Below are 71,588 nucleotides of genomic sequence, written 5' to 3'. Positions count from 1 at the left end.
TATGGTTTCTCATTTCTGTGTGCTCTTTGATGCCTAGTAAGGTTTATCTTCTGACGGAAGCTGTTTCCACACTCTGAGCATGTATACGGTTTCTCCCCTGTGTGAATTCTTTGATGTATCCTAAGGGTTGTGCTCTGACTGAAGCCCTTTCCACACACTGAGCATTCGTGGGGTTTGTCTTTTGTGTGCACTCTTTGATGCCTGGTAAGGTTCATCTTCTGGCTGAAGCTCCTTCCACACTCTGAGCATTTATATGGCTTCTCCCCTGTGTGGATCCGTTGATGACGGATAAGGTTAGTGCTCCGCTTGAAGCTCTTTCCACACTCTGAGCAGATCAACAGTGTCTCTCCATCAGGAAAACTTTGAGCTGTACGGAGGTTGGACAGTTCTGGACATGGAGGGAATGTCTTCCTTTTTTCTCCTTCTTTACATTCTTGTTCGAGTGGAATTTCATGGGAACTGGCAACTTCAAAAGCAACAGGTTTCATCTTCCACATCTGTTTTGATTCACACTTCCTTCTCTGTTGCTTGCCTACTGTATCATCTTCTCTCCCATCATCTACTGGTACCAAGAAACCTGGTGAGGGATAAACAGAGATTCAAATTGGGGAATCATAGAATCATAGGGTCGGAAGGGGCCTACAAGACCATCGGGTCCAACCCCCTGCTCAGTGCAGGAAGCCTGATTCCCAGGCGGTCTCCCATCCAAGTACTAACCAGGGCTGACCCTGCTTAGCTTCCAAGATGCAGGACTCCTGTGCCAACCTTCATAAATACGCTCTGCCAAGCCACAATTTTCATAAAGAAATCTGGCTCGCATCTATATCAGGGGTGCAGAATCCCTTTTAGGCCAAGGGCTTTCAGGGACCACATTTGGGGGCAGCGGTAGTGGGTGGGGTTGAAATCAAAAGGGCCAGGACCCAAAAGACCAGCATATTTTAGCTTTTAAGGCTTTCTTGCCAGCAACTAAGCCTTAGGAGAGGCAGTTCACCTTTTAGAATCAGGGAAAAATCTCACCCAAGCGAGAAAACTATCAAACAATCCATGGTTGGGGGAAAGGGAGTGGCCTCCTCTGGGGAACCGCAGAGGACTGGATTGGAATCCCAGGATGGCTGGACTTGTCCCATGGCCTGTGGTTCTGCAACCCTTGGAAGATAAACCTTCTGTAAGCAAGTGTAAAGTGATGCACATTGGGACAAAAAATCCCAACTTCAAATATAGCCTGATGGGATCTGAGCTAGCAGTGACTGACCAGGAAAGAGATCTTGGGGTTGTGGTGGACAGCTCAATGGAGATGTCAACCCAGTGTGCAGCCGCTGTAAAAAAAAGGCAAACTCCAAGTTGACATAATTAGAATAGGAACTGAGAATAAAACTGCCAATATCATACTGCCGCTATACAAATCGATGGTGCGACCACACTTGGAGTACCGTGTACTGCTCAGGTTACCACACCTAAAAAACATAGCATAGAGTTGGAAAACGTGCAGAAACAGGCAACTAAAATGATGAAGGGGCTGGAGCATCTCCCCTATGAGAAGAGAAGGCTACAACAGCTAGGATTGTTTAGTTTGGAAAAAAGGAGGGTAAGGGGAGACAGGATAGAGGTGTACAAAATTAGGCGTGGTGTGGAGAATGTGGCTAGGGAGACATTTTTCTCCCTCTCTCAAAATACTAGAACCCGGGGTCATCCTATGAAGCTGATTGGTGGGAGATTCAGGACAGATAAAAGGAAGGACTCCTTCACACAGTGCATAGTTAAACTATGGAACTCGCTACCACAGGAAGTTGTGATGGCCACCCATTTGGATGGCTTTAAAAGGGGGTTGGATAAATTCCTGGAGAAAAAGGCTAGCAATGGCTACTCGTTTTGATGGCTATGTGGTACCTCCAGTACCAGAGGCTATGTACACCAGTTGCTGGGGAACATGGGTGAGAGGATGCTGTTGTGCTCATGTCTGTTGACAGCTGATTGGCCACTGTGTGAACAGAATGCTGGACTAGATGGACCTTGGTCTGATCCAGCGTGGCTCTTCTTATGTTCTCATGTAACTCTGGTCCATATGAATTACTGAACAGGAAAGACTTAATGGGGAGGCAGTTCTTGTCACATATGAAATATACCCTGCATTGGCAATAATTGGCAACTAATGTGGTGTAGTGTGTAGTTTACATAAAGCTCCAGCTCTACTGAATCATAGGGTCGGAGGGGGTTGTATAGGCCATCTAGTCCACCCCCTGCTTGCTGCAGGAGACCAGAGCTAAAGCATCTCTAGCAGATGTCTGCCCAGCCTCTGCCTGAAAAGCTCCATTGAGAGAGAGCCCTGTCACCCTCCTAGATAAGTGATTCTGTTGTCGAACTGCTCTGACCATCAACCCCACTGTTCTATGATTCTATGATCAAGAAGTTGTTGTTTTGTTTTTAATTCCTTGGCCGCCTTTCAGGGCAGAAGCCCTCTCAAGGTGGCGTACAATAATAAATCACATAAAAACCAACATGGTCTTCAAAAGCAATAAAAACACAACAAAAACAGCAAAAGCACAATAAGAACAGCAATAAAAACAGCAACAACAGCAAACATATCAGGGAAAGGCCAAAATCTTTTCAGGGCCTTCTTTAAACCCTGCAATAATGGGGCTGGGTGGACCCCTGATGACAACTTATTCCAGAGGTGTGGGGCCACGGTGGAAAAGGCTCTCCCTCATGTGGCCACCCACCCAAATGCTCTCACAGGTGGGCAAATGAGGAGGGCCTCTCTTGCAGGCTGATATCAAGTAATTTGGTCCCAATGTTTAGGGCTTCAAAGGTCAAAAGCAGGACTTTAAATTAGGCTCAGAAACTGTACAGTTGATGCAGTATAGGTGTTACAAGATCAAATGCCTTGCCCCAAGCAACACTCAGGCAGCTGCATTCTGCAGCAGCTGACGTTTCTGAACCATTTTCAAAGGCAGCCCCACTTACAGCACATTACAGTAGTCCAGCCTAATGTTCAACCAAAATCTACCCTCCTATTCCTGAAGCCCAGTAGATCTAGTCCTGCCCTCTGGGCCAGCAGACATCAAGTTTTTGCCCTCGTCTATGTGACAGCCCTTCAGATATTTTAAGAGTGTTATCATATCCCCCCCCCACCCCCTGACCTCAGTCTTCTGTTCCCCAGGCTAAACACACACAGTTTCTTCAATCTTTCCCCATAGGACTCGTTGTCCATGACAGAGTTTTATCTTTGCTGGTCTGAAATGGGATGTCTCTCAATGCTGCTGTTTTAAGTTTAATGTATTTCACAAGCGTCGTATATTGTATCTAAGATTTAAAATGTATATTAGTTTGGTTCTATTGTAAGCTGCTTTGTGGAGGCTATTTGCCTATAAAATAAATATAATAAACACTTAAAACAAATGTAAATCAGGAAGGGAGAGAGGGGTGAGGAAAACATGGATGGATCCTGGCAACCTGGAATGCTCCTGGAACGTTGCAGTTAAACTGTGGGAATCAAGCAGCTTTCGCTGACTTTTGTATACTGTTTTTAAGCTGCATTGTTTTTAAGCTGTGTTGTTCTTATTGTGGGATTTTTCCTTAAACAGTTTTAGCTCAAAGTAGTTTTTAGTTATATGTTTCCCCCCCCCCCATATTTTGTCTGTGTGCTTTTATGTAAATGGCTTTTAAACTTTGTATATTGTATTTTAATGTTTTAACTTTTGTAAACCGCCTGAGAGCTTCAGCTATGGGGCAGCATAGAAAAGTAATAAATAAAATAAAATAAAACCTTTGCTGAGGAGATTAGAATGTCGAGGAGAGCGGCAGTTAAACTGCATTTTAATGTTATAACTTTTGTAAACCGCCCAGAGAGCTTCAGCTGTGGGGCGGTATAGAAATGTAATAAATTAAGGGCGCAATCCTATGCATGTTTAGAAGGAAGAAAGCCCTACAACTCCCAGCATTCCCCAGCCAGCTGGGGAATGCTGGGATTTGTAGGACTTTCTTCCATCTAAACATGCATAGGACCGCACCCTAAATAAAATAAAACCTTCGCTAAGGAGATTAGCATGTTGAGGAGAGCAGCAGTTAAACTGCAGGAAATGGGGCAGCTGGTGAGGGGGAGAGGGAGGGAAATGTGTCACGCTGAGGAGAGGGAGGAGATCCTGTGGGATCCTGTGGAGTGGATCTGGTGCGGCAGGAGCTGAGATCAGGCACTGAAAGTGAAGCAGTGGAGTCAGGAGAGAGCCAGTGTGGTATAGTGGCCGGAGTCTTGGACTGGGAGTCTGGAGATCCGGGTTCTAGTCCCTACTCAGCCATGGAAGCTCACTGGGTGACTTTGGGCCAAAGCAGCCTCTCAGCCCAACCTACCTCACAGGGTTGTTGTGAGGATAAAATGGAGAGGAGGCGGATTATGGGTTATGGGTTCCTTAAGCAGGAAAAAAGGTGGGATATAAATGCAATAAATAAATAAAAATAAATAAATAGGAGGCAGGACAGGACAGCCCAGGCAATGAGTGACAGAACCCCTGAGAGTTGCTGGGGGTACAGCTGCCTGCAGTGCAGGGGATCAGCGCAGAGGGGTCACCTGTGGGGGCTGTATGCTGGGGGAAGGCCTCAGTACAGGCCTTACGCCTGCACCAAAGTCCCCAAGAAGGAAAAGTACAGAGAATGTTGTAGGAAAGTAACTGAGGAAAATAAGACACAGGTGGCTGGGTGGGAGAGTGGGATAAACTTCCCTGAACACAGATAAAGGAGTCTCTAACTCCTATCTCATGAGGACAATGGACAGGCAGAAAACCCATTGCCTGATGAGAGAAGGGACTGTCTTGCAGGAGGAACTTATAAATGAGCCCAGTTACGGACTGTGCCCAATGTGTACTCATAGGCAGAAGCATCCTGTACACGTGATAGATACCTCATGTGCCCGTGATCAGCATAACCTCCAATGTGCTTGGATATAAATAACTTCTAATGTCAGCTTCTAATAGGCTAAGGCCCTTCGTCACTATTTCACTTTCTGATAAAAACCCATGTGACCTGTGCCCGAGTTGTAGTTCCTTTGCAAATTACCCGTGTTTGCACGTTTTTGAAGAAGGTGTGGTTTCAGATACGTGACCACCAGTCTCAACCTTTGGGTGGGGACGGCTCTCACCCTCTTTGTTTCTCACACACCTCGGCGTGGCAAAGGGTGACCCTGCGGCACCGTGCAGGACTTCGTCAGCACAGAGGACTGAAGTGTCAGGACATTCTATAAGAATTTATCATTGTAAATCGGGGATTTTTCACTTACGTTTAACAACTTTTTATAATGAATAAGTGTTTGTGTTGGCTTCCAACTAGGGCTGTGCGCAGATGGCCTCTCCAATTTCTCCACCTTATTTGTGGACAGAGAAATTGGGGAGGTAATTCCCCAGGGGGAGGAATTACCAGGGGGATTCTCCACAGTTTCTCCCAGCTAGGGCTCCCCATTGGAAGGGCTTGCAATACAGCTTGTCTCATTTTTGGTATGGTGTTTTGGGTTTTTTTCTGCTGGAACAGCATCAGCTGTATTTGGCAGCCTGTCCCGCATTTTGCATCCACCACAATGCAGGTGTGGGGTGGGGGAGCAGTGTTGTGTCAGGCTCCAGGGATGAGGAGGAGTTTGTGCTTTGCCAAAATCTGTCTTCCGATTTCCAGAGTTTTCTTCCCCCGTGAAAGGGGCTTCCATTGTTCTGCCACATTCTCAGGACGGTCTATAATGTATTTTGAATTCCTTTTTGTGGTGCTTTGGAGGTTACCTATCACAGCCAGCCTCCCAAGCTGCCCGCACATCCTGATCTGAAAAAGCCCCATGGGAGGAATTACCGCCTGGTGCCTCAAACTGGGCTTCAATGGAAGTGTGGGAAGCTGAGGAGGATGCCAAAGAGACGATTGTTCGGTGAAAGACAGGGCACCTGTGCTCATTCCTTGGCCATCTCCCAAGTACGGTAAGCCCAAGAAACCCACAACCAACCCTTGAGAATTTCTCCAAAATGTCTTCACCAGTGAACTTCTGTTCGAAAGCCATTTCTCTTCTGTCAAAAAGAGAATGGTTGAAAAAAACACGGGAGAAATTTCCGGCACAGCACTATTTCAGACTCTCTTCCCAGATTCCAACTGGACTATGGGCTTACAGTTGCCACACATGCTCAGTTCACTTTTTCAGTTTTGGGGAGCTTTTTGGCTCCCTCAAAAAGAAAGAAAGGGGGAAAAAAGTACTCCTGCAAACCTCAGTGTTCCCCCCACCCCAGGTCTGCTGAGACCTCCAGGTTGTGGTCTTTGGGGTCCACAAGTGACAGAAGTTGAACACTTGAATTGCTATTAGAAACTATGATCTTCAGTGCAGGCTGGTGGCTCTGATGTGGGTGGGGCTATTTTCCATCGGAACTATCCCGAATTCTAAAGAAGCTATCCAATGTGCTGAACCTGTTGGGGGGATAGGGTTGAGCACCTTGGAGGGCTCCTCTAGGGTTCTGGCTGGTTCTGACTAAAGCGCAGAATGGAATTACAGCCCCATCAAAACCTGAGCCACCAGCCTCCACTGATGATATTCAGGGATTGTAAACCAGCCTGTCTGAACCCCCCTCTTCTCCCCTGAGCCTCACGAAGAAAGAGCTCTGGATGTCCAAATGTAAGAATGCAGCAGTAGCATTGGAGGGGTGTGGGGGAGAGGTGACCTCCTGCTGGGAAAGTACTGCTTGACCAGCACACTTTGAAACAGTGCTGAGAAATCCATTACGGAAAAGAAGCTGGTGCCGGACTTCTCGCTCACCAGACAGGGAGAGAAGCCCCAATGCAGAGGGACGCTCCTGCCCAGACCATCCCACTGCCCCCAAAGCCTTGACACCAGGCAACCTCCAAATCCAAACATGAAGCCATCAGCAAACAAAAGGCTACCGGGAATGGTGACCCCACAGTCCTTCCCACTTGGAAGAGGAGGCTGTTTTACTGTTGTCTTTAGGATTTTATGTACAGTGCCTTGTGAGTTTCAGTCATAACAGTGACCGATTCTTTAAAAAAATAAACAGGTAAATAGCACACCTACAGAATGTGGACCAGCTATTGTCCTCCTCAGTGACATCCCTGCAGTGCACTGATGCCAAGAAAACATAGCAGCAATTCCTGCTTTCTACAACTATCAGCCCAGGGAATGAGGGATCCTTACCCAGAGAAGCCAGGATCCCATAATTCTCTTCCATGACATCGCTGTGCAGAGCCCTCTGGCCTGGATCCAACAGAGCCCACTCCTCCTCCGAGAAATGCACAGCCACCTCCTCAAAAGACATGGGGTTCTGAAAGAGGAAGAAGAAGCATTGTCTCCTCGCATATAACGGTGCAATCTAGAAAGGGCAGGAAAGGGGAGGTGAGTGGAGGTTCTCCTGCAGGAGCCCAACTTCCACCGGGGCGGTCAAGGCTTTGCGAAGGGGCGGCTTTGACAGAAGCAAAGGGAAAGACAGAGATTATTCCAGGCCCAGGGAGATACGAGGTCTGCCTGTTTCTCCAGTGATTACCTGATACAGTCGCAAAGCTTCTGTTTCCTCTTCAGCACAAAGAGGAGAAGGCCTGGAATGAAGCACCAGGGTCACCCCACCACCTGTTAGGGAGATAAAGAAGGTGGGAAGAAGTTTCATCCGTTTAGAAGCATCTGGCATTTCAGTGCCTGGCTTGAATGCCATCTCTCACCATAGTGTTTTTGGTGACAATTCAAGTTACTGGCCTGGATTTTTTTATAAAATCAAACCAGCACTTGAATTGTGCCCAAACCAAACCAATGTGGAAGTACGCTCATTTCCAACCAAAAAAAGCACCTTAAAACTAATAAGGGCGCAATCCTACAGCCCCTAGTCAGCGTCTAGATGGCGATAGGATAGGTCGGTTCTCAGAGAACCAACCTTCCCCCCTTCCACGCTGCCTCAGAGGCAGCGCAGAACAGTCCCACGCTCCGTGCTCGGAAGAGGAGCGCGGAGCGGTAAGAACGGGGCGTTCCATGGGGCATGTCAAGCCAGGGAAGTCGGAAATCGGCTGCCGCTTCCTGCGCACCGAGTTCCCACGGCTAGACTGCTGAAATTGGTCTAGCCATAAATGCAGGGTGGACGATCCCCTCTATGTTCTCCTGCCCTGCATTGGATAGGCGGTTGCCTCAGAGTTCAGAGGCAGCCACCTGTCCCGATAGGATTGTGCCCTAAATGTATTTTGCCAGGAGCTTTCATGAACTATAGTCCACTTCACATGTGTGTTACTGAGTGGTTCAGGTTCTTATACAATACATACGGTGGGGATGGGGGAGGAATGGTAAACAGTAAGGTCAGAGGGAAATAAAATGCAGAAAGGACTGCCAGTGACAATCGTATTATTAACAGTGGACATTGACAGTGCAGTTGCTGCTAATAACACAAACAAACAGGCATTTTGTAACACATGTAGTGTGATAAAAACCCATTATCCCGATTGAACCCTTGGTAACAGAACTGAACCTGTTGATGAATTCTAACTCAGCAGTCTCTCGCTCTGATCTCCCTTTGAACTTCCTTTGTGTCACAGTGGCCACTTTAAGGTCAGTGACAAGAGTTCCCTGGGTGGTTGAGGTGTTTCCCTTTGGTGTTAGAATACTGTCATTTCTGACATCCAGAGGTATTTCCTGGTTATTTCATCCCAAAATGACCCAGACTTAATGAACCATCTTTTTAACGCGGAATCTTACGCGATTAAAACAGCCACTAGATGGTGCAGTATCACTGACTCCTATGGAACCTTGAAAATTAAACGCTTCCCCTCTCAGCACTCACAGGATCGTTGCCTGGGAACCAACTGTAAATGTGGAAAGGCTCCAGAATGGGAGGACTGCAGGGTTTTTCTTTAGTGTAAAGGCAGCCTTAAGCTGCTGAAACAAAGCCCTTTTAAAAGTGTGGTAGAGTCTTGAAAGAAGCTTTTTCCCTACACAGGCTCAAGAAAGAGAGAGACTCTGTGGAAATAGGCCCCATTAAACCTTACCTAAATAAGTAGCACCTCCATCACCCTCCTGCGGGATCCCCTTGAACAGCGGCTTCCCTATGGTGGTCCATGGAGCCTTCTCTACCTCAGGGCAATCTGGGGCAGCTTTGCCTATCGTCACCTGAAACAGGAGTGAGGAGCCCAGTTGAGGAAGTGGGAGAGGGATTAGGAAAGGAACTAAATGGGGGCAGGCAAAGGCTATGGGCCGTGTTCCTCTATGTCCTTGAACTTGTGTATCTTTCTAAATGGAATGTACCTTTCAAACCCTGCAACACACTCACTGCCGTCGCAATGGCAAGCAATCGCAGAAGGATCTGTGGACTGGGGGCAGTAATCCAACACAGCCAGTAGAAGAAGACTAAGGCTTTCTTCACACTGAGCTGCTATTGAGATGGCTCCTTCGCGGAGGTTTGCGGGCTCTTTAGATGACGCCATGACCCTCCAGGGCATCATCTGCACTAAACGCCCTTTGTTCCGTTTTTAAATAGGTCGCAGATAATGAGCTGTCAAATTACCCCCTTGGGTTCTGCTTGAGTTCCCTCCATGAAAAGAGGAAAAGCGGCCAGAAGATGTGAGATCAGTGAAAGATAATGGAAGACTCAGCTACAGGGAGAAGGAGGGGGGGGGAGGCCGGGGGAAAGGAAGCGCATGAAAAAGGGAGTCGTTGTGATCCTGCCTTTAAAATGGAAGCACAAAGCCCCCTTTTAAATGCAGGATTTTAGGCTGGTGTAGAGATGCTCCATATCTCAGATTCTCTCCTAAAACCAACCAACTAGCCAGGGAAAGAAGAAGGAAGGGGAGAAGCTGCTGTAGTTCCCATACACTCCCTGTCTCTCTGCAATGTCCACACTTAGCACAACGACATTTTCCCCCCTTCTGCTGGGAGGAAACTGCCTCTGGGTATACATGTTGGGGGATCCGCTCCCTCTCTGGAACTTCACAGTACCCTCCAAATGACTTGTGATCCCCCCGCAAGGGGGACTGATGCCACAAATGCAGAACCACGGGCCTAGAAGGGTTGGGACATCCCTTCCTGGGATGGTGTACTGGTGGGGATTTTATGGATACTGTTCTACACCTTCTCACCGCTTGGAACTACCAGGATGAAATACTCCCTCACCTGCTCCTCTTCCTGCTGCTTGTCCTCTTCCTGGCTCAGGAGGAACCCTTCCGCCAGGGCCACCGCCTGGGAAGATGTCTCCGCCCCACACTCTCTGACCCAGCTCTCCATCTCCGGGGGCAGGATGGCCAGGAACTGCTCCAGGACCACCAGGTCCAGCATCTGAGCTTTCGTGTGTCTTTCTGGCTTCAGCCACTGACAGCAAAGGTGGTGGAGCTGGCTGCAAACCGCTCGAGGCCCCTCGGCCTCCTGGCAGCAGAACTCCCTGAAGCACTGGCGCTGTATATCCAGACTGATGGTTTCTCCATCCAGAATCTTGGGCACTCTCCCTTTCCAGAAGTCTTGGCTGCTGTTGCCCCATTTGGGGCGAGGGTCTTTTTCTTCTCCCCTCCCTGCTTCATTGCCTGCTGGGCTTTGTACAGCCATTTTCTGTGCCCAAATGTAGCTCCAGCTACCTCCCCCCAAGATCCCCTTGCCCTAAGCTCTTTTCATTCCCAGCATAAGGACCGTGTGAAGACAGAGGCCTCTGCTTAGCCTCACAAGGGCGAGCGTAAAGTTTCGCTTGCTAGGGGTGTCTCTCCAAACTTTGCCAGAAAAACTAGATTCCTCCGGAAATCAGTAGCAGGCAGCTTCTCCCTGCAGTGGGAAAGAAAGCAAACCCCAAGAATCAAAAAGAGCCACACAGTGAAAAATGGATGCTATGTCCTCACTCTGAAACACCCCCCCATTTTAAAACTCCCCTAACTTTTTTTGAAACATTTTTTTTCCCTCTTGCACAGGGCCAGCCTTCAGGGTGGGCAAGCTGGGCAATTGCCTGGGGTGCCGAGCGGGGGGCGGGGGGCACCAAGGTGAGCTAAATGTCTGTGTTTGCTGTCTGCAGTGACGGTGGCGAAAAGCAAGTGTCCGTAACCTTTCTATCAAGGTTTTCCTAACTGCAAACATGTTCTTCCTTCGATTAGCTGTAAAGCATGTTTCTTTTTCAATTTCCACTATGATCTCATTGCAGCTAGGTAAAAATCAGCGGGACACAGCTTTACCTTGAGGCAACGTTCCGAGCACTTAGCACCCCAAATACTGTAAACAAAATAAGCACTATATAAATAATAATAAAATAAAAACGTAAGCTGGAAGAGGTCGGCTGGATAACTTTTGTATTTCTAACTTTTCTTTATGGTTTCTGAAGATAAAAATAAGGGATATTCCAAAATAAAAAATGCTTAGCAAAAGACAGGAACTGCTACAAAGCAAAAAACCTTTGCCGCCTTGAGTCCTAGTACTGGGAAAAATGCAAGATATAAATAAATATAATAAAACAATAATAATAAAAAAACAGAATCATACTAAAACCTGTGATAGTTCTGTGTTGCGTAGGGCGCTCCTGCTGCTCAGAATGCGGCTTTTCGAACGTTGGCTTCTGCCAACGGCGGCACAGTGGCTGAGAGATCACGGTTTCGAGCAACGTCGTTCTCGATGGACATCACAGCTGCACCAGGCCCCACAGATCCTCGGGGTGGCCCTGCAAAACTGACCTCGCGGGGGGAGTGGGAGCCAAAGCACTCCTCGCCCAGGGAGCTATTTTTCCTGGGGCCGGCCCTGCTCCTGCATCACTCAAAATATCACATCTTCCACTGGGAACATTCACCAGATGGAGCGATATTGGACTTTCCTCTTACTGCGCTCTCCCTTGGGACTTGGCAGTCAGACGTCTCCCCGAAGAATCCTCCTCTCTGGCTCTGAGGCCGATCCGGAGTCAGTCCATCTGTCCGCTCTGCCTTGCAGAGAGAGACCCCTTCCCCATCACCCATGACCTGAGACCCTTTTACCAGGGGCCTGGAGCAAGCTGCGTGCAAAACCGCATCAGCCTGCTCAGAGTCTTGTCCCACCAGCTCTCCAGTGGGGAACCATTTTCTCACCTCACTTCCTCCCAGGCCCACAGGTTCCCCAAAGAAGGATTTGGGGGGAGTGGGGAGAGCAGGAAGTGGCTCGCATCGGTCCCTCTAGGAAAGCAGGCAGTGGCTTTAACCCGCTCTCTCGCGCGCTCCCCCAAAGTGCAGGCGGAAGCACATCTGGGAGGGCGCTTGCAAAACACTGCTGCGGAACCGCAGGGGCAGTGGAGGCTGGTGCGCCGATGCCAGTGGGGCAGTGAATCCACTCTGGGTTTCAGTCAGAACCAGTCAGAACTCTACAGGAGCTCTCCAAGGTGCTTCTCGCTTGCCTTCGCAGCGGGAGGGAGGGACATGAGAGAGGGGGGTGTCCTCCTTGCTGTCTGGCGAGATGAAGGGTTAAAGCGAGAGAGGACGGATTCCTGGAGAGGCGTGGAAGGAGGGAAGAGGGCAGGCAGGCGGGCAGGGACTAAGCCTGGAACGGGGAGGCAGGAGGCTTCTCCATAGCGGCCCTCTCCGTTTCCCATGAAAGTAATGTGGGGGGCACCAGGTAATTGATTTTTATTCTCCCAGGCTTCTAAAATTTTCAAGGCCAGCCGGTGGAGGCTGCGGGCTCCTACTTCAGTGGGGTGGTGAATCCGCTCTGGGTTTCAGCCAGAACCGGCCAGAACTCTACAGGAGCTCTCCAAGGTGCTGAAACCATTGTGGGGGCGGGGCTCAGCACCTCGGATAGCCCTCGGGGGTTCTTGAGGACTCGCCGCCCCCTGAAATTGGAGCCCCAGCCTCCACTGCAGCTCAGCTATTTAAACTGCTGCTGCTTTATTATGTTTTACTGTTCTGTAAACCGGCCAGAAAATATGGTTGAGAGGCAGGCTGAAGATGATTTCAACAGGTAAATGTACATCCTCGGTCTGGTGGGGCTCAGGAACATGGTCCCCGGGGAAGACGGCTACTGTGGTTAGAGGATCTATTTCATTCATTTATGTATTTATTTACAGCATTTTTATCTCTCCCATTAGCCAAAAAGGCTCCCAAGGCAGCTTACAAAGGTAAGAAATAAGACAGGGATGTATATAGATCGGCCCAGTATTGCCCATGTTACAGACGTGTGTGTGTGTGTGTGTGTGTGACAAAGAGAGAGAGATGTGTGAGATTCAACTGAGTGATGGCGGTTTGCAGCAACCCCGTCTTGTCCACAGTTGACATCCCCTTCTTGCAAATAGAGCTGGAGGCTGGTGGTAAAATCATAACCTCCACGTATTAGATGGGAGCAAAGGTTGGAGGAAGTAGCTTAGAAGACAGATTCTTCAGAAAGGGGCTTTGAGAACTGTCCCCTACTTGATTCTGACTGAATTGCTTGAAATACCACATTACACATGAGTTGAAATACAATATCACAGATACGTATCACCACCACGGCAGTACTGCATTGTACACACATATTACCAAGATGCAGAGAATTACATAGCTCAGACATTACAATACTTCTACTCAATTCGGATGCACACATTTTGTGCTTTTCTCACTCCAGCCCTGTAAAATGGAGATCCCAAGTACAAAAGGACACCAGAGTGTTTGCTGATCCACCCTTTTTCTCTATATACGCAAGAGGTGTAGGACCTTCCCAAACACAGAGCAGAAGAAGCTGGGTGGGAAGAGAAGGGGGGGGTCAAACACTCTGAGCCCTTCCGGGTCAAATCCAGAACTCTCAGCAAAAGCAAAGAGGGAGGCGACTGGTTTTCACCCAAGGAACAGCTCTAGCAAACATGCATACAGGATCAAAAGCATCCTGCCGTCCTTCTTTCTCTCCCTTCCTCACAGGCAGCAGAAAGACATCCGTGACACATTCTGGATCCTGTCCTCTTTGAGGTGGAGTGGAAAGAGCCTCAGAACTATGGAGGCAGCTCAGGTAAGGAAGGGATCATTGGGGAGTGAAATTTTCAGAAATTTTGAGGCCATGGGAAAATATGTTTTTTTTTCTGTGTGTGGGTGTGTAAAGTGGACATTTTGGGAAAATTGAAAAACAAGCAACACTTATTTTTTGAGGGCTCTTTATAGATCTAAAGTCACTTTGTTGCTTTAAGACAGCCTTCCCCAACCTGGTACCCTCCAGGTATTTTGGACTTCAGCTCCCATCAGCCTCAGGCAGCATGGCCAATGGTAAGAGCCAGTGCCAGTGTGGTGTAGTGGCAAGAGTGTTGGACCGGGAGCTGGGAGATCGGGGTTCTAGTCCCCACTCGGCCATGGAAGCTCACTGGGTGACTTTGGGCCAGTCACACACTCTCAGCCCAACCTACCTCATAGGGTTGTTGTTGTGAGGATAAAATGGAGAGGAAGAGGATAATGTAAGCTGCCTTGAGTTCCTTGCAAGAGGAAAAAAGGTGGGGTATAAATGCAATAAATAAATAAGAAATGAATGAATGAATGAATGAATGAATGCCGGGCACTATAGGCCAAAACATCCGGAGGGCACCAAACATAAAGCTAAAGTTATTTTATGTATAACTTGGTTTGCTCATATAATTATCATTATGTTTTAAAAGTAACCTCAGTTAGTAAATTTGTAATTATCGTCTGAATAGAATAGAACCACATTAAATTATTGCTATAGCATCAGAAACACAGGACTCTATTAAACAAAACCCAAGCTCTCAAGAATGCACATTTGCTGTCAAGAATGCACAGTGGGGACTCTACTCACATGCTGGGAAACTGAGCATAAATGCTACCATTAAAATATACTTTAGAAGATCAATATATTGATAAGGAATGAAAGAAACAACTATGCTGGAAATTTTACAGAGAGGATTAAAAAACATTTTCCCCCATGGCTTCATTACTTCCAGATATTTTACATCTCTAGTCTTTTTATAGAAGTGTGCTAATCACATTGTTTTTAGAAATTTTGCAGGGAGTAAAGGCTGGATAACAATATATAAATACTTCAGCTTAAATTCTTTCTTTTTTTTCATAATCCAAAGCTGTTCAATATGTCCAGTTCTTCGGACTTCCCCCCACAAACAGTCCTTTGGAAAAAAAGTGGGAAAAAACTGGGGGAGGCCCAAATTTTTCCATTTTTTTTCCAGGCCTTCACATCTCTATGGAAGACACGTATGGGACAGCCTGATTGCTTCCTTTTCAGTTATGGGGCTCAGAGGAGCCTCTTTCTTTCAGTTGACTTCTATTGCTGCAAGATCTCAAGGCTGATGGGCAAATGTCACTAGTTTGCTCAGAGCACAATCCCATGAATGTTTTTTTTTTGGGGGGGGGAATCCTTCAACTCCCAGGATTCCCCAGCCAGCCATCCTGGCTGGGGAATGCTGGGAGTTGTAGGACATTTTCTGCCTAAACATGCATAGGATTGTGCCCTCTATGAATTTCTTTAATGACACAGAACTATAGTCAGTTTTCCCACCCTGTTTTTTCCTTTCGGAAGGAGCGCTGTTCCTGTCTCTGTGTGGACACATGGGGTATGACCTCCACAGGGTCAGAGCAGAAGAAGCTGGGATGCCATCCTTCCTAGGATTACACAGGGAGGATAAACCCAAACAGAGTCATTGGGGGAAAAATCATTAGAACCAGAAAAATAATAATAATGATGAACTCCCTTTTGAGTTTTACAAAACTCACTCTCTCTCTTTCTCTCTCTCGGGATTGATGTGATACAAGGAAAGAGCAATCCTATGGTCCCTGGAAGGGCATCTCAGGGATGATAGGGTGATTCAAATCCCTCCAGTCTGAGGCTCCCAGCTGCCATGGAAAGCTCCACAGTGGCCCGTCTTCCAAGTTTGTGGTTGAGGGTCAGGCACAGAGAAAAGGGGCAAGGCGCGCGCACACACGCACGCACACACGCACGCGCACACACACACAGGTAAAGGTGCTAGACAAGCGTAGAGGCCTATCTAGCATAAATTACATTTAAGCTGGAACAGATGGTTGTAAAAGCCTCTGTCAGTCCTCCCGCCTTGCCCAGCTCTAGCCAGCAGGGAATTGGATGGGCGGAAGGCTCCGATCCTGGAGACCTCCACCTAAAGAGCAGCAGTCCTTTAGAACTGTGTTCAAAATGTGGGAGTGGGCAGGTCATGTTCCTGATAGAGGACATGGCGGAAGTCCAGTCTGTATTAGGTTAATGTAACAATTTTCTAACAGAAAGATTAGATTAGCTGGTGCCTGATGCAAAACATCTGAGGCATTTGGGAACATAGGAAGAGTGGACAATATCCTCAGGCATTCTGGGACAAACAAGAAGTATTGGCTGCTCTTGGTGGACCTCATAAAGATATTACTTGGCCAATCTTGTTTGGATTTTTCTAAGCTGACTGTGTTTTTGTGCTGAGAAACACCTCCTCCTCCTCCTCCTCCTCCTCCTCCTCCTCCTCTTCTTCTTCTTCTTCTTCTTCTTCTTCTTCTTCTTCTTCTTCTTCTTCTTCTTCTCCCTTTCAGCTCCCAGTGTCGTTTGAGGAGGTGGCTGTGCATTTCAGCAAGGAAGAGTGGGTTCTGCTGGATCCAGGCCTAAGGGCTCTGTACAGGGAAGTCATGCTGGAGAATTTTCAGAAACTGGCCTGTTTGGGTAAGGATCCCTTTGCGCATGATTGATAAATATGGAGAATTCCTGTTACAGTCTTTATTTATCAATAATGATGTTATCAAGGAGAAAGTACGTGTCCATCTGTCTGTCCTGAGTGTGTTCTCTAAGCCTCATCATCCTGTCCTTTTTCCCCTCCTAGTCTGGCAAGGATTCAGAATCTCTTTGCAGTGGGGAGAGACATCACACTAGGTGGAAAATGGTGCATCTGGCCCTTCCTTGGGGGTGGTGGCTGGTTTAAGCAGGTGGGCCTCTCTAGGCTGGGACTTTTCTTCCCTGTGCAGAGAGATGTGATGATGAATGGAAGATTTTTGGCTTCTCTTCCACTACAGTTTTTTTTTTCCCATCGGGCGTTCCAGTCTGAGCTGGCCAAGCAGCAGACACCAGATCAGGGGACTGGAAACAAAGCCCTATGAGGAGAGACTGAAAGAACTGGGCATGTTTAGCCTTGAGAGGAGAAGACTGAGGGGAGACAGGCTAGTGCTCCTCAAGTACTTGAAAGGTTGTCACAGAGAGAAAGGCCAGGATCACTTCTCAATCATCCCAGAGTGCAGGACAGGGAATAACGGGCTCAACTTACAGGAAGCCAGATTCCAGCTGAACATCAGCAAAAACCTCCTGACTGTTAGAGCAACAAGACAATGGAACCGATTACCTAGGGAGGTGGTGGGCTCTCCCACACTGGAGGCATTCAAGATGAAGCTGGACAGCCATCTCTCAAGGATGCTTTGACTTAGATTCTGGCATTGAGCAGGGGGTTGGACTTAATGGTCTTATAGGCCCCTTCCAACCCTACTATTCTATGATGATTCCAGGTCCACCATGTGCTCCTACCAAGACTTATTTGCCTGTTTTAAAGTACCTTTAAAATACCTTACTTCCCTTTTTTAAGGAGTGGAGCTTTAAGGAGAGGTTCTCCACGTACGGAGTGATGAACCGAGACAGGAATCATTGCAAATTAAAAGTAACAGGAATGTTTCTTTTGGCTTTCCATTGAAGAAGGACCTCTGAGTCCTCAACCTCTACTCATCTCCTGGCTGGAAGAAGAGGAAGAACAGTGTGTCCAGGAGCGATTGGCAGGTGGGTGCTTTGATCTGTGGTAGGACTGTATCTTGCTTGCTTCCCTGACTGGTTAGGCCAATTTCCACAGTCACGTTTTATCTAACTCAGAACAGTGTGAGCATTGAAGTCTCTGCAAACATCCTGCGTGTTTCCTCGTTGTTTATCTCTCTAAATTCAGTTTCCACATATGGCTATATTCCAGTCAGGCCATCCTATGATATCACCAAGCCGTGCCTTGTGAGTCTCGGCTTTGTGTTGCTACAGACCAGGGCTGTGTTTCCACCAGTGATTTACTCCGAGACGGCTGTGTGTTGAGGTCATTAGGTGTAGATGATGTCGTGGCCATCCGGCAGCCACCTCGGAGCTTATCAGGGAAAACCGGATTTCCTGAGACTGCTTAAAGTCTGATTCTTTTCCTTAAGTTGGGTTCTCCCCAGTATAGTTGCTGTGTGCCCCAGCCCCTGCATTGACCTCAACAACCCTGACTGCCCATTGGAAGGACAGATGCTGAAGCTGAAGCTCAAATATTTTGGCCACCTAATGCGAAGAGAAAACTCCCTGGAAAAGACCCTGATGCTGGGAAAGATTGAAGGCAAAAGGAAAAGGGGACGGCAGAGGATGAGATGGCTAGACAGCATCACCAATGCAATGAACATGAACTTGAGCACGCTCCGCGAGAGAGGGGATGACAGGAAGGCCTGGCGTGCTATGGTCCATGGGTTCACAAAGAGTCAGACATGACTTAACGACTGAACAACAACAACAATGCTAGCCCTGCCCAGGGGTGTGCCTTTCACCGTGACCCCGGTCAAGGGGTGTTTCCTGTCTCCTGTCCCTGTGACTCCCAGCACAAACCAATTAGTGTCTACTCAGAAGTAACATTGCGCTCAATGGGCCTTCTCTCCCAAATGCAGCAGCAGCAAGATGGAAAGATTGGGGCTCCTTAGGAGGCTTTGCTCTCAGTTGTGCAGATCGGAATTACTTCTTCCCCCTCCCCCAGCGCAGCCATGTTTAGAAAGATTGGGGCTAATTAGGAGGCTTCTCTTGTGTGCATTAGAAATAAGTACTTCTAATTTGCACCTTCGTTAGGGAGAAAAGGGGGGAGGTCCTGGAGGGGGGGGGAAGCTTCTCTTATTAGTTGAGCAGCCCCTGCCACTCAGATAATGTTCGCTCCAACCCCCACCCCACCATACCCGGAAGTATGTTAGGAGAAGCGACTTAAAATGGGGCGATGCACCCCCCCCCCCCCGTGGAGCCCTGCCCCGATCAAAAGCGGCTCCTAGAAAAATGCGAGTAAGCCACTCTTTCCTTCTCCTTCCCTTGTCGTGGAAACAGGGCCCAGGTACCGTAATTCTAGTGCTACAATGACAGAGCCTGCCATGCTAGAGAGGAATCTAGCAAGGAGGGAGTTCCCTCCCCACAACCCTCTCCGGAAACCAAGGCAGCCTCTAAATTTCCCAGGCTGTTGACGCGCTGAGATGTCTTTGATGAGATCAGTTTGGGTTTGGGTGGAGAAGGGGAGACGGAGACCGCAGTCCAAAGCTCCAGGCAAGCAGAATGGAGAGAGAAGAGGCAGGTCGCTCTTTGGGGTTTAGAGATCCAGTGAGGGCCCCCTCCTGCCCCCACCAATCTTCCCGGACCCACACGGACATCCACCTTCTATAGTACAGAAATTTCAAGGAGCAGAGGCTGATGGATCGGGGGGGGGGGGGGCTCTCAGTGCAAAGCACGGAAGATGCTGGCGGGGAGAGAAACATTGGGCCAAACTCTGTGAGCATTTCTAGATCAAATCCAGAACCTTGAATTGTGCCCCAAGGCAAAAAAGCAGATGTGGTTTTCACAAAAGAAACTGAGATAGATAATATGTAGCACATCGTCTTTTTTCTTCACAGGCAGTGGAAAAAGGTCAGTGATGAGTTCCAGATCCGCTCCTCTTTATGGTGAAATGGAAGGAGCAGCTCTGCCCTCGACTCAGGTAAGGGAGGCCGCTGCAGTGATGGAAGTTACCTAGGAGTGGGTTGCTCTTCCCACTTGGCTCAGAGGCAGAATGCTTAGTCCCTTCAGTGGGAGAAGCCTTCCCCAGTCCCAATCCTGCCTGCTTCGAGGCAACAGGGCTTTCACAGAACTTGAACTCAACCAACCTTCTTGATCACAGCAGCAGGATTCACAGATGGTTTACCTGGCACTTACTGTGACCATGATGAGGGATGTTTCTTCTGCATGTCTGATGTATGTGCCATGGGGGAGAGAACCAGAACTGGCTGCAAAGAGGAACACAGCTTCTAGATTAGTTCCAGGCAGGGGGATGCAGGCATCCCAGGCAGAGAGCATCCTGCGCCAACTCCCTTGTAAGAAGAAGAAATCCAGCTCTGGGCATTAGAGGAGCTTTGCTCTTAGAATCATAGAACATAGAATCATAGGGTTGGAAGGGGCCTACAAGACCATCGAGTCCAACCCCCGGTTCAGTGCAGGAAGCCTGATTCCCAGGTGGTCTCCCATCCAAGTATGAACCAGGGCTAACCCTGCTTAGCTTATGAGATCAGATGAGATCAGGGGTATCACAGAATCATATGGTCGGAAGGGGCCTACAAGACCATTGAGTCCAACCCCCGGTTCAGTGCAGGAGGCCTGATTCCCAGGCGGTCTCTCATCCAAGTACGAACCAGGGCTGACCCTGCTTAGCTTCCAAGATCAGACAAGATCAGGCACATCCAGCCCTTTGCTGGGCTACTATCTGAGAAGGATGCATGATTTGCATCCCAGGCAAGTAGCATCCTTGCTTTGGCAGGAAGGAAGGTCAAAACCAGATCTGGCTACAAAGAGGGTCTTTGATCCTGGCTATTTTCTGGCAAGGAGACCCAATATCCCAGGCACCTCTGCTCAAGTAAGGGAAGGATTGTTGGGGAGACCTGAAGGGGACACTCTGAGTGCTCCCTTCTTTGTTATGAGGTTCAGAGGAACGTAGCATCCTTTCTATGTGGTAGAAAACGGAGAAGCCAGGAGTTGTCCAAACCCTTTTCAGGCACTAATTGGAATGCACAAGTCCCTTGTAATGCAGAGAGTAGACATAAAGAAAAACACTGTAGTCTGCATTAAAAGATTCACTGTTTCATGATTGTTGGTGGGGCCTCATGCCAATATTTTTCTACTGCCTCTGCTTCGATTTTTATTGTATTTTTGAAATTATTATTATTAAGAGGGGAACATTACCTGAAGATTTGGTGTGGAGGTTATACTTTCTTTTTGCAGGATTGGGTGTCCTTTGAGGAGGTGGATGTACATTTCACGATGGAGGAATGGGGTCTCCTGGATCCCGGCCAGAGGACTCTGTACAAGGGAGTCATGTTGGAGAATTATGGGAATGTGGCATTTCTGGGTAAGAATCTCCTTTTCAGTTTCTTGATAGAGGCTGAAAAGTCTGAATTCCTGTTCTTCTCTTGACTTCTCAGTAAGAATGTCACCAAAGAGGACATATGTGGCCTGTAGGTCTGTCTTGCCCATTCTGTGTAATCCTAGCCTTCCTCCAGCCTGGCAAGGATTCAGGGGCTCTTTGCAGAGAGGAAACCATTACGTGGTGACCTGTAACCAAACCTATATGAGCAGACAGGATGCCAAATGATGCTCTAAGCAGATGCTTCTCCCTAGTTTACTTCCCTTTACTAAGAGACACCTGTGAGAAGTACAGCCCTGGCATCTCTTCCACTACGCCATTTTGCATTTGGAACCTCAGTCCCAGCTGGGCAGGCAGCGAACGCCAGATGGGTGATTCCGGGACCATCGTGTATTCTCCCCACCTGTAATTTTCCTATTGCAGAATATCTTGCCTTCATTCTGCTTGTCTTTTCAATGGGATGGGGGAACAGAGAAATTGTACTTCCAGATTTCTGAATATTTTTGCAGTCAGAAGTGTCACATATAACAATTGTGTTTTTGTTCTCCCATGAAGAGGGTCCTCTGATGCCCAAACCTGACCTCATCACTTGGCTTGAAGAAAAGGGGGAACTCTTTGTCCAGGAGGCACTGACAGGTTGGTCCTTAGATGTTTCATGAGACTTTGCATTGAGCAGAAATGACGGTGCTCCTTCAGATGGCTGGTGGATTTTCCTGGTCTTGTTTTCTCTAATTCAGGGCGTCTCTACACCAGCCTAAAATCCTGCATTTAAAATGGGGCTTTCTGCTTCCGTTTTAAATGCAGGATCACCACTGACTCCCTTTACACATGCTTCCTCCCCCCGCCCTTCTCCCCCTATCTGAGGCTTTTGTATCTACTTCAGATATCTTTAGTTATCCACAGCATTCCTCACAGAATCTCCCTTCTCAGACTTCCTGGCCACTGTCACACATGCTGTAGCAAAACTTATGTTGGACTATTGCAATATATGTATTTTATTTCTGTGACATTCATTGGGATGTTTCTTTGGCCAAAAAGCAGATTGGTATAAGATTTATACAAATACATGGGATCCAGCTGTGATTCCCTTTGGAAACAGTTGAGGCTCCTATGAAGGGCAAGAAACTTAGGTTGCTCTCAAGAGGGAGCGGTCCTCAGTAAGGCCTTCCCTGCCAGTGGACGTTGGCTGTTGTGCTCAGCACATCCAAGATGGTGATGGGAAGGAGGGAACAAAAACCTTCAACAGAGGAAATGGGGAAGTATGTGAAATGAAGAGGGGAAGTACGTGAGTCTACCCAGCCGTGCCCCTGGCTGAGTAGACACAATGCCTTTCTGGTAATTCCACACCTCTCATCCCCCATCGGCCTGGGGAAACGAAAGCCTTGAGGGAATAGCCCATCAGCTGAGCTGGGGGCTGGATCATGGCCAGGGGAGCGACTCACTGGCTGGCCATCATGGTTCTGCAATCTGCTCTGGCTTCCAGCTCCACTTAGACACAGACCTCCAAGCTTATGACTGTCGTGGCTAAACAGAATTCTCTCCTTGATTTTCAGAAAACCAAACCAGGCAATAGAGTCTAACCTGTGGCAAGACCAGCCTCCTCACTGAATGTTTAAAAGCATATTCTGCAGCAGTTGATTTGATTCATTCCCACATTTGAAAGTCCATTCCTTCTTTGTACTCACGTTGGATCTCTCTCTCTCTCTCTCTCTCTCCCCCTACTTCCCTCCCGCTCTCTTTCTTTCAGAAGGGGATGTGTTTGAAACAGCAAGTGAAAGGGAAGCATCTCAAGTGTTGATGGGAAATGATAACCGTCCAGATGTGGAAGAGAATTCTGGAGACCGAGATGGAATGAGGAGGAAGGAAGGCAAACAAGAAAATAAGGGGCGGAATAAATCCCTCTGTTCTCTGGATGTTGACTTCCATGGAATACCATTCCATGAAAAACTTCACAAAGGAAAGAGAAGAAATGAGCGCTCTACCCCTGGAAAAAGCTTTGCTTATAAATCAAGTCTTGATAAACATTGGAGAACCCACGCAGGGGAGAAACCACATAAAATTATGGAGAGTAGACACAGCTTCAGCTGGAGGACAGACCTCACCTCCTGTCCAAGAATCCACACAGGGGAGAAACCATTTATCTGCCTAGAATGTGGGAAGAACTTCAGTCAGAAGGCACACCTTAATTCCCATCAGAGAATCCATACCGGGGAGAAACCATTTGTATGCCTAGAATGTGGGAAGAGCTTCAGTCAGAAGGTACACCTCAAGAACCATCAAAGAATTCACACAGGAGAGAAACCATTTCAATGCCTGGAGTGCGGAAAGAGCTTCAGTCAGTCTGCAAGTCTTACCACTCACCAAAGAACTCACACAGGAGAGAAACCATTTAAATGCCAGGAGTGTCGAAAGAGCTTCAGCCGGAGGACAGACCTTACATCCCATCAAAGAATTCACACAGGGGAGAAACCATTTATATGCCTAGATTGTGGGAAAAGCTTCAGTCTGAGGTCACAACTTAAGTTCCATCGAAGAATCCACACAGAGGAGAAGCCATTTATATGTCAAGAATGTGGGAAGAGCTTCAGTTGGAAGTCATTACTCAAGTCCCATCGAAGAATCCACACCGCAGAGAAGCCATTTACATGTCAAGAATGTGGGAAGAGCTTCTGTTGGAAGTCATTACTCAAGTCCCATCGAAGAACTCACACAGGGGAGAAGCCATTTCAGTGCCTGGAGTGTGGAAAGACCTTCAGTCAGAGTGCACGCCTGACCTCTCACCGAAGAATCCACACCGGAGAGAAACCGTATAAATGCCCTCAATGTGGAAAGACATTCCGTCATACTGGAAGCCTTTCTTTACATCAAAAAATTCACACTGGGGAGAAACCATTTCAATGCCTGGAGTGTGGAAAGACATTCCGCCATACTGGAAGCCTTACTTCGCACAAGAAAACTCACACAGGAGAGAAAACATTAAAATACCTGGAGTGTGGACAGAGCTTAAGTTGGAATGTATACCTTAGTAAGCACAAGAGAATTCACACTAGGGAGAAACTATTTAAATGTCTGGAGTGTGGAAAAACCTTCCATCTTAAAGGAAGTCTTACTTCCCATCAAAAAATTCACACCGGGGAGAAATCCTATAAATGCCTGGACTGTGGAAAGACATTCAGTCATAATGGAAGCCTTAATTTACATAAAAAATCTCACAACAGGGAGAAACCATTTCAATGCCTGGAGTGTGGAAAGAAATTCAGTCAAACTGGAAGCCTTAGTTCACATCAAAAAATGCACACAGGGGAGAAACCTTTTCAATGCCTGGAGTGTGGAAAGAGCTTTAGTCGGCGTAACCACCTTACTGTCCACCAAAGAATTCACACTGGGGAAAAACCATTTAAATGCCCGGAATGCGGAAAGAGTTTCAGTCAGAGAGTGAGCCTTACTTCGCATCAGAGAATCCACACAGGGGAGAAACCATTTCAGTGTCTGGCGTGTGGAAAGAGCTTCAGTCAGAAATCAAGCCTTACCTCTCATCAAAGAATCCACACAGGAGAAAAACCATTCCAGTGCCTGCAGTGTGGAAAGAGCTTTAGTAGGAGTAACCACCTTACCACCCACCGAAGAATTCACACAGGGGAGAAACCATTTCAATGCCTGGAGTGTGGAAAGAGCTTCAGGAAGAGGGCCATCCTTAATAGACATCAAAGTATTCATACTGGGGAGAAACCATTTAAATGTATGGAGTGTGGAAAGAGCTTCAGGAAAGGGGATGACCTTACAGAACACCACAAAATTCACACTGGGGAGAAACCATTTCAATTTTTGCAATGTAGAAAGAGCTTCAGATAGAGTATTCCCCTTACTTGCCATGAAATAATGCATACAAGACAAATAATTTAAATGGCTAAAGTGTGCAGATAACATTTGTTCGAAACGTAGGCTTACTTGACATCAAAACATCCATGGAAGGGTGAACCTATAGAAATGCTTCCCATATGATGAAAGCCATTCCCATAAAATAGGTCTTCACATACCTCAGATCATTCACATGGTATGAAGCCCTATAATGCTCAGATTGTACTAAGAGCTTTTGCCATCAGTCCAGTTTAAAATACAGGTGAATTCTTGGAGGAGAGAAACTGTATAAATGCATGGAGTGTGGAATGTGCTTTAGTGTGAGTAGAAATCTTCATATCAACTCCTCTGCGAAGAAGAGGAATTGTTAAAATGCATAGAATTATTATTATTATTATTATTATTATTATTATTATTATTATTATTATTATTATTATTTCTGTACTGCCCAATAGCCAAAGCTCTCTGGGCAGTTCACAACAATTTACACACAGGAAAATATTGAAAAACAAGATTAAAACATAATCTAAAAATTGTTCAATGTACAAAATTTAAAAGCAGTTTAGGGCGCAATCCTATGGGGGTAGGTGGCTGCCTCCAAACTTGGAGGCGACCGCCCATCCAATGCAGGGCAGGAGAAGCGCAGAGGGGATCATTCCCTCTGTGCTTCTCCTGCCCTACATGTGTGGCTAGACAGACAATTTCAGCTGTCTAGCTGCAGGAAGGCAGAGCAGGGGAGGAGGCCGCCTTCCCCGCCCTGGAATGCCCCCCGGAATGCCCCATTTTGGCTGCTCCGTGCTCCTCTTCCGAACACGGAGGGCGGGGCTGTTCTGCACTGGCTGTGAGGCAGCATGGAAGGGGGGGGAAGGTTGATTCCCCAGAAACCGACCTCGGAGCATGGGCTCCGAGGTCGGTTCCCGGAAAACCACATATCCTATGGCCACCTAGCCACTGATTAGCGGCCATAAGATTGCTCTGTGAAATAGCTAAAAACAATTTAACCATCTTTAAAAAAAAAAAAAATGAGGTCCCAGTAAATAGAAAGTTGTTGTTGTTGAGTCGTTCAGTCGTGTCCGACTCTTCGTGACCCCATGGACCATAGCACGCCAGGCCTTCCTGTCCTGCGCTCTCTCCCGGAGCGTGCTCAAGTTCATATTCATTGCATCCGTGATGCTATCTAGCCATCTCATCCTCTGCCATCCCCTTCTCCTTTGGCCTTCAGTCTTTCCCAGCATCAGGGTCTTTTCCAGGGAGTTTTCTCTTCGCATTAGGTGGCCAAAATATTGGAGCTTCAGCTTCATTATCTGTCCTTCCAATGAGCACTCAGGGTTGATTTCCTTTAGGATGGACTGATTTGACCTCCTTGCAGTCCAGGGCACTCGTAAGAGTCTTCTCCAGCACCACAGTTCGAAAGCATCAATTCTTCGGCGCTCAGCCTTCCTTATCGTCCAGCTCTCACAGCCATACATTACTACTGGGAAAACCATAGCTTTGATTAGACGGACCTTTGTCGGCAAGGTGATGTCTCTGCTTCTTACTATGCTGTCTAGGTTGGCCATAGCTTTCCTCCCAAGGAGCAAGCGTCTTTTAATTTCATGGCTACAGTCACCGTCTGCGGTGATCTTGGAGCCCAAGAAAGTAAAATCTGTCACTGCTTCCATTTCTTCCCCTTCTATATGCCAGGAAGTGATGGGGCCAGATGCCATGATCTTAGTTTTTTTAATGTTGAGTTTCAAACCAGCTTTTGCACTCTCCTCTTTCACCCTCAACAAGAGGCTCTTGAGATCCTCTTCGCTTTCTGCCATTAGGGTGGTATTGTCTGCATATCGGAGGTTGTTGATAATTCTCCCAGCAATCTTAATTCCGACCTCTGATTCATCCAACCTGGCATTTCTCATGATGTACTCTGCATATAAGTTAAATAAGCAGGGTGACAATATGCAGCCTTGTCGTACTCCTTTCCCAATTTGGAACCAATTGGTTGTTCCATGTCTGGTTCTTACTGTTGCTTCTTGACCCTCGTACAGGTTTCTCAAGAGACAGGTAAGGTGGTCTGGTACTCCCATCACTTTAAGAATTTGCCACAGTTTGTTGTGATCCACACAATCAAAGGCTTTAGCGTAGTCAATGAAGCAGAAATAGACGTTTTTCTGGAATTCTCTTTCTTTCTCCATGATGCAGGGAATGTTGGCGATTTGATCTCTAGTTCCTCTGCCTCTTCTAAACCCAGCTTGTACTTCCGGTAGTTCTCGGTTCTCATACTGCTGAAGCCTAGCTTGTAGGATTTTGAGCATCACCTTGCTGGCATGTGAAATGAGCGCAATGGTGCGGTAGTTTGAACACTCTTTGGCGTTGCCCTTCTTTGGAATTGGAATGTAAACTGACCTTTTCCAGTCTTGTGGCCACTGTTGAGTGTTCCAGATTTGTTGGCATATTGAATGCAGCACTTTAACAGCATCATCTTTTAGGATTTTAAATAGCTCGGCTGGAATACTGTCATCTCCGCTAGCTTTGTTGTTACTAATGCTTCCTAAGGCCCACTTGACTTCACTCTCAAGGATGTCCGGCTCAAGTTCAGTGACCGCACTATGATGGCTATCAGGGACATTCATATCTCTCCTGTATAGTTCTTCTGTGTATTCTTGCCACCTCTTCTTAATCTCATCTGCTTCTGTTAGGTCCCTGCCTTCTTTGTCCTTTATCATGCCCGTCTTTGCACAAAATGTTCCCTTGAGATCTCCAATTTTCTTGAAGAGATCTCTAGTCTTTCCCATTCTGTTGTTTTCCTCCATTTCTTTGCATTGTTCATTGAAGAAGGCCTTCTTGTCTCTCCTTGCTATTCTCTGGAACTCTGCATACAGTTGGGTATATCTTCCCCTTTCTCCCTTGCTTTTCACTTCCCTTCTTTCCTCAGCTACTTGTAAAGCCGCATCAGACAGCCACTTTGCTTTCTTGCATTTCTTTTTCTTTGGGATGGATTTCGTTGCTGCCTCCTGAACAATGTTACGGACCTCCGTCCATAGTTCCTCAGGCACTCTGTCTATCAGGTCTAATCCCTGAAATCTATTCCTCACCTCCACTGTATATTCATCAGGGATATGATTTAGGTCATACCTGAACGGTTTAGTGGTTTTCCCTACGTTCTTCAATTTAAGCCAAAATTTTGCAAGAAGCAGCTCATGATCTGAGCCACAGTCAGCTCCAGCTCTTGTTTTTACTGACTGTATGGAGCTTCTCCATCTTTGGCTGCAAAGGACATAATCAATCTGATTTCGATATTGACCATATGGTGACGTCCATGTGTAGAGTCGCCTCTTGTGCTGTTTGAAAAGAGTGTTTGCTATGATCAGCATGTTCTCTTGGCAAAGCTCTATTAGCTTTTGTCCTGCTTCATTTTGTACACCAAGGCCATACCTGCCTGTTATCCCTGTGATTTCTTGACTTCCTACTTTAGCATTCCAATCCCCTATGATGAAGAGGACATCTTTTTTTGGTGTTAGTTCTAGAAGGTGTTGTAGGTCTTCATAGAACCGATCAACCTCAGCTTCTTCAGCCTCAGTGGTTGGGGCATAGACTTGAATTACTGTGATGTTGAATGGTTTGCCTTGGATTCGTACTGAGATCATTCTATCATTTTTAAGATTGTACCCCAGTACTGCTTTTCCCACACTTTTGTTGACTATGAGTGCTACTCCATTTCTTCTAAGGGATTCTTGCCCACAATAGTAGATATGATGGTCACCTGAATTAAATTCGCCCATGCCTGTCCATTTTAGTTCGCTGATTCCCAAGATGTCGATGTTCAATCTTGCCATCTCATGTTTGACCACCTCCAGCTTACCTTGATTCATTGATCTGACATTCCAGGTTCCTAAACAATATTGTTCTTTACAGCATCGGATTTTCTTTTCACCACCAGACACATCCACAGCTGAGTGTCCTTTTGGGTTTGGCCCAGCCGCTTCACTCTTTCTGGCGCTACTTGGAAATACCCTCTGCTCTTCCCCAGTAGCATATTGGACACCTTCCGACCTGAGGGGCTCATCTTCCGGCGTCATATCTTTTAGCCTTGTGATACGTTCCATGGGGTTTTCTTGGCAAGAATACTGGAGTGGGTTGCCATTTCCGTCTCCAGTGGACCACATTTTGTTAGAACTCTCTGCCATGACCAGTCCGTCTTGGGTGGCCCTGCACGGCATAGCTTATGGCTTCACTGAGTTACGCAAGCCTCTTCGCCACAACAAGGCAGTGATCCAAGAAGGGGAAATAGAAAGTAGAAGTATGTTATTGGTGGAAAAACCTTCTGGTAGTTGTTATTCTAAATGCTGATGCAATGTTCTAAATGTTTGGACCGTGGGGAGGTCTGGACCTATGGACCCTTGTTTTAAAACAACATGGTGTCATATTGCCGGTATCCTATTCATTTTTTAAGGAGGCAGATTTTGGTAATCTATTTTACACTTTAGTTCAGTGGGAGGCAACCTCCGTCCCCTGCCCATTGGGTCTGCAGAGGTTTGGGTTCCCTCTTTGGTCCACCCTTCCCCTCCCCAAAACCTTTCCCCTCCCAAGCCCTGCTCTATGGTCTGGAGCAGGGCTGGCCCAAGACATTTTGCTGCCTAAAGCAAAGAACAAGATGGCGCCCCATCCCATTCCATGTATGAAAGCCAACTGACCTGCCAGATGAATCTGTCTTCAACACTGATGATGGTACAGCATCCTTCAATGTACCTGAAGGCAGCAAGCTAACTTAAGGGGCACAGAGCAGGCTGCCTGGCACACAGGTTTTTCCTCCAACACCTTGCTGCCACCTCCCAAGATCTACTGCCTGAGGATATTGCCTCACTCTGCCTAATGGTAGGGCCAGCCCTGGTCTGGAGCTTGCCAGGGGCTTTGGGAAGAAGTGGGGAAAGGAATCCCCTTGCTAACTTTGATCTGAGATCTGAGATAACAAATGGATTCCCCCACATGCCGCTCCTCCTGTCAATGGAGGGTGTGTGGCATGCCTTGTTATCTTTGATCACAAACTGGAGATAGCAAGGGGAGTACCTACAAGTGGCGGAGAAGTAAGCCTCCCTGTGGGGTGGCCAAAGGACGAGCAAAGCCAAACAACTTACTCTTTTGCTGCATGCAGTACCTCCTGCAAGCAGCAGAGGAGTAAGCTTTGCTTGTCCTTTGGCCTCCCTGCATGGGGGTGGCAGGGTGGGACAAAGGGCGAGCAAAATCAGGCTGAGCAGTTTAGCCTTTTGGAGAGGGAAAAACCTAATATTTTTGTAAAAGCGAAACAAAGCACTAGTTCCCAATAGTATAGTTGTGCTATTCCACTATACCACAGCACCACCTAGAGGTTGTGTAGCAGAAAGTACAGGATAGGCAGGAAAGGAACATCATCCTGGTAGAGCTCTGCTCTCAATAGGGCAAAGCTGAACAGCTTTGCTTGCATCCTTTTCCCAGTGGGAGAGGGTGCAGGGCAGCAAAGCAGCTTCTCCAGTGGCGGAAACGTCTCCAATGGCGGAAGCGTCTCCAGTGGCAGAACCTCCAAGGGCAGTAAAGCTGGTTCCTGGTGCAAGCACCCGATGGAACATCAAATCAGCGCACCTGCAGGGGACCAAATGATATCAGTGGCCATGCCCATTGTGCATCATTCCACCTGAAAAGGGCTGGAAGGGTGTCATTCCACACACCCAATCCTGGTAGCCCACTCTTGCTTTAGTTAAAAGATGAACAACTCAACTGCTTTGACTCTTGGCTGAATGCAATTCCGCTACATTGCTTTCTTTTTTCATTTGCTAATAATGAAATTCACCTCTGGACACCATCCTCTGTTGGAGCATTCCAGGCAAGAGTTTTATTTATGTATTTATGTCATTTCTATACTGCCCATTAGCCGAAGCTCTCTGGGCAGTTCACACACAAAGTGTAGCATAAAAGAATATAAAAACTTAAAACCACAATATTAAGTACAACCAGAATAAAACCTAGCAGCAATGCAGAGATTTAAAACACCAACGCTAAAAGACTAGGAAGCTAAAATGCTAAAATACTGGGAGAATAAAAAGGTCTTCAACTGGCACCAGAAGGAGTATAACGTAGGTGCCCGGTGAACCTCTCTAGGGTGCTCATTCCACAGCCAGGGAGCCACAGCAGAAAAGGCCTTCTTACTGGTAGTGGCCACCCGCCTCACTTCCTTCGGCAGGGTCTCATGGAGCAGGACCACTGAAGATGAGCTTAGGGTCTGGTCAGGCAGATATGGGAGGAGGCAATCCTTCAGGTAACCTGGCCGAAGCTGTTAAAGGGTTTTAATGTTAATACCAGAACTTTGAATTGGGCCCGGAAATGGACTGGCGGCCAGTGTAGCTGGAAAAGTACTGGCGTAATGTGATCTTATTGGCCAGTCCTTGTTTTTAACAATGTTGCTGCCCTCTTCTGGACTAGCTGAAGTTTCTGGACCATTTTCAAAGGCAGCCCCACGTATAACACATTGCAGTAACCCAGATGAGAAATTGTCAGAGCATGGATAACTGTAGCTAACTAGTATGGTAAAAAGTGTAGGCAGTTATGTATTTAATTTGCCACTTGTTTTAGGATGACCCCACATAAAACTCCTAGAGCAGTAATAAGCATTTGGTACAGGGCAGGAAGTCATTTTGAAGAGAAATGAAAGCACTTGGAGAGAAGGATCATCTCCTACTGTGGACACACATTTCTTTTGTCTCACTCTTGCATCTGGTGTCACAGGTATGAATGAAAGATATGGGTTTTATTCAACCCTTGCCGAATTATCGCTCGTCTGATTCTTCTCACCTCAGCAAGCAAGCTAAGGTTGGTCTAAATGCAGGGGCATGAAAAAGCCTGCTGTGTTTTTAGAACCGGAAAAACACACTATGAATGTTTCTAGCCAAGGCCGTTTAACCTGCTGTTTCTACATCTAGTTTTGTTGCAGAATTAACATCGGAGCTCTACTGGGATTATTTTCCTTTCCTGCCTTTCTGTATTTTTCACTACATAACCTCTAAGGGCATCTCTATACCAGCCTAAAATCCTGCATTTAAAAAGGGGCTTTCTGCTTTAAATGCAGGATCACGACTCCCTTAGGGATGTCAGATAATTTCTCCACGAATCTCCGGGAGGCCGAATGCCAATGCATTCGGCCCCCCGAAATTGGTGGAGAAATGGTCCACACACACCCCGGGCTGGGACTTACCTTGTGCGAATGTCCCTGGTGGCGGCGGCTCCCGGCGGCGGTGCGGCGGCGGCGGCTGGTCTTCCGACCAGCTGCAGCTGCTGCCATTTCCAAGTAAAAAAACAACAACAAACGTGATAGGCTACGTAAAGATTTACGTAGCCTATCATGGGTAGATTTTCAAAAAACACCGTGATAGGCTACGTAAATGTTTATGTAGCCTATCACGGCTGACTTTGGGGAAGAAAAAAAAAAGCGCGTACGCAAATGGCGGTGCCCATGGGCGCCGCCATTTGCGTATGCGCTTTTTTTTTTTCCAAAGTCAGCTGTGATAGGCTATGTAAACATTTACGTAGCCTATCACGGCTGACTGCAGGACAGGGACACAAACGGTGGCGGCTACAGCTGCCGCCGTTTGCGCCCCAGCAGAAGAGGTTTTGCAGCCGGAGAGAGGGGGCGCTCCCCCCCGGCCAGAATTTCAGCGGGGAGGGACGGGGCCCCTCCCCCCCTGCCCAGAATTTCAGGGGGAGGGACGGAGCACCTCCCCCCCACCGCAAAGCAAGCTTCGGGATCAGGTAAGTGACTTTTGTCCATCCCTAGACTCCCTTTTTCACTCGCTTCCTTTCCCCCCTCCCCTATCCCCCTTTTTCTCCCCATATCTGAGTCTTCCATTATCTTCCATCTTCTTGCTGCTTTTCCTCTTTTCACAGAGGAAACTGAAGCAGAACACAACGGCGTAATTTGATAGCTCATTCTCTGCGATCTATTTAAAAACGGAACAAAGAGCATTTAGTGCAGGAGACGCTGTGAATGATCATGGCATCATGTAAAGAGCCCTCAAACTTCTGTGAAGGAGCAGTCTCAATCACAGGGTAAAAGCTCCGTGTGAAGAAAGCCTAAGTGAAGCTGTGGTATAGTGGAATAACACAACTACACTAGTGGGGACTAGCATTTTGTTTTGCTTTTACAAAAAAATATCGGATTTTCCCCTCTCCAAAAAGCCCCACGAAATTGCTTAGAAAAAACAGAAAGGAAACCAGTTGGTGATGACAACATCTAAAGCACCCCTAAACAGTTGTGAGTAATGATGAGTGCACAATAAAAGCTTCATCTAGCAAAGCTCTATACCACAGTCTGTGTATGTTGTCAGCATGAGCAGAAATCTTTCTTTCTACCCATTTTCAACTCTTTGGAAAGAATATATTACTCTCCTGCGTACATAAGTTTTGTTCACAATGTGGCTGTGATTTCCTAGAAAACAAGGGAGTCAGGAGAAACAATAATGTAAAATGTTTTACTTAATTCCGTTAATACTGTAAACATCCCACCTACAAATAGTGAACTCACTTTCAGAATTCCAATACTTATGTAGCAAAAATAGCAGCATTGATGCAGAAGCGAGAGGTATCAGCAGGAATATCAGGTGGAAAATACTTTAGGTGGAAGAAATCCTCAGAGCGGGACCCCAAACAGCCCAATGATGACTGAGAATAGAACATGGGGAAATTATAATCTTTTGTTGTAATTTCCACTTACATGATCAAGTATTTATAAAGAAAGAAAACTAAAATGTTTAAAATGGAAATACGTTAACAAAATGTTTGACAAATGATGTCTGTCAGTAAAGACAGAAAATGGTTGGACTTATTTCCCAGGCATGGTCTGAAGGCACATGAGACAGCCACCTTGCTGAAGCTAAGCAGGTCTGGGTCTGGTAAGTGCTTGGAGGGGACTCCACCTGAGCACCGCATGTTGAGTTCCATGATGGGAGAAAGGTGGGATATAAATGAAAATGAATAAATAATAATAATTACTGTTGTGTACTATTGTGGGCAAGAATCCCTTAGAAGAAATGGAGTAGCACTCATAGTCAACAAAAGGGTGAGAAAAGCAGTACTGGGGTACAATCTTAAAAATGATAGAATGATCTCAGTACGAATCCAAGGCAAACCATTCAACATCACAGTAATTCAAGTCTATGCCCCAACCACTGAGGCCGAAGAAGCTGAGGTTGATCAGTTCTATGAAGACCTACAACACCTTCTAGAACTAACACCAAAAAAAGATGTCCTCTTCATCATAGGGGATTGGAATGCTAAAGTAGGAAGTCAAGAAATCACCGGGATAACAGGCAGGCATGGCCTTGGTGTACAAAATGAAGCAGGACAAAAGCTAATAGAGTTTTGCCAAGAGAACATGCTGATCATAGCAAACACTCTTTTCCAACAGCACAAGAGGCGACTCTACACATGGACGTCACCAGATGGTCAATATCAAAATCAGATTGATTATGTCCTTTGCAGCCAAAGATGGAGAAGCTCCATACAGTCAGTAAAAACAAGACCTGGAGCTGACTGTGGCTCAGATCATGAGCTGCTTCTTGCAAAATTTCGGCTTAAATTGAAGAACGTAGGGAAAGCCACTAAACCTTTCAGGTATGACCTAAATCATATCCCTGATGAATATACAGTGGAGGTGAGGAATAGATTTCAGGGATTAGACCTGATAGACAGAGTGCCTGAGGAACTATGGACGGAGGTCCGTAACATTGTTCAGGAGGCAGCAACGAAATCCGTCCCAAAGAAAAAGAAATGCAAGAAAGCCAAGTGGCTGTCTGATGAGGCTTTACAAGTAGCTCACGAAAGAAGGGAAGCGAAAAGCAAGGGAGAAAGGGGAAGATATACCCAACTGGATGCAGAGTTCCAGAGAATAGCAAGGAGAGACAAGAAGGCCTTCTTAAATGAACAATGCAAAGAAATCGAGGAAAACAACAGAATGGGAAAGACTAGAGACCTTTTCAAGAAAATTGGAGATCTCAAGGGAACATTTTGTGCAAAGACGGGCATGATAAAGGACAAAGAAGGCAGGGACCTAACAGAAGCAGATGAGATTAAGAAGAGGTGGCAAGAATACACAGAAGAACTATACAGGAAAGATTTGAATGTCCCTGATAGCCATGATAGTGCGGTCACTGAACTTGAGCCGGACATCCTTGAGAGTGAAGTCAAGTGGGCCTTAGGAAGCATTAGTAACAACAAAGCTAGCGGAGATGACAGTATTCCAGCCGAGCTATTTAAAATCCTAAAAGATGATGCTGTTAAAGTGCTGCATTCAATATGCCAACAAATCTGGAACACTCAACAGTGGCCACAAGACTGGAAAAGGTCAGTTTACATTCCAATTCCAAAGAAGGGCAACGCCAAAGAGTGTTCAAACTACCGCACCATTGCGCTCATTTCACATGCCAGCAAGGTGATGCTCAAAATCCTACAAGCTAGGCTTCAGCAGTATGCGAACCGAGAACTACCGGAAGTACAAGCTGGGTTTCGAAGAGGCAGAGGAACTAGAGATCAAATCGCCAACATTCGCTGCATCATGGAGAAAGCAAGAGAATTCCAGAAAAACGTCTATTTCTGCTTCATTGACTACGCTAAAGCCTTGGATTGTGTGGATCACAACAAACTGTGGCAAATTCTGAAAGTGATGGGAGTACCAGACCACCTTACCTGTCTCCTGAGAAACCTGTACGAGGGTCAAGAAGCAACAGTAAGAACCAGACATGGAACAACCGATTGGTTCAAAATTGGGCAAGGAGTACGACAAGGCTGCATATTGTCACCCTGCTTATTTAACTTATATGCAGAGTACATCATGAGAAATGCCAGGTTGGATGAATCAGAGATCGGAATTAAGATTGCTGGGAGAATTATCAACAACCTCCGATATGCAGACGATACCACCCTAATGGCAGAAAGCGAAGAGGATCTCAAGAGCCTCTTGTTGAGGGTGAAAGAGGAGAGTGCAAAAGCTGGTTTGAAACTCAACATTAAAAAAACTAAGATCATGGCATCTGGCCCTATCACTTCCTGGCATATAGAAGGGGAAGAAATGGAAGCAGTGACAGATTTTACTTTCTTGGGCTCCAAGATCACCGCAGACGGTGACTGTAGCCATGAAATTAAAAGACGCTTGCTCCTTGGGAGGAAAGCTATGGCAAACCTAGACAGCATAGTAAGAAGCAGAGACATCACCTTGCCGACAAAGGTCCGTCTAATCAAAGCTATGGTTTTCCCAGTAGTAATGTATGGCTGTGAGAGCTGGACTATAAGGAAGGCTGAGCGCCGAAGAATTGATGCTTTCGAACTGTGGTGCTGGAGAAGACTCTTACGAGTGCCCTGGACTGCAAGGAGGTCAAATCAGTCCATCCTAAAGGAAATCAACCCTGACTGCTCTTTGGAAGGACAGATAATGAAGCTGAAGCTCCAATATTTTGGCCACCTAATGCGAAGAGAAAACTCCCTGGAAAAGACCCTGATGCTGGGAAAGACTGAAGGCCAAAGGAGAAGGGGACGGCAGAGGATGAGATGGCTAGATAGCATCACGGATGCAATGAATATGAACTTGAGCACGCTCCGGGAGAGAGCGCAGGACAGGAAGGCCTGGCGTGCTATGGTCCATGGGGTCACGAAGAGTCGGACACGACTGAACGACTGAACAACAACAACAATGTTGAATAATAATTCCAGCTGCCAGTCATGACCTTGCAGTCTTCTTCAGTGGCATAAATGTGGCAAACAGTTGTTTAGGTTCTCCAGAGTAGGATAGGACAATGAAGGCTCGCATAGACCAAAAGGAGGAGAGGAGCTGGAACAGTTTCCATTTTACACGCAGGAGCTCCTGATCCAAATCCAGAATACAGTTGCACATTAGGAAAGGGAGCAGGGGCTTGCATCAATCAAATCATGTTCTTCAGATAAAAGAATTAAGGAACCTTACTTTTGAATGACTTTCAATATCCCTCTTTCAAAATACAGTGGTCTTGGCTGTTTGTTGTTGTTTATTCGCTCAGTCGCTTCCAACTCTTCATGACTTCATGGACCAGCCCACACCAGAGCTTCCTGTTGGCCGTCGCCACCCCCAGCTCCCCCAAGGTCGAGTCCGTCATCTCCACTCTCCAGATCCTAAATCTGGATGAAAGTGGGTCTGTTTGCAATTCCAATATGTTAGGTGCAGGCTTATAAATACGAATACACAAAATACGTTTTTGTAAAACTTCATTGTTTTAAATAAAAGTGAATTTGCTTTCATCACTTGTGTCTGCTTATTGATAAGAAAGAACCGTTTGGGCCCGTACTAAAAATTATTCTGACTTTTAGATTTGGAATCTGGAAGGTTCTTACAAATTGGGGTAAGGAGAAAAGCACAGGAATTGAAATTCTATCAAAGTATTGGCTGAGGATGATGGGAGTTTTTCCCAACACAGGGTGTTGAAGGGTGCCTGGTTGGGAGAGGCTGCTATAAATAAGAGAAAATATGTTTCTCTTAAATAATAACTATGTTAACATTAAATAAACTGGATATAAGCTTGTTAGCCATACAGTTAAACTCTAAATAGAATCCATGTTTCTCCCAGATACATGGAGTTAAAGATGGCTTTCCTATGCAGAAGATGAAGGGTTAAAGCTATAGAGTGACCTAAAAAAAAGAAAAGGATATTGCCGCTCTGGAAAAAGGGAAGAAAGGGGCAACTCAAATGATGAAAGGGCTGGACAGCTGGATTGTTCAGCATGGAAAAAAGGAGGGTAAGGGTAGGCATGATACAGATGCACAAAATTATGCATGGGGTGGAGAATGTGGATAAAGAGGCAATTTTCTCCCTCTCTCAAAATGCTAGAACCCAATGGGGTCATCCCATGAAGCTGATGGGTGGGAGACTCTGAACAGATAAATGGAAGGGCTTCTTCACACAGCACATAGTTAAACTATGGAATTTGCTACCACAACGTGTTGTGATGGCCACCAATTTGGATAGTTTTGAAAGGGGGTTAGACAAATTCCTGGAGAAGGCTATCAATGGCTACTAGTCCTCATGGATCAATGCTACCTCCAATTGAGAACTGTCCCCTACTTGATTCTGACTGGATTACTTGAAATACTACATCACAGACGGGTTGAAATACGATGTCACAGATACACATCACAACAGCAGCACTGCACTGCGCACACGTATTACCAAGATGCAGAGAATTATGTAGCTGCAGACTTTACACAACTTTGCATCAATTCAGATGCACCCAGACACTTTGGGCTTTTCTCACTCTAGCCCTGTAAAATGGAGACCCAAGTACAAAAGGACACCAGGGTGTTTGCTGATCCACCCTTTTTCTCTATATATACATAAGCGGTGTGTAAGGCCTTCCCAAGCACAGAGCAGAAGCAGCTGGGTGGGAAGAGAGAGGGGGGTGAAACACTCTGAGCCCTTCCGGGTCAAATCCAGAACTGTCAGCAAAAGCAAAGAGGGAGGCAGCTGGTTTTCACCCAAGGAACAGCCCTAGCAAACATGCATGCAGGATCAAAAGCATCCCGCCGTCCTTCTTTCTCTCCCTTCCTCACAGGCAGCAGAAAGACATCTGTGATGCATTCTGGATCCTCTCCTCTTTGAGGTGGAGTAGAAATTGCCCCGTAACTATGGAGCCAGCTCAGGTAAGGGAGAGATCCTGACATGCATCTGACAGCCTGAATGATTCCTTTTTAGTTCTGGGGCTTAGAGGAGCGTCTTTCTTTCACTTGACTTCTAGAGCTGCAAGACCTCAAGGCTGCCCTTTAGGAAGTGATGTGCAAATGCCACTAGTTTGCTGACAGGAACCTTTTTAATCACTGTGGAGAAACAACATAGGACGTAGGTTATCCCACCGCTAGTCACCAAAATGTGAAGAACCTAGGGATGTCAGAGAATTCTGCCATGGATCTCAGTGAAGCCGAATGCCAGTGCATTCGGCCCCCTGAAATCCGTAGCGGAACGAAGCCCCCCGCCCCACCGCCCCACCACCCCACCACCCCGCGAAAGGCATGCGAAATGGAGTGCTTACCTGGTGCCATTCGTCTGTGGCCGCCATTCACTTCCCATTTAGGCCGTGATAAGCTATGTAAATACTTACGTAGCCTATCACGGCTAATGCCGGGACGCCATTTGCGTCCCTGTGGAGGCCGTGATAGGCTACATAAGTATTTACGTAGCCTATCACGGCAAAAAAAAGGGGAACGCAAATGGCGGCCGCCGCCACCATTTGCATTCCTGTTTTTTTTTTCCATGATAGGCTACATAAATATTTATGTAGCCTATCACGGTAAAAAAAAAGCAGGGGCACAAATGGCGTAGCGGCCGCCATTTGCACCCCTGTCTTTCGCCATGATAGGCTACGTAAATATTTATGTAGCCTATCATGGCCAAAAATAGGAACGCAAATGGCGGCTGCCATAGCCGCCATTTGCGTCCGCAGGCTCCAGATGCCTACGAATGCACCCGGCAAGTGGCTTCATGGAGTTGCTGCAGAGCGGAGCTGGCCAGGTTAGGATTTCAGGGGGAGGTGCGGAGCGCCTCCCCCCCACCGTGAATCACCCCTGCGAAAAGATAAGTGACTTTCGTACATCCCTAGAAGAACCACTCATAGGTTTTCTACTGCTGTTCCATTTTAAATGCTCTGAGATGTGAGTCTTTGGAACTCCCTGCCACAAGGCCATGTCAAGTATACAAATCCTTAAGCATAAAACCGCTGCCACCAAAATAAACCCTTGGTATCCTATATATTTCTATAGCTTGGTAACTAAAGCATGGGCATGGGATTGATACCACTACCAGAGACACGATAACCAAAATGAAGAGGTTTCTTAAGGGAATTACATACCCAAGATAATGGAGTGTTATTTTTCAACCAATAGGATGGGAATGCTAAAATGTACTTAAATGTCCTTGGTTACCGTACCTTTTAAGAGCCTTGCAAGGTTTTATTGTTTTTTAAATTGATGCCTTGATGGCTTTTTAGCACATAAGGACATAAGGTGTCCTTACCACATAAGGTGGTATATAAATGTTAATAATAACTAATTAAAAATGCATCTTTCCTACTAATAAGCTCTGATAGCTTTTCCCTCAGATCAAATTCTCCTAACCTCCATCTCAGTCAGTCCCTCACAGCCAGCAACAGAGGCTGTACAGCAATTTTCCTCTGCCTCTTCCTGTTGTAGTAAAAATGTAACCTAAAAGCCATTGTATGTGCCTTAAGCAGCACGTAGCATTGTAAGAGCTGTGCATGCCTGGAATGAGCAGACAGTGACCCTAAGATAAGGTTGCAAAGCAAACTGCTAGCAACCAATCAAACTGACACGCTGGCTAAGGAATGCAAGCTGAGGTGAAAAAACTGTAGCGCTGGGGTTACCCAGGGTCGACTCTGCTTTTGAGCATGAGCTCCTCTGTCGAACTGTTTGCAAACAATAAAATCCAGTTGGACCCAGCCTGAAGTTGACTCTCCTCTTTGGGGCAAATTGGACTGGCCTCCAGGGGGCGAAACTAGCATTTTGTGCAACAATTTGGCGAGCGGTCAGGAGTCCCTTGGACCACCCTGGGGTCAAATGACAGAACCGGCAAAGGTGCCTGTGGGGCGCGCCAGACTGCCTTTGAGGTCTGCCACGGCACCAGAGAACAGGGGTCGGGACACCCAGGAGGTTAAAGGCGTGGACTCCATTGATTGAGTCAACCAGGCTGAACGGGTCTGAAGAGACGGCACTAGGGTGCTGGGCAGAGTAAGTATTTGATTTCCCTTCTGTCTTTCTGTTTGAGTTGCCTTCGGAGCGTCTGAGGTTTGTCAGACTCTGTGTAAGCGTCTGAGGTTTGTTAGACTCCGTGTAAGTGTCGGAGGTTTGTCAGGCTCCATGTATGGTTTCAAATAGAGGTAGGCACAATGGGGGCGGGTAGCTCCCATTTAGAAAGCTCTGCCACTCCCTTGGGATGCATGCTAAAGAACTTTAGCAAAGTCAAAGATAATTATGGCACTAAGATGTCGAAAGGCAAGCTGGTTACACTCTGTCAATTGGAATGGCCATCATTTGGAGTCAACTGGCCAGATATCGGCTCCTTTAATGAGGCCACAATTAGAAAAGTGCACGTTATTGTTGTAAATGATGGGCACTGGGATCAGTATCCCTACATAGACTCATGGTTGAGTTGCGCTTTGAGCAACCCTTCCGGGGTGAAACAATGTAAAGGAGAGATGTGCAAACAAATGCTGGCTGCAGGCCCTCGGAGAAAGAAGGGAGGGAAGGGAAAGCCAATCTTAGAGGGAGAAGATGAGATAGACTTGGCATAAGGTTTGAGGGGGTAGGATTGTGATCGTGCAATCCCGCCTCAACCTCCAGTAGAAAGTACCCCAACGGTGGCCACAGCCTCTCAACCCCGGCCAGCCGGGTCCACATCGCAAAGTCTCTCTCAACCGCCACCCTATGATGGAGAATATAACGTGACTCCCTCGTGCCCTGCCGACTCCTCCTCTGACCAAGTCCCAAGACAAGTAGCCCAACCCGACTCACCAAGACCCCTGCGGGATCCATCCCAGTTAGCAATACATTTTTCTCCTCTGGCTGAGCCTAGGGCTACCCGAAACCCGCACCCTCAATACCAGTGCCCGATGCGAGAGGTAATGACAGGGCAAGGGCAGACTGCATTTGTATATGTACCCTTCAACACCGCTGATCTGTTCAATTAGAAAAATCAGAATCCTTCCTTTAGAGAAGATCCTGATAAGATGCAAAGTTTATTTCGATCTGTGGGGCAGATGCATCGTCCCACATGGGCAGATGTGCAGATGATGTTGCAAACCCTACTAACGTCCGAGGAAAGGCGCCTAGTGCAAGGCACCGCTAAAAGGATCGCTGAAGAGCGAGTAGCGGGAACTACTAGGGACCCCCATGAATTATGCCCCCAAGTAGACCCTGAGTGGCATCCCAACGACCCCAGGGACCGAGAGCGAAGTCAGGACTATTTGGGAATAATAGCGGAGGCATTGGGGAGGGCTGTGCCACGTGTGATTAACTTTTCCAAATTGTATGAAGTCCGCCAAGAGAAGGATGAAAATCCCTCTGTGTTCCTAGGACGGTTGTTTGATGCATTTAGGAAGTTTAGTGACCTAGATCCTGAAGCCCCAGAAAACCAGTGCATGGTAAATACAATGTTCATAGGGCAAGCAGCACCAGATATAAGAAAGAAACTGCAGAAAGCTGAAAGAGCCGTGGGCAAGCCACTCTCCGAGTTGGTAGAGATTGCATATAAAGTGTATGGCAACCGAGAGCAAGTAACAGAAAGAAGGGAGACAAAACGCGGCGAAAAGCAGCTGGCGATGCTAGCAGCCGCCTTGAGTGGCAGCTCAGGATGCGTAGAGCCTCAGCAGAGGCCAGAGGGGGGGCAGAAGAAGGGAAAGGGCCGCCCGAGGTTTGACGAATGTGCACATTGCTGAGAGAAGGGACACTGGAAGAAGGACTGCCCGCTGAGAAGGCAGAGAGAGAAGAGTCAGGGAGAGGGGCACCAATTGAGAGCAGACTCCTCTGAGGAATGTAGCTGAAGGAGACCAGGATCTAAAGCCACCACCCTACGAGTAAGTACTCGGGAAGATCCCATGGTAAAGATAAGGGTCGGTGGCAGAGACTATGAGGTTCTGGTAGATACTGGAGCCACCTTTTCCATGATCCCTGCAAAAAAAACCCTCGCCAAAGAAAGTGGACGACACGTGACAATAGAAGGAATTGAAGGAAGAAAGGATAGATTGCCTGTATGTGAGCCCCTCCTCACAAAGATTGGAGACAATAGACTAGAACATGCCTTTGTGGTCTTGCCCACATGTCCGGTTGCCCTTCTGGGGCGGGACTTGCTGACGAAGCTGCAAGCTGAGATCTTCTTTCGTGGGGATCAGATTGTAGTACAGCTACCAGTGAAGCAGAGCTCAAATTACCAGATGGCCCTCCAGGCAACTGAACCTGTGTCAAAGGCCAAGGGGATTGAGCTCTTAGAGAATGTTGACCCGTGTGTATGGGCAGATGGAACCCCAGCTCAGGCAAAGTATGTAACACCAATCAAAATTCCTCTAAAGGAGGGAGAGCTGCCTGTGTGCTGCCTGAAACAGTATCCTTTGAAGAGAGCTACTCGTGCAGGCTTAAAACCGCTTATTAAAAAGTTTAAGAAGTATGGCTGGCTAGTAGAGGGCTCATCCCCCTTTAACACCCCAATATTGGGGTTGCTCAAACCAAACAGCACCTCCTACAGGCTTTTGCAAGACCTGAGAGCCATAAACAAGAAAGTTTTAGTAGATCATCCTCTGGTTCCAAACCCCCACACCATTTTGACCCAAGTCCCAGCGAATGCAAGGGTGTTTTCCGTCCTAGATTTAAAAGATGCTTTCTTCTCTATCCCACTGCATAAAGACAGCCAGAAAATATTTGCATTTGAATGGGAAGACCCAGATACCTATCATAAAACTCAATTGTTATGGGCTGTGTTACCCCAAGGGCTCGTTTCAGCCTCCCACATTTTTGGATTGGCATTGCAGAAGGATTTGGAGCAGTGGAGAGACAAGCACCAGGAGGTGGCGTTGTTGCAATATGTTGATGACCTGTTGATAGTAGGGATGTACGAAAGTCACTTACCTGGTCTCGCAGCTTGCTTCGCGGTGGGGGGGAGGCGCTTCGCTTCTCCCGCTGAAGTTCAGGTGAGGGGGGGGGAGCCGTCCCACCTGGCCCGGCTGAAATTCAGGCCGGGGGGGGAGGCTTCCCGCCTCGCCCAGCCGAAATTCAGGCCAGGGAGAAGCGCCCCGTCTCCCCGGCCACGAACTACGAAAGTAAAAAAAAAAAAGACCCCGTGATAGGCTATGTAACGATTTACGCAGCCTATCACGGCTAGATTTGCAAAGTCAGCCGTGATAGGCTACGTTAATCGTTACGTAGCCTATCACGGGTGACTTTGAAAAAAAAAAAGCGCGTACGCAAATGGCAGCCCCCATGGGGCGCCGCCATTTGCGTTCCTTATTTGGTCCTGGTAGTCTACATAAAGATTTACATAGACTACGGCAAAAATAAGGGCAACGCTATTTGCGAAGTTTCGGGGAGAAATTCTCCCCCATCCCTAGTCTGCATACAGGCCGAGAATGAGGGAAAGGTAAGCACATGGATCCCTCATCCTCTGAACCTGACTGAATTAGTACACACCGATTATAGAATACATAAACAAACAAATGTTACTTGGGAAGACGATTTTATCTTAAGTCAAACTCCATCATGGGAAGTGTGGTCCCAATTAGGAGAATGGTGCTTTATGCAAAACAGGTCTGACACACATACACACTTCGTAGGAAATAGCAGCTGCAGAAATTATATAATAAAGAGAGGTGCATGGCACAACAATCACACCTCGAAGAGAACTTTTTGTGCAGAATATGCAGATTACATCACCCTTCGGCCTGAGGTTTCAAGGGTGATAGGTGGCCACAAATGTGTGTTGTGGTCAATCCCTCATAGTGGCTCACAATCCTTGTTCTATTGCATTCGAAACCAGACGAAAGATCAAAATGCTAGAGCTTGCTATATGAATGGAACTCTCAGCCCGTGTGGAGATTCAACCCAATATTTGGGATATTATAATCAGTAATTGGATCCCCAAAAATATGGCCTAGCAAACAAGTCTTGGCCTGCTTTGACCAGCCATTATTGGATCTGTGGGACTCACACATACACCCAGTTGCCCGCCAACTGGACTGGCGTGTGTTATCCTGAGATATTAAGGCCCCCATTCACGCTGTTGCCTCAAAGGGCCTCAGTACTGCACCGACTATACAGAATAGATAAAAGATCCCTGAGCATGAAAGACTTGTCTGCTACACAAAGATGGGGAAATGATGAGTGGCCGGCTGAAAGGATAATAAGGTATTATGGGCCTGCCACTTGGGAACCCAACGTGGTGGGGAGAGAACCCATGTACCTCACTAACCCCATAATCCGGCTTCAGGCAATAGTGGAAATCTTTGCAAACGAGACTGCAAGGGCCACAGATTTAGCAGCCACACAGCTAACCCAACTCCGCAATGCTGTCACCCAAAATTGGATGGGACTTGATTACGTGTTAGCAGCAGAGGGGGGCCTTTGTCAGAAGTTTAATTGGACAGACTGCTGCTTGCAGATTGATGACAATGGCGATATCCTTAGGGATATTGCAACCAAAATTTAAAAAGTAACTCACGTCCCAGTACAAACCTGGAATGGGTAGAGTACTGACTGGCTGACTTCATGGTTGCCAGACTTTCGCTGGTTGAAAACTGGATTTATGATATTCTGCTTAGTTATGCTAATTTTGTGCTTATTACCCTGCATACTTCCCTGCATTATAGCCCTAGTCAAACGTACAGTAAAATCTGTAGTTAGCAGGGAAATGTTTGTACATTACCAGAGATTAGCGATGGCTGAAGTAGACTAAGTGTTATAAGAAGAAAGCATCTTGAGGGGGGAATTGTAGTAAAAATGTAACCTAATGCCATTGTATGTGCCTTAAGCACCACGTAGCATTGTAAGAGCTTCGCATGCCTGGAATGAGCGGACAGTAACCCTAAGATAAGGTTGCTAAGCAAACCTCTGGCAACCAATCAAAAGTAACACGCTGGCTGAGGAATGCAAGCTAAGTGATAAAACTGTAGCGCGGGGATTACCGGGGGTCGAATCTGCTTTTGAGCGTGAGCTCCTTTGTCGAACTGTTTGCAAACAATAAAATCGAGTTGGACCCAGCCTGAAGTTGACTCTCCTCTTTGGGGCAAATTGGACTGGCCTCCAGGGGGCGACAGTAGCATTTTGTGGAGGTTGCCCAGGAGTGGGTTGCTCCTCCCACTTGGTTCAGAGGTGGGGCTATGCAAATGACTTCTGGCTTTTCCTCCTTGAGTGGGAGGAGCGTTCCCTAGTCCCATTCCTGCCTGATCCTTGCTCCTGGGCTATTTTCTTTGACTTAGATTCCTGCATTGAGCAGGGGGTTGGACTCGACAGTCTTATAGGCCCCTTCCAACCCTACTATTCTATGATTCTATGATATCCAAAGCACCTCAGCTCAAGTAAGGGAGGGATAGTTGGGGAGACCTGAAGGGGACACTCTGAGTGCTCCCTTCTTTGTTACAAGGTTCAGAGGAACGTAGCATCCTTTCTATGTGGTAGAAAACGGAGAAGCCAGAAGTTGTCCAAACCTGCTTCAGGCACTAACTGGAATTCATGAGTCCCTTGTAGGGCAGAGAGTAGAAGTAAAGAAAAACGTGGAAGCCTGTATTTTTTTTTTTAATCACTGTTTCGTGATTTTTAGATGTTTCATGACAATATTTTTCCACTGCCCCTTCTTGGATTTTAATTGTGTGTTTTTATTACAAGGGGAGCGTGGTTTGCTTCAGCTTTGGTGGAGACAGAATCCTTACTTCTTTTTCCAGGGTCTGGTGTCCTTTGAGGAGGTGGATGTACATTTCACTACGGAGGAATGGGGTCTCCTGGATCCAGGCCAGAGGACTCTGTACGTGGGAGTCATGCTGGAGAATTATGGGAATGTGGCCTTAAGGATCTCCTTTTCAGTTTCTTGATAGAGGCTGAAAATTTTGAATTCCTGTTCTTCTCTTGACTTCTCAGTAAGGATGTCACCAGAGAGGACATGTGTGGCCTGTAGGTCTGCCTTGCCCATTCTTTGTAATCCTAGCCTTCCTGTGCTACCTTCCTCCGGTCTGGCAAGGATTCAGGGGCTCTTTTCAGAGAGGGAATCTATACCAAATCTATATGAGTAGGCAGGATGCCAATTCTTCCTGTAAGACAAGGGCCCCCAATCTTTTTTGAACCGTGGACACATTTGGGAATTTGAGGAACTGCTGTGGGCATCACCACAAAATTTATTTATTTATTTATTTCATTTCTATACCACTCAATAGGCAAAGCTCTCTGGGCGGTTCACAAAAACTAAAACCACAGAATGCAGCATAAAACATATAAAATATGAAAGCTTAAAATCACAATATAACAGTACAACCGCAGCAAAATCTAGCAGCAACGCAGAGATTTTAAATACAGATTTAAAACACCAGAGTGAAAAAGATTAGGAAGCTAAAATGCTAAAATACTGGGAGAATACAGAGGTCTTCACCTGGTGCCAGAGAGAGTACAACATAGGTGCCAAGCAAACCTCTAAGGAGCTCATTCCACAGCCAGGGTGCCACAGCAGAAAAGGCCCTTTTCCTGGTGTTAGAAAAAAAAAGGAGACTCCATAACCGTTGGCGTCTCAAGTTACGTAAGAGCCCGAGTGGCGGGAAAATATAGGTGGAGCAAAAAGGGAATCATACTGACGCGCTCATGACTAACAGCTTGGTAAGCTGATAGTGACTGTTTATTGGATATTGACTTAGGGAGCCGATGTACTAACTGTTTCATTGGTTACTGGTAAGAACAATAGAAGCGATATGATATAAAGGGCTTTTGCACACGTGTCTCGGGGTCCAGACTGCTCTGCACCCGTTTTGCAAAACGTTTCAATAAAATAGTGTTGGATCCACTGCTGCCTGCCTGGCATTCTTTTCTTCTAAACCGAAAGCAAGGACTTTTTATCTAACAATTTGGTGCCGTGACTCGGATCCTGCTTTGGGGCGCATCCCCTTCGTGCTGAGCCGAGGGGCTGCGGAGGAGAAGTGGCCACAGGCGGTTGTTTTACACTGCCTTCTCCTCACGACGGTGGCGGCAGAGGCGCCTGGGGACCAACGCCAGAGGAAGAGGGAGACGTGATCACTCTTTTTAGGCACCGGCAGTGGATCAATAAGCAGCTGGACGCAGCTGCGGGCGGGACAGAAGAGGCTTTTGGGATAAGTGAAACAGCTTACATTAGGGGATAAACGCGGGACGGTGGTGTGTTTGTGATTGTGTGAGACGCCTACGGGCGAAGCGAGTGGGGAGCCCCGATCTGCATTTCCTTACCCCGGAGACGGGCTAGGTCAGAGGAGGGCGAAGCGCAAGAATTGCTGACTGAAATTCCCACCGTCATGGGCGGGTCCCAATTTAAGTCTGCGAAGATGTCCCATACGCCCTTGGAGTGTTGTTTGCGCAATTGGTCACGTTTTAAGCAAGATTATAGAACTAAGATGACAAAGGATCGTCTTGTCTTTTTTGCACTCGGGAATGGCCAATATTAGAACCCAAATGGCCACCTGAGCGGTCTTTTGACCCAACCTTGGTATCTGATGTGCGAACAACAGTAGCACAGAGGGGAAGTTGGGACCAGTTCCCTTATATTGATTCGTGGGCAACTTGTGTACCCCTCGGCAGCAGGCCCGCCCCATGGGTAATTAAATGTATGTCCTTGGCCCTCCCTGTGATAATTAAGAAAAAATTGACCTTCCCTATTAGAGAGGTCCCCGACTCTACTGCCCAATATCCTCAAGAGACGTTGTTTGTTTATGTCCAATTCACGACATCTGACTTGTATAATTGGAAACAATTTAACCCCTCCTTTAAGGAGGACCCCAGTCCACTGTTGTCCTTAATAGAAAATGTGAGGCTCACACACAATCCTACCTGGGACAACACAGAGATGTTATTAAACACTTGTTTCCTTAGTCAGAAACCGATTATTCTTGCCGGCGCGCGCCAAGCTTAGGGAGGAGCTCCCCCTTGTGACCGAAGATCAGATAGCAGCAGTGTTGCCTTTAAGACAGCCTGATCGGAGACTAGCCACCGCTGCACAAAGGCAGAGGCATGCCGTATTTTTGGCTCATTTTAGCAGGCATGAGACAAGCCGCGCGGAGGGCCCCCAATTTGCAAAAAGTTCTGACTTTAAAACAAGACAAAAACGAGCCTCCTGCCGTGTTCCTCCGAAGGCTAAGGGAAGCCTTCACCAAGTATACTGATGTTGACTTGAATGACCCAAATAATTTAAAGATTCTCACGACTCATTTCGTGAGAAATAGTTGCCAAGATATCAGAAAGAAGTTGCAGAAAGTTGAGAAAGGATTGGCGGCTGACCTAAGTGTTTTACTAGAGGTAGTTCAAAAGTTTAAGAAAGACAAGAGGCAAGCAAAACTCCTTGCTGCAGTTTTCAGGCCAGAGCAAGGAGGGGTTAAGAAGGGTGGAAAAAGGGCCTCCCTTAGGAAAAGATCAGTGCCTTCTATAAAAAGATTGGACACTGAAAGTAAGATTGTAAAGCCCTAAAACAGAAAGAGAAAGAAAGTAAAGGGGAGGAGCAGAGAGAGTTCTGTATAAACAAGAAAGAGATTAAGACAGACCGGGGCCCGGCCCCCTCTTAGCTGTCTCTGAGGCAAGACGGGACCCCATGGTCAAAATAAAGGTTGGGGGCCGCTCCTACAGAGCCCTTGTAGACACAGGGGCCACCCTGTCCGTCCTCCCCCTCAGTGAGCCCCCAACGGGAGGTGGGGGGTTCACCACCATAATGGGGGATGAGGGAGAGGGCCTTTTCTGTGGTGGCCCCACTCTGTGGAGCTCCCTCCCTAGGGAACTCCATCATGCCCCCTCTTCAATGAGCTTCCGTCGTGCATTGGAGGCATGGTTGTTCGGGCAGGCATTTGGGGTGGGTTAGGGTGTTTTTAAAAAAACAATTTTTGTGGTAGAATTTTATTGTTTTAAATTGTTTTGTGGTATGTTGTGCATCGCCCAGGGTGGCTGGGTGACCGGCCAGATGGGCGATTAATAAATTTAATAATAAATAATAAAAATAAAAGTGCCCCTCTCTCGTCCCCTGTTCACCAAAGTTGGGAAAACACACCTAGAACATGCATTTGTCTGTACCCCCTCCTGTCCGGTGGCATTGCTAAGAAGGGACTTATTGACTAAACTCCAAATTGAGATTGTTTTTACTCCTGATGGAAGGATGGAGATACGGCTCCCTAAACAGCAGAGTAGTAACTACCAAATGGCCCTTTTAAAGGTTGCAGAAAAATCCACCCCAGAGGCCATCGAGGACTGGAGCCTAATAGAAAACAGAGTCAACCATCTAGGGGGGGTTATAAAGTGTCAAAAGAAAAAGTACAGTTGGCCCAACCAACTGTAAAATTCCTAGGCTACCACTTAACTAAAGGGACTCGGAGCCTAGGGCAAGAAAGAGTCGGAGTCATCCGTGACACTCCTGTCCCTAAGTCCCCCCGCGAATTGAGGGCCTACCTGGAGTTGGACCGGATTCTGCCGACTATGGATAGCGAAATATGGGGAGACAGCGCGGCCGCTGCATGAGGCGCTGCAGAAAGATAGACTGGATAAATGGAAATGGACTAAGGAAATGAATAAGTCTTTTCTCAGTCTTAAAGCTGCTCTTGTGTCACCACCTGCTCTAGCCATACCAAATCCCAGCCGGCCATTTAGACTTTATGTGCATGAAAATAAGGGCATAGCTTCGGGAGTGCTTTGCCAGCGAAAAGGGCCCTCTTGGAGACCAGTGGGATATTATTCCAAGGTCCTAGATGTCGTAGCACGAGGATGGCCAAGTTGCCTGAGGGCAGTAGCGGCAACGGCTCTGGTTTGCGCTGAAGCGGAGAAATTGACAATGGGAGGACCCATTGAAGTTTGGGTGCCGCATGGAGTGCCACAAATTTTGGGATCAGGAGGAGGAAGCAAATTTCTCAACCCAGCCCGGCATTCCCGATATGAAATAGGTTTACTAACAAACGAAAACCTCACTTTTAAGGCTTGCTCTAGCTTTAATATCACCACACTACTGCCAACATTACTGGGCACAAACAGATCAGGACTCCCAGATCATGACTAGGGGTGGACGAAAGTCACTTACCTGTCGTCGAAGGCCGTTCACGGTGGGGGGGAATTCACGTAGCCGATCACAGCTGACTTTGCAAATCTAGCCGTGATAGGCTACGTGAATCGTCACGTAGCCTATCAGGGGGCGTTTGTTTTTTTTTTCCTTTCATTGCAATGGCGGCGGCGGCAGCCGGTCAAAAGACCGGCTGCCGCTCCCGCCTCACTCGAACACCCGCCGAACCACCGGCCGGACCAGCCACCGGGAGGGACATTCGGTGAAGGTAAGTCCCGTCCCAGGGGGGGGGTGCAGAGGATTTCTCCCTGAAACTTGTTCGGGGGGCCAAACACGTTGGCGCTCGGCCCCCCGAAGTTTCAGGGAGAAATTCTCCGCCATCCCTAATCATGACTGCCTTGAAGTATTAGACCTAGACACCAAAGGCCGACCAGACCTTGAGGATGAACCAATAGAGGGAGCCAGAGATCTGTTTGTAGATGGATCTAGCTATATGCTGGATGGAAGGCGCTACACAGGCGCGTCCGTCGTTACTCTAGAGGAGAGTGTGCGCGAGGAAAGGCTGCCTCCTCATTTCTCCGCCCAATCCGCTGAACTGGTAGCCCTGACAAGAGCCCTGCAAGCCAGCAAGGGAAAGCGAGTAAATATTTATACTGATAGCAAAAATGCCTTCGCCGTTGTGCATGCTCATGGGCAACTGTGGAAAGAGAGGGGATTCCTTACAGCAAACGGATCGCCAGTGGCTAATGGCGGCCTAATAGTGGATCTTCTGGATGCCCTCCAGTTACCCTCACAAGTAGCTGTTGTCCACGTCCGAGCCCATGGGAAAGAAAAAGAGGGAAAATGGAGACAGGGAAACCAGAAGGCAGATGAGGCCGCAAAAAGAGCAGCCAGAGAGGGAATCCAAGGAACATTCCTCATTCTACCCAAAAGAAAAGAGCGCCCCACATACTCCCCTGCTGAGTTACGGATGGCACAAGAACACGGAATAAGTCCCTGCGATGACGGATGGATCCAGATGACAGATGGAAGACTGCTTCTTCCACAGACCCTGCAGAGGGTTGTTCTAAAACAAGTTCACCATTCTCTTGGACACCCTGGAGCATCAGCCATGATTGACTATTGCAAGAGGCTGTTTGTCTCCTCTATCATAACTGTATGTGCCCACCGACTGGCCGCAACCTATAAAGTCTGCCAGAAAACCAACCCTCCCAGGGCACCCCCTCCTCCAAAAGGAGGGCGACCATAGGCCTACTATCCTTTCCAGAGGGTGTAGATTGATTTTGCTGAAATGCCACCATGTAGGGGTTACAGGTATTTGCTTGTAATAGTGTGTCAAATAACAAGGTGGGTAGAGGCGTCTCCATGTAGGAACTGCCAAGTTAAAACTGTTGTTGCTAAATTGTTACAGGAGGTGGTGCCCCGGTTCCCCCTGCCCGAAGTTATAGAGTCCGATCAGGGCTCACACTTCACCTCAGTTATTACACGGGGGCTGGCACAAGCTCTGGGAGTAGAGTGGCATTTACATTGCCCCTGGAGGCCCCAGGCAAGTAGACAGGTTGAAAGAATCAATCGGAGCCTCAAGGAGACTTTAACCAAACTCCAACGAGGGGTGAAGCTCACTTGGGTTGAGGCTCTGCCAATAGCTTTAACAAAGCTTCGAAGGATGCCAAGAAAGGACATAAAATTGTCCCCCTTTGAACTGATGTTTGGGTTCCTGCCTCGGGTACACTGCGGAAGGAGGGAGGAAGTCAAGTGGGAGGTGGGTGATCAGATGCTAAGGGATCAGTTGACTTCTCTACAGTCTGTTCTTTCACAGCTACGAGCTTATTCCGTTCCGTTTCAGAGACTGCCGTTAGATGCACCTATCCATCTCTTCCAGACGGGAGACGAGGTGTTGCTGAAAAAGTGGAATAAAGAAGCTTTAAAGGAAGGGTGGGAGGGGCCTTATTTGGTGGGACCAACCAGTCACTCGTGTGTAAAGCTTGTGGGTTCTAGTAAATGGACACATTGCAGCCGGATAAAGCCATTTAAGCGACCCTCGCTTCCTTCTGTCACTTGGAAAGAACAGGAGGACACAGGCAACGGTCCTTTGCTCCCTGGCACCCCTCTGGAAGCTGCCAAGGACACAGGCGAAGAAGCCATCCAGGAGCCACAATCGCCTGTAATATACAAGTCACAACATCTGGGAAAAGCTCGGGTTCGAATTACAAAAAACTTGTAATATGAAGCAAGTATTGTGGGTGGTGTTGGTAATGTTAGTTAAAGAAATATTAACGTGGATGGTGATACCTCAAGGACTTGGGCTTGACAGCTTTAAGATAAAACCCCGAAATGTCACACCAACACCCCTCAGACCACTTCTGGTACAGATCCCTGAGAAAGAGAGGTGTCCCTGGAGAACCAGGTTAGGGATCCCAATAACAGAGGAAACTGATAATGTGTGGTTAGAGTGGATAAAGTATACAGCCAAGTCTTTAAATAAGTCTGACTGTTTTGTTTGTGCCACAGGGAGATCTGTAGCAAAGGTGCTGCCCTTTCCACTGGGATGGGACACTCCTTCCCTCCTCACCTGCGTGATCCGTTTGTTCCAACACCCTGATGCATGGGGAGAGGAGGAATGCCAAACCCTCAATAAATTATACCCCCCACTCAAATCAAAGGATCGTGTCAGACCTTCCACAGTCTTCCTGCAAAGAAGAAACCATACCGGATGCATACACCGAAACCTTGCAGACACAGAGGGGCATATAGGGAACCTGACGAGTAAAGTAAGATGTGTTAATTCCACCCGCTTTAGGAATAATTCCCTTTCAATCCCACGAGCTGATCTCTGGTGGTATTGTGGTGGCCTAGAGTTGTATGAGGTATTGCCCTCCAATTGGTCCGGAGCTTGTGGGTTAGTTCAGTTGGCAGTCCCCTTTTCAATTGCATACCATCCAGCAGAGAAGACTGGCCAACCCCGGCAGAAACGATCAGTAACCCCTTTTGATGATCAAATATATATTGACTCCATAGGAGTACCAAGGGGAGTGCCAGATGAGTTCAAAGGAAGAAATCAAATCTCTGCAGGATTTGAATCTACCCTGTTTTGGTGGGTGACCATTAACAAAAATGTAGATTGGATCAATTACGTTTATTATAATCAACAGAGGTTTATAAACTATACTCGAGATGCTGTAAAAGGATTGGCTGAGCAGCTAGATGCCACCAGCCAAATGGCTTGGGAAAATCGGCGTGTTCTTGATATGATGTTAGCAGAAAAAGGAGGGGTTTGTGTCATGCTAGGTGGACGGTGTTGCACCTTCATCCCTAACAACACTGCCCCAGATGGCACGGTAACAAGGGCTTTGCAGGGTCTCACCGCCTTGTCTGAAGAATTAGCCAAGAATTCAGGGATTAACAACCCCGTGACTGACTGGTTGGAGAGATGGTTTGGAAAATGGAAACACCTAGCAGCCTCAATCCTTATTTCGCTTGTAGTGATGATAGGAGTTATAGTGTTATTTGGTTGTTGCATTATCCCCTGCGCTAGAGGCTTATCCCAGCGGTTAATTGAAACCGCTCTGTCAAAACAGATGCTCTTGCTTTATTGTGCTGATAAAGAAACTCCGTTTTAAATGCTTTAAGACGTGAATAAAGACTTAAAGGAGGGAATTGTTAGAAAAAGGAGACTCCATAACCATTGGCGTCTCAAGTTACGTAAGAGCCCGAGTGGCGGGAAAATATAGGCAGAGCAAAAAGGGAATCATACTGACGCGCTCATGACTAACGGCTTGGTAAGCTGATAGTGACTGTTTATTGGATATTAACTTAGTGAGCCGATGTACTAACTGTTTCATTGGTTACTGGTAAGAACAATAGAAGCGATATGATATAAAGGGCTTTTGCACACGTGTCTCGGGGTCCAGACTGCTCTGCACCCGTTTTGCAAAACGTTCAATAAAATAGTGTTGGATCCACTGCTGCCTGCCTGGCATTCTTTTCTTCTAAACCGAAAGCAAGGACTTTTTATCTTACAACCTTGCCGACAAAGGTTCGTATGATCAAAGGTATGGTTTTCCCAGTAGCAACATATAGCTGTGAGAGCTGGACTATAAGGAAGGCTGAGCGCCGAAGAATCGATGCTTTCGAACTGTGGTGCTGGAGAAGACTCTTACGAGTCCCCTGGCCTGCAAGGAGGTCAAATCAGTCAATCCTAAGGGAAATCAACCCTGACTGCTCATTGGAAGGACAGATACTGAACTGAAGCTGAAGCTCAAATATTTTGGCCACCTAATGCGAAGAGAAAAGTCACTGGAAAAGACCCTGATGCTGGGAAAGATTGAAGGCAAAAGGAGAAGGGGATGGCAGAGGATGAGATGGCTAGATAGCATCACTGATGCAATAAATATGAACTTGAGCACACTCTGGGAGAGAGCACAGGACAGGAAGGCCTGGCGTGCTATGGTCCATGGGGTCACGAAGAGTCGGACACAACTTAACGACTGAACAACAACAACAAGGGTTGGAAGGGGCCTATAAGACCATCGAGTCCAACTCCCTGATCAGTGCAGGAATCCAAGTCAGAGCATCCCTGACAGATGGCTGTCCAGCTTCATCTTGAATGCCTCCGGTGTGGGAGAGCCCACCACCTCCCTAGGTCATTGGTTCCAGTGTTAGTCAACCTTTTTCCTGGTTATCTTCTGTCTGATTCACTCTCACCTCAACAAGTTCTTCCATATTCAACTTTCCCCAGCAAATTCATGCTCTCTTCACCTTCTGGCCTAGTTTCTTGTTGATAGCACAACAGGGTCAAAGTTTTCCCTTGTATCTCAGTAGGATTAAAAGGAAGAGCCATGTTTTAAGATTATCGGGGGTGGGGGAGGAGGTTCATCAGATTGATATTTAGTAGGAAACAGTTTTGAAATGAAGAGTTCAAAGTAGACCCAGTTCTCACATAATGGCTAACTATGGGTTGGGTTAAACAACCCATAGTTCACCCTGGATGCACTGGAGGGAGTGAGCACACTCCCTCCCACATCCTCGCCCTTCCGCTTTCTTTCCAGATCTCCAAACAACACAGGAATGTTTCTCGATTATTGCCGTGACGTGCGAACCCAGCACTCTGGGTTCCAACAACAGACCATGGGTTAAAGCTCCAGGTTGTTTCTTCCTCAAGAACTCATAGTGCTAGGTTTGCACATCATGACAACAACTCTGGAATGGGGGTTTGGTGGTCCAGAAAAAAAAAAAATGGAAGTGGCGAGCAAGCAGGAGGCACCATGCTCCCTCGCTCTGCCATGGCCATGTCTATGGGTTGTTTAACCACAGTTAGCAGTAACATCCAGCTGCGTCATGCAGCATGAGTTCTCAGGATGAGCTGCATTTGTGCATCTCATTCAACTCTGTGTAGCCATGGTAAGATTCTGAAAGTAAGCCTAGCTCTTTAATATTACTTTCTTGTTAGATTCTAAGCTCCTTAGAATTCTTTCTGTTTGTTATGTTTTATGCTTCTCGTACCATGTACTCCTCTGTATTTTAAAAAATAAAATGGAAAGTAAAACATTTGGAAGTGAGTTTTTGTGACGCTAGTTTTTGGGAATAAATGAAATTATTCCGCTGCCTGTACTCATAGGAGTGGGGTTTTCCTGAGCAATCTGATTAAATAGAGGAGCATGGAAAACCTGTCTAGTGGGGGCATCTGCGAGGCTTTGCAGTGTTTTGAGAACAATATCAAACCTGGGAAAATCCAGTTTAAGAGAGGCTGTGTGTGCTCACAGCACGAATAGCAATTCAACCTAGGGAGGTGGTGGGCTCTCCCACCCTGGAGGCATTCAAGATGAGGCTGGACAGCCACCTGTCAGGGATGCTTTGACCTGGACTCCTGCATTGAGCAGGGGGTGGAACTTGATTGTCTTGTAGGCTTCTTCCAACCCTACTCTTTTATGATTCTATTTTCAAGCCACCTTTAACTCTCTGGAAAGACTATTTGACTCCAATGCATGGCATCATAAGGGGAATTTGGAGGTTAAAAGACACAGTTGCTTTACCCAGGAGTAATTTATTGAAAGGACTTAAACATACATTCTAAAGATCAGACTAAGACACGCGGCATTTGTAGGGTTACATTTCATTAATACAGACTAACTGTTCTAATTATTAAGAGAGGCACACGAAAAGCACCGATTTGGTGAGAAGTGGGGGGAGAAGTCCTGGCAGGGGGGAGAAGGAGGACGGAGACGGATGTGGGGAATGACACGGCCAAGGGCTCCTTGGAGGAGGGGCAGGATGTAGAAGTAATAAATAAAATGCTTAAAACTACCTATCTTTCTATATGGGAAAGACATCTTTATATAAACGTGCTCTCAGTGGGTAGTATCCAGTGTTAGTACTCTGTAGAATAGACCAGTCAAAATGAATGGGACTTAAGTTAGTTGTGACTAACAGCAGTCTCATTCACTTCAATGGGTCTACTCTAAGTAGGACTAAAATTGGCTTCCACCCACTCTATCTTTCTGAGCACATTCATAAAAGGGAAGCCTGCTCTACTATATCAGCCTTCCCCAACCTCATGCCTTCCAGATGTATTGGGCACCAATTCCCATCAGTCTGAGAGTGCTGGCTGAGGATGATGGGAGTTGCATTCAAACGCATTTGGAGGGCACCAACTTGGAAAAGGCTGCGCTATATCAATCCCATGTAAACGGTTTTCTTTCAACTGTAACCTGCCCTCCTTGCCCTGCAAAGATCTCTTCCCTGCATTGATGCTCAGCTCTCCAGACTAAGGGTTTCCTGGCCTCCACTGACTGCCTCCACTCATTCTCTGACTCCCACATAGAAGGATCTTTGAGCACATGGCCAAAACATATGAAAGAGAACATATGTCTGTGCATTCACACACCTCCGTACCTCTCGGGTCAACCCCCTTTTGCGTTTTGCATTTTGGATTGTAACCCCCTTGGGAGGAAGATGAAATGTAACAAAATTCATCCAACCTGGGACCCTCCAGGTGTCTCGGACTACAACTCCAAGGAGGCTGGGGGATGTTGACCTGGTGTTGAATGGGGTACGGCTACCCTTGAAAGACCAGGTCCGCAGCCTGGGGGTCATTTTGAACTCACAGCTGTCCATGGAGGCTCAGGTGTCAGCTGTGAGCCAGACAGCGCTGTATCAACTCCATCTGATACGGCGGCTGCACCCCTTCCTTCCCGATGATCTGCTTCCATCGGTAGTACATGCCCTGGTCTCCTCTCGTTTAGACTACTGTAATGCGCTCTACGTGGGGTTACCCTTGAAGACGGTTCGGAAGCTGCAGCTGGTACAGAACACGGCGGCTCGCCTGATTAAAGGCAGCCGCCGGCGAGATCACATCACTCCAGTGCTGAAGGAGTTGCACTGGTTACCAGTTGTTTTCCGGGCCAAATTCAAGGTGTTGGTTTTGACCTTTAAAACCCTATATGGTTCTGGCCCAGCCTATCTTAAGGAGCGCCTCCAGCAGCACCAGACAGGCCGCTTAACAAGATCAGCCTCGAATGGCCTTCTCTCTGTCCCATCAGCCAGGACAGCTAGACTGGTGGGGACGAGGGAGAGGGCCTTTTCTGTGGTGGCCCCCACTCTGTGGAACTCCCTCCCTAGGGAACTCCGCCATGCTCCCTCTTTAATGAGCTTCCATCGTGCATTAAAAACGTGGTCGTTCAGGCAGGCATTTGGGGTGGGTTAGGGTATTTTAGAAAATGTTTTTATTGTAGAACTTTATTGTTTTAAACTGTTTTATTGTATGTTGTACATCGCCCAGAGTGGCTGGGTGACCAGCCAGATGGGCGATTAATAAATTTAATAATAAATAAATAAACTCCAAGCATCCACAGCCAGCTGGCCGAGGAATGCTGGGTGTCTAATTATTGATTTATTCCATTTGTATACTGACCATTAGCTGCAGCTCTCTAGGCCGTTGCAGCAAGCTTCTGCAACCTCTGGGAATTGCAGCCCAGCGCAGCTGGAGGCATCCCAAGCCCATCTCTGGTGCAACCACATGGGGAATACTGTGTGTCTGGTTCTGGCCACCATCCGCCCCTATAGAAAGAGAAAGTAGAGTTGGGAAAAGGGCAATTCAAGTGATCCATTGGCTGCGAGAGCTGGACCATAAGGAAGGCTGAGCGAAGGAAGAGAGATGCTTTTGAACTGTGGTGCTGGAGGAAAATTCTGAGAGTGCCTTGGACTGCAAGAAGATCCAACCAGTCCGTACTCCAGGAAATAAAGCCAGACTGCTCGCTTGAGGGAAGGATCTTAAAGGCAAAATTGAAGTACTTTGGCCACATAATGAGAAGACAGGACACCCTGGAGAAGAGGCTGATGCTAGGGAAAGTGGAAGGCAAAAGGAAGAGGGGCCGACCAAGGGCAAGATGGATGGATGATATTCTGGAGGTGATGGGCTCGAGCTTGGGGGAGCTGGGGGTGGTGACGGCCAAGAGGAAGCTTGGTCCATGAAGTCATGAAGAGTCGGAAGCGACTGACTGAATAAACAACAAAAAGGGGCTGGAGCATCTCCCCTATGAGGCAAGGTTACAACAGCTGGGCTTGTTTAGCTTGGAAAAAAGGAGGGTAATGCGGGGACATGATAGAGGTCTACAAAATGATGCATGGTGTGGAGAATGTGGACAGGGAGACGTTTTTCTCCCTCTCATAATGCTAGAACCCAGTGGGGTCATCCCATGAAGCTGATTGGTGGGAGATTCAGGACAGATCAAAGGAAGGACTCCTTCACATCATGCAGAGTCAAACTATGGAATTCACTATCCCATGCTGTAGTGATGGCCACCAATTTGGATGGCTTTTTAAAAAGGGGTTGGTCAAATTCCTGGAGGAGAAGGCTATCAATGGCTACTGGTCAGTGTGGTATAGCGGCGAGAGTATTGGACTGGGAGTTGGGAGAACCGGGTTCTAGTCCCCACTCAGCCATGGAAACTCACTGGGTGACTTTGGGCCAGTCACAGACTCTCAGCCCAACCTACCTCACAGGGCTGTTGTTGTGAGGATAAAATGTAAGCCGCCTTGGGTTCCTTGCAAGAGGAAAAAAGGGCGGGATAGAAATGAAATAAATAAATAAAATAGTCCTGATGGCTATGTGCTACCTCCAGGACCAGAGGCAGTGAGCCTATGTGCACCAGTTGCTGGGGAGCATGGGCGGGAGGGTGCTGCTGCACTCTTTCCCTGCTTGTGGGTTTCCTGTGGGCAGCTGGCTGGCCACTGGGTGAACAGTGCTGGACTACATGGACCCTTGGTCTCATCGAGCAGGGCTCTTCTTAGGTTCCTATGCCCATGATTCACACGATGCACCCCACACACGCACAGCCCAGTGGAGTCGGGAAGCTGCTATTTTTTGGGGGGGGGGGGCTCTGCGCGTGCGGGAAATCAGCTCTGGGTTTCAGCCAGACCTCTAAAGGAGCTATCCAAGACGCTGAACCCATCCCCCCAGACAGAATCATAGAACAGCAGGGACAGAAGGGGCCTATAAGACCATCGAGTCCAACCCCCTGCTCAACGGTTTCAGCACCCTGGACAGCGAGCTCTGGCTGGTTCTGACTGAAACCCAGAAGGGAGACACAGCCCCACCGAAATCAGAGCCACCAGCCTCCGCTGGACTCCCGGCGGCTTCCAGCCTCGGCTGCTCGGCGCGTCTCTCTCGCTCCGCTCTCTCCAAAAAGGAGAAGGGCGCGCGGTCCCTTTTGCTGGGGGGTGGCGGGGTGGGGGATAAAGCGAGCCAGCGTCTGCTTGCTAGAGAGGCCTGGAGGAAGAAGGCAGAGGTGCGTCACTTCCGGGCCCCCCCACTCACTCTCCGCCCCCCCCCTCCGCCCCAGGTGGCCTTTGGCTCGCCCACCTCCAGGCAGCGCCAGGTGAGCGCAAAGTGCTTGAGGGGGGACACCGGATGGTCAGTGGGTGCGCCAGGCAGGGGAGGGGGAGGCACAAAAGCCCAGCAGCTCGGCCGGGTCAGGAAGAGGGGCAGGAGATGGGGGGGGGTGTTGCGAAGAGGCAGCCTGAGATCCTACCCCCCCCCCACAAACCCCCAGATCCTGCACAAGGAGAGGTGTGATCAGTGCAAAGCGCCTCTGGGGAGGGGGCTTGGGGAGAGACAAGGGGGGCGTTTAGAAGAGGCAGCCTGAGATCCTACCCCCCCACACGAACCCCCAGATCCAGCCCAAGGAGAGGTGTGATCAGTGCAAAGCGCCTCTGGAGAGGGGGCTTGGGGAGGGGTTGGGGGAGAGACAAAGGCAGCCTGAGATCCTACCCCCCCACACGAACCCCCACATCCAGCCCAAGGAGAGGTGTGATCAGTGCAAAGCGCCTCTGGAGAGGGGGCTTGGGGAGGGGTTGGGGGAGAGACAAAGGCAGCCTGAGATCCTACCCCCCCACACGAACCCCCAGATCCAGCCCAAGGAGAGGTGTGATCAGTGCAAAGCGCCTCTGGAGAGGGGGCTTGGGGAGGGGTTGGGGGAGAGACAAAGGCAGCCTGAGATCCTACCCCCCCCACACGAACCCCCAGATCCAGCCCAAGGAGAAGTGTGATCAGTGCAAAGCGCCTCTGGGTACAGGTGTGATCAGTGCAAAGCAGCTCTGGGGAGGGGGCTTGGGGAGAGACAAGGGGGGTGTTGAGAAGAGGCAGCCTGAGATCCTACCCCCTCCCCACAAACCCCCAGATCCAGCCCAAGGAGAGGTGTGATCAGTGCAAAGCACCTCTGGGTACAGGTGTGATCAGTGCAAAGCGGCTCTGGGGAGGGGGCTTGGAGAGGGGCCAGGGGGAGAGACAAAGTGGGGAGGCAATTGCCAATTGGCAGGGCAAGGCGGGGGCCTGAGAAGAGTGTGAGGATGATGGAAGGGGCCATTTCAGCCATCGACCCCAACGCCCTGCTCAGTCCAGCAATCCATCTCAGAGCATCCCTGACAGATAGTCCTCCAGTCTCTGCTTGAATACGCCCAGGGACGTAGCGCTCACCACCTCCCTAGGCAGTTGGTTCCACAGTCTGACTGTTCTGCCCCTTCAGAGGGTTTTCCTGACATTCAGCCGAAATCTGCTTTTCTGTCACTTAAGCCCCTTCATTTCGTGACCTGCAGTCATAGAATCATAGAATAGTAGGGTTGGAAGGAGCCTACAAGGCCATTGGGTCCGACCCCCTGCTCAGTGCAGGAATCCAAGTCAGAGCATCCCTGGCAGATGGCTGCCCAGCTTCCCCTTGAACGCCTCCAGCGTGGGAGAGCCCACCACCTCCCTAGGTCACTGGTTCCATTGTCATACTGCTCTAACAGTCAGGATGTTTTTCCTGATGTTCAGCTGGAGTTTGGCTTCCTGTCACTTGAGCCCATTATTCCGTGTCCTGCACTCTGGGATGATCGAGAAGAGATCCTGACCTTTCTCTCTGTGACAACCTTGCAAGTCCTTGAAGAGCGCTATCCTATCTCCCCTCAGTCTTCTCTTGGATGAGAGCGAACAGGTTGCGGCCCTCTTCTGTGTGACGACCCTTCAGGTACTTGAAAAGTGCTATCATATCCCCTTTCTGTCTTCTCAAGGCTAAACATAGGAAGTTGCTTTATACTGAATCAGACCATGGGTCCATCTAGCTCAGTGCTGTCGACACTGACTGGCAGCAGCGGCTCTCCAGGGTTCCAGGAAGGAATTTTTCCAGCCCTACCTGGAGATCGAACCCGGGACCTTCTGCCTGCAGAGCAGGTGTTCCACCCTTGAGCCATGCCCCCTCCCCAAGGAATATACCCAGTTCTTTCAATCTTTCCTTGTCGTTTCGAGTTCTCTGATTATCTCTGTTGCCCTTCTCTGGACTTGTTCCAATTTATCTGAATCCTTCACAAGGTGTGGTGTCTAGAACTGGGCACAGTATTTGAGGGGAGGTCTGACCAGCGCAGAATAGAGCGCAGCTATTGCTGCCCGAGATTTTGAGACTAGACTTCTATTGGCGTAGCCTAAAATTGCATTTGCCTTTTTTGCAGGTACATCACACTGCTGACTCCTATTCAGCTTGGGATTGACTACAACTCCAAGAGCCTTTTCACATGTACTGTTGCTAAGCCAGGTACAAGACCTTTTCCCCCAAGCCCAGCCTACCCCAGTCTGGTGCCCTCTGATGTTTTGGACTACAACTCCCATCAGCCTCAGCCAGAATGGCCAATGGTCACTGATGATGGGAGTTGTGGTCCCAAACATCCAGAGGGCACTAAGTTGGAGAAGGATGCTTTACCATCATGAGCAAAGTGCTGGATGTGCCTGATCTCGTCTGATCTCGGAAGCTAAGCAGGGTCAGCCCTAGTTAGTACTTGGATGGGAGACCGCCTGGGAATCAGGCTTCCTGCACTGAGCAGGGGGTTGGACTCGGTGGTCTTGTAGGCCCCTTCCAACCCTACGATTCTGTGACATCGAGCAAAGGGCTGGATGCGCCCGATCTTGTCTGATTTCGGAAGCTAAGCAGGGTCAGCCCTGGTTCGTACTTGGATAGGAGACCGCCTGGGACTTCCTGCACTGAGCAGGGGGTTGGACTCAATGGTCTTGTAGGCCCCTTCCAACCCTATGTTTCTGTGATTCTGTGTTTCTCTTGCTGGCTCCTCTCTCCTACCCAGGAACGTGTGCGTTTTGCCCAGAGCAAGAGATTGATCCCAGTTACAGCTGGCTGTTTATGTTTTCAGAAAAGAGGCTCATCAGCCATGGCTGCGTTGTCACAGAATGCTAGGTACCCCCAGATACCTGCAATGCCTACCAAGGCTTGATTCATTCAGCCCACAATCTCCCCTTTTGAGACTGAGTCTAAAACTGTAGCAGACCTTACAGCCACTATATCTGGCCCAGTTTGGGGACTTTCCCATTTCTTTCCCCATCCCCAGCTTTTGGTTGTACAGACTAGCCTGATGAAGAGTTCTGGAGAACTTGAAAGCTGGCACAATCTTTTGTGGCATTTTGGTTGGTCATAGTAAAGATATTGCCCAGCTGTGGGTTTTGGACTTAAATTTTCTCCCACACAGACAGATTTTTTTCTCTTCTCATAGACCAGTGCAGCCACCTTGCTCTTTTTGAGTCTAAAACCGAGTTTCATTTCAAGAGTTTAAGAAACAAACCAGCTCTCTGAATTGCGTTTGAAGCAATGTGGAAATAAATGGATCTCAAAACAGAAACCTAAACACAAAATCCTTACGAAACAACTTTCCAACCTCTTGTTCTCCCTCATAGAGGAATGATCCCTGTGCTTCATTCCAGGCCTCCTTCTCTTTATGGGGGAGTGGAAACCGTTGTTGTGCAGTCAGTAGACCAGATAGGAAAATAATTAGTAAGGTAGTTGAATCAGAGACAGCCTGGGTGCCTCTGTCCCCTGCACATCCCCACAGACCTGAAAGAAACTGATCCCTTCCCTCTGCATCTGTGAATCATAGAATAGTAGGGTTGGAAGGGGCCTACAAGGCCATCGAGTCCAACCCCCTACTCAATGCAGGAATCCAAGTCAGAGCATCCTCAACAGATGGCTGTCCAGCCTCGTCTTGAATGCCTCCAGTGTGGGAGAGCCCACCACCTCCCTAGGTCATGGGTTCCATTGTCGTATTGCTCTAACAGTAAGTTTTTCCTGATGTTTGGCCGGAATCTGGCTTCCTGTAACTGGAGCCCATTATTCGTGTCCTGCACTCTGGGATGATTGAGAAGAGATCCTGGCCTTCCTCTCTGTGACAACCTTTCAAGTACTTGAGGAGCGCAATCCTATCTCTTCGGCTATTGAGCGATATAGAAATGAAATAAATAAAATATATCTCCCCTCAGCCTTCTCTTCTCAAGGCTAAACATGCCCCGTTCTTTCAGTCTCTTTGCATAGGGCTTTGTTTCCAGTCCCCTGATCATCCTCATTGCCCTCCTCTGAACCGTGAAAGCTTCCCCCAGGAAGAATCTCAAACAAAGATTTTGAGTCAAAACAAAGAGTCGTATGGAACTTTAAAGACTAATACTTCTATTCTGACATGAGCTTCTGTGGACTACAGCCCACTTCGTCAGATCCACGGAGTGTTATTGAGAGCTTCAATTATATATATACAGTACATACGGTGCTGGTGGAGAATTGTAAACCGTGAAGTCAGAAGGAAATTAAACATGGGAAATAATGACAGTGACAAGGCCATTATTAGTGTGGTGTGCTGGCGAGAGTGCTGGAGTGGGAGCCGGGAGATCCGGGTTCTAGTCCCCACTCGGCTGTGGAAGCTCGCCGGGTGACTTTGGGCCCATCACAGACTCTCAGCCCAACCACCTCACAGGGTTGTTGTGAGGATAAAAATGGAGAAGGAGGAGGAGGAGGAGAATGTAAGCTGCCTTGGGTTCCTTGGAGGAAAAGAGGCAGGATATAAATGTAGTAATAAATAAAAAATACATATATGAAATATGTCATATTTCCTTTAGGAGGAAAAACGGCGGGATATAAACGCAATGAATGAATGAATGAATGAATGAATGAAATAATACTAGCCATTCAGCATGGTGGCCCCCTTCCCATGGAATTCCGTGCCTTTGGAGGCCAGGCAGGCACCAATGCTGTGTTTTCGGAGCCTCCTGAAGACATCGCTATCTCGAGAGGCCTTCCCTGAGTGACCAGCTGCTCTTTATTCAGTCAGAATCTGTTCTTTTAAAACGTTTTAACTGTTTTAATTATGGGGTTTCACTTTTTTATCTTGTTGTTCACTGCTCTGAAATCTTTGATGTGGAGCGGGATATAAATATTGTAAATAAAATACATAAATAAGTACAGTTATCAGCCGCAACTGGCTTTTTGTGAATGGCTGCTGTTAATAATGCGATTGTCGCTGTCTGTGCTTCCTGCTTTGAATTTCCTTCTGACCTGACCCTTTACAGCCCTCTTCCCCACCTACCCCAGATGTACTTTACACATATCTGAAACTTCTGCGTCCCTTGAAAGCTTATGCTGGAATAAATGCTTAGCCTTTAGGGTGCCAGAAGTCGCTGCATTGTTTTTGCTGCAATGGTTCCCCTCTGGAAAATGCCACATGATGATTTGAATCCTTCAGAAGAACCTCCAGCCACCTCACCTCTACTGTCTTTGGGGGTTTCTACTTGACCTGTGAGGAGGAATTGTTGTTCTTTTCTTCTTCTAGGCTCTGGTAACCATTTGTGGAAGTAGTTGGGTATTCCACGGTGGAGGAGTGCTTTCTTTTAGATCCAGGCCGGAGGGCTCTGCACAAAGAAGTCACGGAGGAGAGTCACATGAATCTGACTTCTCTGGGTAAGGATCCTCTTTTCCTTGGCTAATTCTGGAAGCAGGAACGGCTGCTATTCTTTGTCAATATCAATGCCCTGTCCATGCCTGTTCCTTGGACGCTGTTTATTTATTACTTCTTTTAGGGAGCCATCCTATCAATTGCTCCCAACATGGCGTCCTCCAGATATGCTGGAGTACAATTTTTGTGAACCACCCAAAGAGCTTTGGCTATTGGGCGGTATAGAAATGAAATAAATGAATGAATGCTTAAACAAGGCTTCTAAGCAGAGCCAAGTACATTTGCTAGTTCTCAAGGATAATCAGTATCAAGCTTACCAGGTTGATTCTACAGGCAACACGTTGGGGAAAGCTGATCCGCAAGGAGAGCTTCCACTGTTCCCTGTTCTGAGCCTCCTTTATATACTTTTTGGATGCTATAAAATATGTCCACAAACTATTTTTACCACATTTATATTTCTTATCTAAGAAATCCAAAGATAGCATGTCTACTCTAAATCTTCATATGTCTAAGATTATAGAATTTTGAAATATCTTATCGAGATTAATGTGCGGACCAACATACTTATTTAAACATTTTAGCTTTCTTTGACATGCTACAGATATGTTTGTGACACAAACATAGTTACTCGACATCATCCTGTCTTTTGAGCTTGTTTCTCTTACATAATTACCATCTCCAGTGAGGCCTCTTGGTCACTTATCTAATGGCCCATCTGATCTAATAACTTTACAAGATTCTACTAAATGAAAGTCGTAAAACTAAATTTAACATTGACACCTCCTTTCTAAATTGTAAAAGGGTACTAATGATCTATTTCTAATTGCCTGGTACAATTGTCTCTCATCTGTCAAACCTCAGAGCTAAGACATTTTAATTACTCTTGGGCGAGAAGACCATACTGGGTGGTATTAGGCACTGAAGTCCCATTTTTAATTCCAGAATTCTCTTGGAAACATTTGATTATAGAATTTCCTAATCGTGCAGTGGGGGGAAGGACATGCAAATATGAAAGATTTGCTTGATCTGCCACAGCAGGGTGGGGGAAACTATCCATACTGCGTAGTTTCCCCCACTGATCGTGCGAACCCGGCCATAATGTCCAGGTTTGGACATCATGGAGCAACCTCTGACCAAGCCAATAATTTGATTTCATAATCAAAATGGCAGCGGCAGGCTCTGAGGCAAATCGTGGGTTAATTAAGCCACGATTTGCTGCTGTTACGTGAGAACCACGTCACTGTCAAACCACTGGTATCATCAGAAAGTTCTTCCTAACGTTCACTTAACATGCCCTTCCTTGTAATTTGAGCTTGTGATTCCGACCTCTGAAGAAGCCTCCTCCAACCTGGTGCCCTCCAGATAGGCTTGAGTACAACTCCCATCATCCCCAGCCAGCAAGGCTGTGGGGCATGCTAGTTGTGGATGCTGGGAGCTGTAGTCTGACACATTTGAAGGGCGCCGGGTTGGGGAAGACTGCTTTGGAGCAACAGAAAATAAATGTGTTCCATGTTCAGTTGACATTCCTTCAAATATTCAAAGATGGAACTCGTAATCCTCTCTTCTCCAGGCTAAACTTATTCAGCTTCCTCAGCATTCCAGGACCCTCTGCATCTTCATTATTGTCCTCCAGAGACGGTCCAGTTTGTCAATAACTTTACATATCATCTGCTTAACACTGGAGAGTTGTTAGGGGAAATATCCGGGGTGGAAAGACTCTGTCAACTATGAAAGGGTGATCATATCCCAAAGCGATAGACCATTTTCATCCAGCTTGTGGGGAAACATCTATACAATGCTAGGTTTTCTTGGACTTACCTTTTACTTTTAGTGGAGATGACCATCAAACCTGGGACTTGATGCATGCAGGGCATACAAAGTTATCTCGACTTCTAATTGATTCCAGTCAATGGAAGACATTTAATGTGTAACATGATCTGCTTCTCCACTAAGTCTTTTTCATTCTGTTTCTTACCCATCAGGTAATTGGCTTTGTTTCCTGATTTGAAGTTCCATTTCTCCCTCATCAGGTTTCTCTCTGTGTTCCTACAGGTGATGAGAGGGAGACCGATAAAGACGGCAAAGTGGAGAAAAGGAAAACTGAATCAAAACAGAAGTGGAGGAAGAAATCGCTTGCTTCTGAAAGGGCTGACTTCCCTGAAATCCCAATCCAAGTATGCCTTGAAGGAAACCAAAGGAATAAGTTCCCTCCAGTTGCAAAAATCCTAAGTAATAAATCAAGCCTTAGCACACATCAAAGAATGCACAGTGCGGAGAAATCACTGAAATGTTCAGAGTGTGGAAAGAGCTTCAGTCAGAGAAACAGCTTGACTAGACATCAAAGAGTGCACACAGGGGAAAAACCACACAAGTGTTTGGAGTGTGGAAAAAGCTTCATCGATAGTGGAGCTCTGACTGCACATCAAAGAACCCACACAGGGGAGAAACCATATAAATGCTCAGACTGTGGAAAGAGTTTCAGCCAGAGTACAAACCTGTCTTCCCATAAGAGAATCCACACAGGGGAGAGACCGTTTAAATGCTCCAAGTGTGGAAAGAGCTTCAGCTGTAGCTCAGGCCTTACTGCCCATCAGAGAATCCACACAGGGGAGAAGCCGTATAAATGCTTGGAGTGTGGGAAGAGCTTCAGCAGTAGCTCAAGCCTCACTTCCCATCACAGAATCCACACAGGAGAGAAGCCGTTTAAATGCTCAAAGTGTGGAAAGAACTTCAGCCAAAGAGCAAATCTTTATTCCCATTACAGAATCCACACAGGGGAGAAGCCGTATAAATGCTCAAAGTGCGGAAAGAGCTTCAGCTGTAGCTCAAGCCTCAATTCCCATCAGAGAATCCACACAGGGCAGAAGCCGTATAAATGCTCGGAGTGTGGGAAGAGCTTCCACTGTAGCTCAAGCCTTATTTTCCATCAGAGAATCCACACAGGAGAGAAGCCCTATAAATGCTCGGAGTGTGGGAAGAGCTTCCACTGTAGCTCAAGTCTCACTTACCATCAGAGAATCCACACTGGGGAGAAACCATTTGAATGCTCAGAGTGTGGAAAGAGCTTCAGCTGTAGCTCCAATCTTCTTTACCATCAAAGAATTCACACAGGGGAGAAACCCTATACATGCTCACAGTGCGGAAAGAGTTTCAGACAATGGAACCACCTCTGTAAACATCAAAAACTCCACACAAGCTAGACACTGTACACCTTCTCAGTGTGTGGAAGGAATTGCAGGTGGAGAACATCATACCTGAGGCCTCATCAAAGAATCCAGACAGGGAGTAATCCTGTGAATTCTTGAAATGCCTGGAATGTGGAAAGGACTTCAGATCTTCCTTTCAGAGTGTTTGCATTTGTGAGGTTACACATGTGAATCATTATATAGCTTTATCTGACTAATCAAACCTTAATAACCAACAGAGAATTCACACAAGGAGTGCTCAAAATGTGGCAGAAAGGTCCATCAGCATGGCTGGTTGTGGGCAATGAACTTCCGCTGGAGCCAGCATCGTACATAGTGTCTGAGTAGTCTGAGAGTGCCTTGGACTGCAAGAAGATCAAACCAGTCCATACTCCAGGAAATAAAGCCAGACTGCTCACTTGAGGGAATGATATTAAAGGCAAAACTGAAGTACTTTGGCCACATCATGAGAAGACAGAATGCCCTGGAGAAGATGCTGATGCTAGGGAAAGTGGAAGGCAAAAGGAAGAGGGGCCGACCAAGGGCAAGATGGATGGATGATATTCTGGAGGTGATGGACTCGAGCTTGGGGGAGCTGGGGGTGGCGACGGCCGACAGGAAGCTCTGGCGTGGGCTGGTCCATGAAGTCACGAAGAGTCGGAAGCGACTGACCGAATAAACAACAAAAGTCTTATGATTAGGTACCTGTCTGATCGCCTCTGATGAATAAACTTTGCCTCCAAGTGACTGCATCAGCCCAAACCGCTACAAGGATAGATCTGTGGGTACAGCTGCCTGCTCAATATTGTCTATGCGCCTGATCTCGTCTGATCTCGGAGGCTAAGCAGGATCAGCCCTGGTTAATACTTGGATGGGAGACCGCCTGGGAATCAGGCTTCCTGCATTGAGCAGGGGGTTGGACTCGATGGTCTTGTAGGCCCCTTCCAACTCTACGATTCTATGATTCTAAGGACTCTCGTCTTGGAGCATTAGAATGTGTTCAGGGTTGTTGCTGGACATCCTGCCCTGAGAATGCCTTTTGGTCTCCCTGTTGCTGCTGCTTCATCTACTCTTTGAGCTGATTTTTTCCTGAGGGTCAGGAGGATTTGCTCCTCTTCCCCACCTGGCCTTTGACCACTAGGCTCCCTGGAGCACCACTCTGCCATGCTGTATTTAACTCCAGCCTCCTCCCAGCAGCCCATAAAAAGGAAGCAGGAAGAGGCTGGTCAACAGCTTCTACTTAGCTTTTAGCTGAGATTAAATCCAGCCCAGACGGAGGTACTCTTGGTCAGTAGAAAGCTTGGTGGGGGTTGGGATTCCACCTGTTCCTGATGGGCTCGTGCACCCCTGAAAGATCAGCCGTGTGGTTTGGGAGGCTTCCTTGATCCCATGTTATCCCTGGACCTTCAAGTGGTAGCGGTGGCGAGGAGCGCATTTGCACAACTATCTCTGGTGCACCATCTGCAGCTGCTCCTGGGTCAGTCTGGTCTGGCAATGAACAGTTTGACTATTGCAATGCACTCTACTTGGGACCAGAAGAGCATCCAGAAATTTCCAAGTGGTGCAAAATGTGGTAGCTGGGCTTCTAAGCGGTGCACAGGATCGTGATCATTTCACCCCGATACTGACATTGTTGCCTTTTGTTTTCTGGGCTCAATTCAAGGTGTTGGTTTTAACCTTTAAACCTCGAGGGCGCAGTCCTATGCATGTTTAGACAGAAAAAGGTCCTGCAACTCCCAGCAATCTCCAGCCAGCATGGCTGGCTGGGGAATGCTGGGAGTTGTAGGACTTTCTTCTGCCTAAACGTGCATAGGGTTGCCCCCTACAGCCCTGGGAGTTGTAGGACTTTCTTCTGCCTAAACGTGCATAGGGTTGCCCCCTACAGCCCTGGGAGTTGTAGGACTTCCTTCTGCCTAAACATGCATAGGATTGCCCCCTACAGCCCTGGGAGTTGTAGGACTTTCTTCTGTCTAAACGTGCATAGGATTGCCCCCTACAGCCCTGCGCGTTGTAGGACTTCCTTCTGCCTAAACGTGCCTAGGATTGCCCCCTACAGCCCTGGGGGTTGCAGGACTTTCTTCTGCCTAAATGTGCATAGGATTGCCCCCTACAGCCCTGCGCGTTGTAGGACTTCCTTCTGCCTAAACGTGCATAAGATTGCACCCTACAGCCCTGGGGGTTGCAGGACTTTCTTCTGCCTAAATGTGCATAGGATTGCACCCTAAAGGCCTGGGAACTGTAGGACTTCCTTCTGTCTAAACGTGCATAGGATTGCCCCCTACAGCCCTGGGAGTTGTAGGACTTTCTTCTGCCTAAATGTGCATAGGATTGTGCCCTAAACAGCTTAAGCCCTGACTATCTGAGGGACTACTTACCTCAGTATGAACCTGCCCAGTTACTCAGATCAACAGGAGAGACCCTTTTGAAGACATCGTCACTTGAAGAAACCCGCTTGTCAGCCCCGCAGGAAAGGGCTTTCTATGCATTCTGTGAACAGTTCAAGC

The 71,588-nt window shown here is 47.5% G+C and overlaps 1 protein-coding gene across 1 annotated transcript; it reads left to right on the top strand.

The window, feature by feature from the left end:
• Positions 1–12,459: 12,459 nt before the first annotated feature.
• On the top strand, positions 12,460–69,099 carry LOC146356452 (uncharacterized). The gene is made up of 8 exons (XM_084841110.1): positions 12,460–13,897; positions 16,432–16,558; positions 17,573–17,653; positions 19,528–19,610; positions 20,885–21,011; positions 21,582–21,662; positions 22,774–24,845; positions 68,185–69,099. The coding sequence occupies exons 1-8, from the start codon at positions 13,883–13,885 to the stop codon at positions 69,097–69,099; spliced, it is 3,501 nt and encodes a 1,166-aa protein (XP_084697236.1). The 5' UTR covers positions 12,460–13,882.
• The last annotated feature ends 2,489 nt before the right edge of the window (positions 69,100–71,588 follow it).

Source organism: Heloderma suspectum, chromosome 2, assembly GCF_057233095.1.
Source record: "Heloderma suspectum isolate Gila_16-S chromosome 2, 16-S_ref, whole genome shotgun sequence".
NCBI lineage: Eukaryota > Metazoa > Chordata > Lepidosauria > Squamata > Helodermatidae > Heloderma > Heloderma suspectum.
This window is presented reverse-complemented; position numbering and strand designations above follow the sequence as displayed.

What these genes read in the sequence shown, in the direction of transcription:
- LOC146356452 (XM_084841110.1), top strand. An exon ending in TGTCCAGGAGCGATTGGCAG is followed by an intron (nt 17,654 to 19,527) that starts GTGGGTGCTTTG and finishes TTTTCTTCACAG; the next exon opens with GCAGTGGAAAAAGGTCAGTG. An exon ending in TGGGAATGTGGCATTTCTGG is followed by an intron (nt 21,012 to 21,581) that starts GTAAGAATCTCC and finishes TCTCCCATGAAG; the next exon opens with AGGGTCCTCTGATGCCCAAA.